At 40.5% G+C, this 71404-nt stretch overlaps 4 protein-coding genes, 1 long non-coding RNA gene and 1 other non-coding gene across 8 annotated transcripts in view; 2 read left to right on the forward strand and 4 right to left on the reverse strand.

The window, feature by feature from the left end:
• The window catches only part of LOC117249257 (uncharacterized), a 3070-nt gene extending 2322 nt beyond the window's left edge, over window positions 1–748 (reverse strand). Inside the window, exon 1 of the long non-coding RNA XR_004500974.2 lies at window positions 669–748. This is a non-coding gene — a long non-coding RNA (uncharacterized LOC117249257). The remainder of the gene's footprint in view (window positions 1–668) is intronic.
• A 14706-nt stretch (window positions 749–15454) lies between these two features.
• Window positions 15455–34442, reverse strand: brd1a (bromodomain containing 1a). The gene is made up of 13 exons (XM_033614865.2): window positions 34100–34442; window positions 30730–32143; window positions 30221–30377; window positions 28673–28804; window positions 28441–28569; window positions 26030–26342; window positions 25582–25908; window positions 22371–22955; window positions 21055–21196; window positions 20784–20917; window positions 19020–19129; window positions 18462–18616; window positions 15455–16030 (listed from the first exon to the last, which is right to left on the reverse strand). The coding sequence occupies exons 2-13, from the start codon at window positions 32124–32126 to the stop codon at window positions 15847–15849; spliced, it is 3765 nt and encodes a 1254-aa protein (XP_033470756.2). The 5' UTR covers window positions 32127–32143; window positions 34100–34442; the 3' UTR covers window positions 15455–15846.
• trnak-cuu (transfer RNA lysine (anticodon CUU)) lies at window positions 26668–26740 on the reverse strand. Its single transcript has one exon. It is a non-coding gene; the product is annotated as a tRNA-Lys (tRNA).
• A 4041-nt stretch (window positions 34443–38483) lies between the features above and the next one.
• On the forward strand, window positions 38484–47034 carry zbed4 (zinc finger, BED-type containing 4). Of its 3 annotated transcripts, XM_033614849.2 has the most exons (3): window positions 38484–38656; window positions 42212–42446; window positions 42639–47034. In XM_033614849.2, the coding sequence occupies exons 2-3, from the start codon at window positions 42405–42407 to the stop codon at window positions 46179–46181; spliced, it is 3585 nt and encodes a 1194-aa protein (XP_033470740.1). In that variant the 5' UTR covers window positions 38484–38656; window positions 42212–42404; the 3' UTR covers window positions 46182–47034. The 3 variants fall into 3 exon arrangements, with proteins under 3 accessions (XP_033470740.1, XP_033470739.1, XP_078021204.1); XM_033614848.2 differs by having other exon boundaries at window positions 42212–47034; XM_078165078.1 differs by lacking the exon at window positions 38484–38656 and adding an exon at window positions 38674–38784 and having other exon boundaries at window positions 42212–47034.
• A 105-nt stretch (window positions 47035–47139) lies between these two features.
• alg12 (ALG12 alpha-1,6-mannosyltransferase) lies at window positions 47140–53115 on the reverse strand. Its single transcript, XM_078165079.1, has 9 exons — window positions 52943–53115; window positions 51502–51634; window positions 50640–50813; window positions 50356–50550; window positions 50164–50268; window positions 49820–50042; window positions 49286–49455; window positions 48331–48406; window positions 47140–48018 (listed from the first exon to the last, which is right to left on the reverse strand). Exons 1-9 carry the CDS (start codon window positions 53099–53101, stop codon window positions 47775–47777), a joined length of 1479 nt encoding a protein of 492 aa, XP_078021205.1. The 5' UTR covers window positions 53102–53115; the 3' UTR covers window positions 47140–47774.
• A 265-nt stretch (window positions 53116–53380) lies between these two features.
• On the forward strand, window positions 53381–58175 carry creld2 (CRELD disulfide isomerase 2). Its single transcript, XM_033614425.2, has 10 exons — window positions 53381–53738; window positions 53850–53932; window positions 54217–54327; window positions 54507–54598; window positions 54733–54909; window positions 55033–55131; window positions 56219–56302; window positions 56546–56641; window positions 56843–56989; window positions 57803–58175. The coding sequence occupies exons 1-10, from the start codon at window positions 53604–53606 to the stop codon at window positions 57859–57861; spliced, it is 1083 nt and encodes a 360-aa protein (XP_033470316.1). The 5' UTR covers window positions 53381–53603; the 3' UTR covers window positions 57862–58175.
• Window positions 58176–71404: the final 13229 nt, after the last annotated feature.

A 71404-nucleotide genomic window follows, 5' to 3' on the forward strand; every position in this document is an offset into this window, starting at 1 on the left:
GGATGGAGTCTGCTGTGTGTGTGTGCGACTACATTAGCTCCAATTGTTTATAAAGATGGGAGATGTCTTTCAGCATGGCTTGAAGGTGGCTTTCTATATCACAGGGGCCATTACCAGCTCATTTAATCCCCATAACAGCTACTTTACCTCTCTGAATGCCAGTGGCTTGAAATAACAAAAGATGGATTGGCTTAAGTGAAATGCATATTTCAACAGTTTCCATTTAAATTTGCATCTAAGACGTGCCTCGCTTTGGCCTTTTTTAGTCGCACTTGTGAATGAACCCGCTGAGCAAACTCCACCAGTGTAAAAAGCACGGGGTTGAGCTCACGCGCCCACACACAGCGCTGTTTACACTCCTAGCCTTCCATCTCTGTTAGCTAACTTTCATCTCCACATTAGCATATAAACAAATAAAACACTTAAGAGGAGAATTGTGTGCCCACTCTCTGTGGAAAAAAAGAAAGTGCAGACGAGGGGAGAGAGATGGCCAGTGACTGGCATTAGCAGACTTTTAGCTGAGCTGGAGGAGAAGCAGAGAGAGGAGCCGGAGCCAGCAGCCATGTCTTCAAACTGATTTAGCATTAATTGACATTCTCTCTAATCGGTGCATTCACCATTTGAACACAGTGATGGAAACGGGTTATATGCTGAATACTGATGCCTACCTGAGCTGAGCTGAGCTGAAGGGGGAGTGAGCTGAGCTGTGGTGAGCAGGTAGACGCTCAGGTAGGCCGGGTTTGTCGACGACGTCCCGGTAACATGGAGGGGAGGTTTTGTGTGGAGCCACAGCGCCTCTCTGTGGGCGCATTCAAAATGGCCGCCACTTCCTGCTCAGCTTGTGTCTCTCTTCAGCACTATCCTACCTCGCTGTGTTTTTTAACGTTAAACTTCCACTTCATAACATTTCAGAGGGAAATTTTGTACTTTTTACATCCCTTTATTTATATTTTCTTGATATTTGTTAATTTATATTTTCAGAAAGCAAAAAATACTAGGTAAAGAAATAGAAATTCCCAAGCAACAACCCATCAGTAACTATTGGAAACACCCAGCTAAACTGGGAGGCATGGATAAGCTGACATTATCGATCATAATTTTTTTTTTTTCATTTCAGGAATTAAAAGATAAATATAAGCTAAAAGATCTAGAACAGGGGTGTCAAACTTATTTTGGTTCATGGGCCACGTGCAGCCCAGTTTGATCTCAGTTGGGCCGCACCAGTAAAACGAAGGAGTACATTCTGAAAACATTCATCCATTTACAAAACAAATGATGAACAGCCCGCAATATCTTAAAAACAAATATGTGCAGTTCTTTGTACAGGTGAGGTGTTGTTTCCTGCTTCGGCATTTGCCCTGTCGCACCTCCACCGGTGCCATAAGGTTAGCTGCAGGGTCATCAATTGGAGGCCGCCGTTCACTGATGTTTCGGCAAATAAGGGATGTCTCCCTGCCACCCCCTGCAACTGCCTTTATTGGGGTGTTGTCCCCCAACCATTGTCTTTCTCTTTCTCGGCCTCCTCTCCTAGCTCCTTCACGGCCTTCCGCAGATTTGACCCTGCCATTCAAGCACCGTGGAGTGGTTGGACTACTGTTTTGCCAACAAAGCCTCTGCATCCGACCTCCGCGGGATAAACCCTGGCTTTCCAGCCAGTCTCTTGGCACTCCGCTGCTAGCTCGGAGTACTTGAGGTGCTTCCTTTCATGGGCTGCTGTCATGCCCTTCTCCCAGGGGACCCTCTTTTCCCCTGCAGACCTTATTATTTCATAACTTTCCGCTACCACTAAAGTGGAAGCTATTCAAGAAGCAGGTTAAGTCATTCTCTGCCTTACAAACCATTTACAAGCTTAAGTTTTGTCAGAGCTTTAGCAAAAGGGTTCCACCCATATTGTGGTTGATAATATGTTGCACAATGTTCAATATCTTTTAATATGACCACAGTAAGTATTCATTGTTATTTCAGAGAACTGTATTCTGGTCAGGGTGGAGAACTCTGAGGCAGCATTATACATGAAGTATCTACTCACTGTTTAACTTGCTTCTGAAACCTAACACCCCCTTTGCCTTCACAGGTGCATCAATAGCCCTTTTTAGACAGGAATTGTGCAAATTTGCAGGAAAGCCAAATCAGTCTTTTTTTCAGCATTGGCAGCTAAAAACAAAATCGGGGAGTGTGGCAAAATGCCGCCTGTCTACTTTTGTTTATACAGAATGTGCCTTTTTCAGGGCAATGGGGGGCGTGAGCAAGTAACAAAACGTGTAGCTCAGCGTGTGACGTAAACAGTGACGTGGGAGAGAAGCAGTGGCTAGTCAGTCCTTCGGCGATTCTCTCGTAAGTTGGCCCACTCCTTACCGTCCCTGTCATCTGACGGTTAATGGTGTCTTCATTTGCGAGGGCAAGGAGGGCGTGCAATTTCTTGTCTCCCCAGTCGCTCATCTTTACAGTGTCTGTCAGGTTTGTGTTTCCCTCTTGCTACTAGCTGCTCGCTAATTCCTGCTATCAGCTGTTTCCTGTTTATCCACCGCCAGTGGCTTGCACGTGCAGCGTCATCAACAGCTCCTCCCACAAGTCTTCAACAGCCCCTCCTGTTGTGGAAGGCCGCCTCGGTCTGTTTAAACTAAAAGGGTTCCACCAATATGACTACCCAACTCGCCAATCCGGCTCTGTGTGTCTAAACACTCTCAGCTTGCCGGCAAAACAGCCCAACATTCGCGGAAAATCTGGCAGTGTAAAAGGGGCTCATATTAGGTGTGCAAAGTCATCCAGTGGGCTGGATTGGACCCATTGGCGGGCCGGTTCAGGCCCCCAGGCCATATGTTTGACACCCCGATCTAGAATGTTTCAAGTATCTGAAATTGAAAACCTGGATAACAGAAAACTTTTATCTTGGGAGTAGATCCTCAACTGAGACAGGAGAAATCCTAAAGAAAGGGTGGAATAAAAAAAGATGTTTAATATACATAATATTCTTAACAAAGCTGAGAGCAATGAAGAACTGCTACAAAACATATTCAATAAATGGACTGCAGATCTTGGTAGAGTACATGCAAAAGAAAAATGAAATTCTTACAGTTACCACTAATGACAATTTACATTTAATTCAGCATAAGTTAATGAAAAGAATATATTACAGTAGAGATTAAATTCATATTTTCGACACGTGCGCCTCAGATAAATGTTTAAAATGTGGTACTCAGTGTGACTCCCTCATACATGTCTTTTGGTACTGTGATAAAATTAGACAGACTTGAAGGAATATTGAAAGATGGATTTCAAGAACCTGCAATTGTGTTTGCCTCTTTCAGAATGTTGGGAAAATAAGATAATAATAATAATACATTTTATTTCTTAGGCGCCTTTCTGTCACTCAAGGACACCTTACAATGGATAAAAGTGCACAGTACACAATAAAATCAATTAAAATAATTACTCAGATACTCAACAGGATGGCAAATTCTTTTCTTGTCTTTAGTTTATAAGAATCTCATATTGCAAAACTGGAAAAAATAGGAGGAATCTTCACTTCCTCTTTACCTTGATGAAATATTATCTGTGCATTGAAAGGACAATGTCGGAAGACGGCAACAAGGGAAAACAACTTGATAAGATATGGAGCCAAATCTATGAAGCTCTGTAGATTAAGTGGAGGTGCAAAATCACCCAGCATCTATGAACTCCAAGGAACCCTGGGTAGCATCCTGTCTTGTATTCACATAGGTAGTAGCACATTTTGATAGATATTTCCTACCTGACAGAATGAGCTACTCTACTTTAACTACAGTCTGATAGATCTTTCATTGGTAGGTCAGTCTGAGTAGGTAGCTCTATTCGACAAACACCAGGTCCATGTTAAATGCACACAATCATGGGCTGAAGAAATATGGCCAAAGCCAAAACTGAGAACTTACTGTTTATCTTACTATATAATGACGAAAAATCTATCTGTCTGTGGGTGTGTCTGTTCCACATTTTTCTCCTGACTGACTTGGTCAATCCATGTGAAATTTGGCACAGTGGTAGAGGGTCATGGGAGGATGTGAATGAAGCAATATTACACCAATTGGCCAAAGGGGGCACTATAGCAACCGATTTAAATTGCAAACTTTGAATGGACATAACTCATGCCCCGTCTGTCGTAGAGACATGAAACTTTGCACAGAGATGCCTCTCCTCATGAGGAACAAATCTGCCTCAAGAACCCATTACTTCTGGTTATGTAGATTATCCGCCATTTTGAATTTTTTGAAAAACACTTAATATCGATCTCTTCCTAGGAAGTTTGACCGATCTGCATGAAACTCAGTGAACATAATCTAGGGACCAATATCTAAAGTTCCCTCTTGGCAAAAGTTGGAGAACTTACTAAAACTGAGCTTCTATAAGGCAATGACTTTAACTATCTGCCTTTCAACGTGCTACCACTTTAACTATCTGCCTTTCAATGTTCTACCTCAACTACTATGCCCACTAACTATCCCACTATTGGCAATGGTACTACTGTACTTTCAATAAAGCAATCGTACTATCACATTCACAAAAAGTCTGTCTGAATGCATTGCTCTTCTTAATGGGTTCAGTTGACTATTTAATCTGCAATTTCCTATGACCTGTATCCCAAACACACACCATGTGGAACTGTACGTGGGCAACTGTGCACTCAGTGGGTATGGAGTGGACTAGTATATATATACATATATATTTCTGAGGTGGCAATCTGAGTGGGTTACAAGAGCCTGTTCTCTGGCAAACACACTGTTGGAAGGCCTGCTTTCTCTATAGGCTCCGTCATCCCATGAGCCCCAGTGCAACCGCCTTGCCTGTACTGTCTATATTTACACCTCTGTGTGTTATATCTTGTACTCAGGGGGCTGTGTTTGTGCTTTGTATTTATGTTTTGTTGTGGGATATCTATGCATTGTTTGTGGGAGCTTTTTTGTCTCTTTTTGCCTGATAATTTGTGTTTATGCCTGGATGATATTTATGTATTGTGTTGTTGGATGATGGTGGGTTGACAGGCCAGAATGTTTGATTTCTTATTGATTAATGTGTCTATGAGGGATGAAAATATCCCAACACTAAAATAAATTATTCATTCATTCCTATGATTCATTCTCATTTCAGATGTCTATGTTCCACCAGAGATATTTCCCACTTTTCAGACAGTTTAAAGCTGAACACCACCTAAACAACAGATTACAATATGTTATTTCCATGGCCCAGGAAAATTCAATCAGTATTTGTGAACATTAATAACTCCCTCTCAAAGCCTGAAACCAGAGACTCAGGGCCCATCCCAAACCGGACCCTACCCACTCCCACTCTGTCACGTAGTGTAACTCCATCTGTAGTCACCTTCACAGCTGAATGAAGCTCCCTTCATCAATGTGTAGGGTGTAAATACAGCAGCAAGCTCTGGGACAAACATCCTTCTCTGTGGTGGAAACAGGAACTGTTGTAACCATGGAGAAAAATAAAGCGTGATCCTATTTTATGCCCTTCATATGTATTTGTAGCACTTTTTTATCTGTATGTGCTGCTATTGTTTACCTTTTGGTTATATATTATTCTTTTGTCATAAAAAGAAACAAATAACTTGATAAATTGACTGATAAAAAATTCCATACAAATTAAGAAATAAATACAGATAAATCTTACTCCTACGCTTTTTTTGGTGGCATTTCTTTTGTTTGTTTTTTTCTGTAAAAAGCTTTTAATTTTTCACTCTGACGTTTCTAAGCTGCCTGTTTTTTCGCAATAGTTCCTGTAACTATTTAACATACAAAACAGAACAATCAAATGATTGCCACTGTTTTCTAGAGACTAGAAAAGGGTGTATCTTATCCTAAATGCAATATAACCTGAACATTTTAACATCTATATATTAAATGTCTATCTTAGTTTGAGCAGTCTACATTTCTAAAGGTAGTCGCATGGAACTTAATTTGTACAGAGCATCTGCCATCATGAACACAATATCGTGTAGCATGTGGTCAGTGAGTTGGCATTGATGCAGGCTTGCTGTTGGAGGGTTTTGTAACCCACTTCCACTCCCTGGTAGCTGGTTTTAGATGGCACTTTATGTGGCAGACCTTCCGCATGAATGCATAAAGTGAAAGTGGGTAGGGAGCTGTTGTAGGGGTGGTTTGAGAAAGCCCTTAAGTCTCAAACTTGTGAAGTCATAAGGTATAAGGTCTGGCACTGATTCATAGACAATGAATGGGAGCCTGATTTTGTGGACCCCCAGAATATTTGTTTTCTTTTTTATACCCATATGAGCTATATTCTATAGTAGTGTTCTCAGTTCTGAAACAGAAAATGTACCCATATAATCAAAACATCCTCCTGGGTGCTGTATGTCATCATCTAGAGCATCTTTCATTGTCTACAGAGCAGCTCCAGACTTTATACTTGATGATATCACAAGTTTAAGTTATAGCAGTCTAATTTCTAGATTCAGGAGAGAGTTGGTCATATTTTCTAATACTTTTGGACTGTCTTACACCAGTGGTTCTCAATCATGGTGTCCTTGGGAAATAGTTTGTTTAAACCATTTAATTCACTATAGAAGTGAGGCCAATGCAGGTGTCCAAGTAAAAGTCATAAGCATAGGCGTAGATTTTGAGAGAGAAGCAGGGGACACCTCCCCTTCTGTATTTAAAAAATGTGCATTAGTACCTCTGCTCTCCAAAAAATCCATGAAAAGTAGTGATAGTACTTTAATTTTGACTAACTGCTAGAACGCATCTCATAGATGCAAGATGCCTCCGGTAAAGTAGATGGTTGCAGTATGCTACCTCAAAAGCAGTGGTTTTGTTTTCTATGAGAAAACAAATGCAAACTCGGAGGAGCTAAATCTGTGTAACCATCTTTATACAACACTCCTTTTTTGCAAAGGCAATTTAGTGATATTCCCACAGTTGTGGCCAAGTGGTCTTGAAATAAAATCCTGAGACCAAGACAAGAACGAGTAAAAATTAGATTAATTCTGAGACAGCACCAGTGCTCCAGCACAATTTAGAGTTCAGTATCTTGCCCAAGAATACTTCGACATGCAGACTGGAGGAGCTGGGTATCGAACCGTTGATCTTCCCATCTTCCGAGCTCTATCTCTGAGCCACAGATACATGAAGTGTCTTTAACTTGTTGCATTATTAGTTTTACTTCAGAAAAGGACCACAGGTGCAAGGTGCTCCTGAACTTCACTACAGGACTGTGTAGTCACTGTTGAAATTTCTCTTGGAAAGCACTATAAATCTATCTTTGGAACTCAAGAGGGGGAACTGTAATGACTTCATTAATACAGCCCCTGACATGTGTACAAGTAACCATGAACGTCTCAGCTGGAGCCTAATTTGGAAATTCAGAATATTAAATGTAGAAGAAGTATTAAAAATAACTAGAGAAGACTTCTCCAGGAAAAAGTGAGAGCTGCCAAGCTGCAGCTGCAACTGTTGCTTGAAGAACGCATATGACGCTGAGAAAAGTGGCATTTGCTGGAGAAAGAGCAGGTGTGATGGAATACGAAAGAATATGTCAAGCTCATATGTCCTCTGGCAATGCGGGGACTCAAACTTGAAATGACAGATCAACAGTGTGCATGTTGTAACAAGTGAGCTCACACTTGAGATGGGAACAAATGTTTATAAAAACTAGAATTGCCGCCTTGTTGTTGTATGCCTCCGCCAACCAGCCAAGTTACAGTTTACATCAATGTCTGTCCAGATGCAGATGTAGCCATGACCATAGACAATGCTTAAAATGTAGACTTTGCTGCAAAGAAGCTACATATTCTAAAGTATTGAAGTTTCACCCTTCAGTGCTACACTGTTGGCAAATGGACTTGCTTGAATTTTTTGAAGACGTTCCACCTCTCATCCAAGAGGCTTCCTCAGTTCTAACGAAGTGGTGTGTAGGTTTTAAACTTTGTGTGGGTGTGAACCGTTACAGAGTCGTTGAGGTCACATGTGAGCTCTGAGTTTCAGTGTCTTTAAGGGCACATGTGAGTCTTTGATCCCCCTGGCCATCATGTGTTGTTAGGATTAGATGGGTCCAGGTGTGAAGGGTGTTAAGTCGTCTGGGGAGGGATCTCAAGACTGCGTTGCAGGTGGGTGATAAGTGGTGTCGTAGGCCATCCCCTCTGTTTAACAATGGTCATTCCAATTTGACGTAAATGGGTTCTTTCATGCCTCTTTCAAACAATCTGTCTTCTCTGCCCAAGATGTGCACATTGCTGTCCTCGACTGTCCCTTGTCCTTTAGATGTAAATGGGCTGAGTCTTGACCCGAGGAGCTGGCTCTCCGGTGCTGTGCCATGCGCTTGTGAGTTATGGCCAAAAACATGTTTTGTGAGGTCATGGTGACTGTGGTGATTAGTTCATTCTTGAGCCCATGTGGACGTTTGTGCGAAATTTGAGGAAATTCCCTCAAGGCCTTCTTGAAATATCAGATTCACAGCAATGAAATGGGTGCAAGGTAGCAGTGACCTTCAACCTTTGACCAATAAAATCCAATGAGTTCATCCTTGAGTCCAAGTGAACATATCTGCCAAATACAAAGAAATTCCCTGAAGGTGTTCTTGAGACATGGCGTTCACGAGAATGGTGCAGATGTCCGTACATACAAACAACCCGAGAACATAATGCCTTTGGCCACGGCTATGGCTGGCACAGAGGCTTAAAGTAAAAAAGAAGAAAAAAACAGTGTCAAGAAGAGGTCTAATAAGTGATGGTCATATGAGCAATTTCCACACATATAGTCTTAGGGTCTTTCAGACCTAGAGTAACTTGCTTTGGTCTGAATCAGGGACTACTTTAGTTACAAAGTTGCATAATTACCCAGAGTTAGTTTGTGTTCTTACGGCAGCATTTACAAGCGGACCAGATAAAATGCCCTGCGTGAGAAAGCTGCTCTTGATTGGTCAGAATTTCCATGTGGGAAAAATCCAGGAAGTAAACAAAACGTTGAAGAAGAGTACACTTGCAAGATAAATGTGACACTTTCTAATGTCACAATGGAGGGACAACTACGCAGGTTGATTTTAGCGCTGGTCATCGTGGACTATATTGCTGTCATTGTTCATTTTAGTCAAACCATACAGTTTGAAATGTATACGGACGGAGACCACCTCTTCAAGAAGGTCTCAGTCTGGTTGTTTTGGTGCACACCCGAGTGCGATTGCTGTGTTCACACCTGCCCAAACAAACTGCACTCAGGGGGCAAACGCACTTGAGTTCGATTGAGCCAAACCAAGCAGGGCAGGTGTGAAAGCATCCTTGGTTTTAACTTGATAAAGAAGGAAGTAGTGCAAAGGTAACCAACTTCAATTACCAGAACATTGTCGTCAGGACTATCTTTGTATTTAAAGCTGAAAAGCTTAAATTCTGAACTTGTGCAACTATAAATTCTAATAAAAGTAAGGCTTGTTATTCTGATATTTACTATATTAAAGGCAGCAGGAGCAGCTGAGCATGATGATATACAATAAGTACACAGTGTTTAAATGGATGGAAAAGTTTAAGAAAGGAGGCAACAAGAGGGAGTCAGCCTGCAGCTAAATGAATGCGTCCCAGTGCTCTACCTATTAATTAAAGTTTAAATCTAACAAACTCTTGTGGGAATCTTGCCCAATAAACCATTTTAAATTATCAGGGCGATGTTGTGGTGTGCATTGCCCTTAGCAGGAATCAAACTCAGAACCTTGTGACCCAAGTCCTGATTGGGGTGATTAGACATGTGGCTACATTTTTAGGGTTACATTTTCTTGTCAAGTGAAGCCTGTGGAGCCGAGAGGAGTTAAGGACATGTTTTCTGATCTAGAAAAACACTGATTTACATTAGCTGATCACATAGCTGATGAACTTTCTTTACAGCTGTAAAAACAAGTCACTTTTTTACTTTAACTGCTCCAAAACTGGAACAGTAATCAAGACCCTGATTACAACTTTGAAAGGTTAAAGTGTCGCAAGCTTTTTAAGTTTGAAAGGTTTCTGTGGCTGCACGTATGTCAGAGCAGCTTAAACTCAAAACTGAATCACATTTTTCTGCTCATGAACTTCCATTATAACATCATATCTTCAAAACTTCAGATAAAATTGCTGGAATACTGCAGAAGCCCATATTACATACCCGGCAACGTATAAGACACAATTAGCTGTTTAAGTGGATAATCATCAGCTGAGGAGATGAGCAGGGTACAGTGCCATATGGCTGATAGGTTGAATTAGAGTCTGCCCTCTGCCAACCATGAAGGAGGTTCAGTCCTTTTGAGGAGAATTTGAGTCCTTGTGCCCAAGATTAGTCTAAAAATGTAAATTTAATGACAAATTAAATTAGAATTTTGGCTTTTTTCATTTTTGTTACTTTAGCAGTGAGTTTGTGGATGTTTTACACATTTATTTAAACCAAACCATGTGGCTCTGGAGCCCCTTTCCAAAACTCTTATGACAATGAATACGTTTTTATTTATCAGTGTTGGAGAGCCTAAATAAATTCATACATTCTTCAGTTCTATCAATGTGTAGCCTATTCACTGAATACAAAAAAAAGTTTTAACATTTCATCAGCTAAAATGTGCATCATACGTCTAGCCTGGCACCTTTTCCTCTAAGATTTGCCAAACCTTAACAGCAGTGGCTAATCTTGAGCTTCCTTGAGCTAGTCAATGGATTCCAAATCAGAAAAAGTAAAGGGAAAAAAAGAGAATGTAATAGTGCATGGACAGATTTGTTTGTTTTCATTGTAAATGTTGCAAAGTTAAAGTACCAAATAATCATAAATAGTCCACTGCAGACTGCCACCTATTTTTGAATGCTCATTTACGTAGATCTATTATCAATGTCGATAGGCTAACGTAGACTTAGTAGGCTATGTTACCAAAAGGCTCAAGTATGTTTTTTGGCTCCAGGCATTTTTTTTCTTTAATATTTTTGGTTAAAAAAAAATGGCTCCATTGATAATTAAGGTTGCTGACCCCTGATCTAAACCATAGAGAGGAAGGTGAAGAATTAAGTAGCTACGAGATTGCCTGAAGAAAATGCAAAACATACAAAATGACAAAATTCTGACCATTTTTGTACTTCACCATGACAATATACAAATGTATGGAATTTATTTATTTACAAAGACTGATTGCTCCTTAAGGTGACAAACTGATGTTTTAAGGTTATTTCCATTGACTGCTATAGTTTTAATATGGATAGAATTCAAAGTTCAAATTCAGTTTTTGAGACACAATTCTGAAATCCACGACTACATCAACCAAGACTTTAAATTTTGTCAGTTTTTTCATTAACTGTGGACATTTACTTCATGAGGATTTGCAGTAGCTGTTTACAATACTGTTTACAAAAAAACATAGTGATGCACTATGCCCAGCTGGCAAAAATGACCTGGCCCAGCAGTGGCCCGAACTCGGCACGCAGGAAGAAGCGTGATTCCAGCTGTTGACAAGGCCATCACTAGGTGGGCTCAATTTTTAATATTTCAAAAATCTGACTGATTGTTTGTGCAGGACAGTCTAAAGATGCTGTGAAGCAATTTTGGTGTTGACTGGGTGAAAAATGTGGGAGAAAATTGGATTAATTAGTTTTAACAGTTTTTGTGAAAAACAGTGACAGACCTCATAATTCCTGCTATGTCACAACATATTAAGTGATTTATGACTGTCATAAACTGTCTTAATCCTCATTCTCCAGTGTGGGTGACATTTCATACATTAAGTGCAATAACATCTGCCTCTTATTACTGATTATTATTTATTTTAGTTTTATTAATTAGTGATGTGATGGAGGTATTTTTCTGGGTTGTCACTTGTTTGTACTGTTTAAATTGGACTGTGTACAGTTATAGCTTTTAAAAAGTTTTTTGTACTGGTACAATGAGAATGAAGGATTTCTATTCTATGAACATTTCTCCTCGACTAGAGCTACAATTTATTGAAAGCTGCAAAGTGGTAGCACATACAAGTGATTTGTTACGAATTTTTAAGTGTGAAACTTAAGATGGTTGCTGTAGCGCCACCATGAGGACTACTGGCCCAAAATTTTGGCTAAGGAACTTTGGCACAGGACCGGACCTATGTGCAAAGTTTGGTTTACTTTCATGCATGAGAAGGCAGATTTCATGGTGGGAGGCCATTCGAATGTAATTCCCATTGATTATCAATGTAGATTTTAACATTTTGAAAATTATATAAAATTGAACAGATGTGAAAATTGGATGCTGCACATTAAACCTGGTCAGTCTTAGTTTAAGGTGAATTGATGTCCTTTTGAGTTATTTCATTTCTTACTGATTATTTTACCCATGTTTCTAAAGTGATTAGTTTCATTAAGACACACGGCAACATTCTGGTTCATATGGAGTTTAGTTTCTTTTTTGTATGTTTCTTTATGTTCATACCTATATTTATATTTACTTAATCGGTCCATTTTAGCTTCTGTATTACACATTGTGACACACTTTTATGTTACATTCTGCTGTAAATGACCGATGAAAGATCTGGCAAGATAGGGCTGGACCCTGAAGTAACTAAAAAGATAATAATAATGATAAAAAAAAATTATATAAAATCATGGAATAATGTTAGAATAAAGACGAAGTAAAAACATACATCTCCTGACAAAGTTTCTTGGACAAACAGTACACGAGCAGTTAAACGCCAGAAAACAGCTACTTAAAGACTAATAATGAAAAAGAAAACAATATTATTGTATTATATTGTAAAATTCCTGCACTTGTCACCGAGATACATTAAAAAAACAAAGCACGTGTTCATATTTGTATCTTTTATTTTTTTGCTAGAAAAAAAACAGTCCCAGCAATATTTCATATGACCTGATTAAAAAAACTACTACAGTTAAGTACAAAATGAAATATACCAAAACTACCCAATGCTACCCAGAAAAAAAATAGGCAATAGTATAAAATGAAATGTCTTGAAGTCTACAACTACAAAAAAAGTTAGAAAAAGGTTACTTAAAAAGAAGGCAAGTTTCCACCACAAAATGTGCCACTTTACCACAATCAGTTTGCACGTCTTTCCTTGGATATAAAGTAATGCAAATACTTTACAATAAGTTACCGCAGGCACGTCTCCCTACGACTACAGCAAAACCAAGTAACAGTCAGATGTATCACATAAAAATACACTTTACTTTTTTTTCTTTTTTTGTTTTCTTTTTTGGCAACAATTTCACACGTCACACAGAAAAAAATGAATCGGCAAAAAACTTCTGGGTAGCAACATTTTTGGTTTCTTGAGAACAATATACGTTCTGGGTCCACAACATCAGACTGCCTGTATGAGCTTCAGAGACTTACATACTGGATAACCGTGTATTCAAATCATATAAATATATATGAACAAAAATATACTAAAACTATTTTTAATACAAAAAGGATTAATGCCAAATGGAAGCTTATGATTATAAACTTCAATAACTTAAAAAAAAGGGAATACTTTCATACTTTTCAGAAAGATGACATTTTTAGCCCTAATCTCATTAATACTAAGGCTTTTGCACCTTTTTTTTATTCTTCTTGTTCATACAGCACTGTCAAAATAGCACTCACATGTTAGTGCCGAGAATGCATCAAGTATAAATACTAAGAAAACTCCTGTACAGTACCCATTGATGTCAAAACTACAAAATAAGTTAGTGTCAGGCAGCTGTACAGATTATTTACAGTTTAAATACAAAGGAAGGTATTTTCAAATGGAGAGGACCAGGATGCAAATGTGACCTTAACATAACGTAAGCTTTGGTTACAACTGAAAAGCCTTCACACGGGGCAAGAAATGTTGGTTTTTGTCCACATCAGTTAATTCAACAACTACTAGATACTTCTTTTTTTAATAACGTGTAACAGAAATGATGATCAGCTACCTGCCAAAATAAAGGACTGGTTAGCTACAGCCAAAATTTAACAGTCAGTGTTGAGGTGGCAGTTCACCCCAAAATAAAAAATACATGTTTCCTCTTACCCATAGTGCTACTTATCAATCTAGATTGTATTTCTATTGTTACATATATGCTCAGTAACTTAGGTGTTTGTCCATTTGCGTATTTTCTTCCATTAATTTTGCCATTACCAACGGTTGTTTGTATTCTGTGTTATCTGTTGTTTGCACTAATAATGGGCTAATGGGCTTTTAAAAAAATGGCGGTTGCCAGTGCTGCATTGGATGTGTTCAACCAATCAATGTACACCTATGTCGTCTGGACCAATACCTGTCCACTCACGTTGATCATGGTTCCTAAAGCACCTACTCTAAGAGCTAAAAAAGTCCCTCAAAGCGGTGTTTCAAAAACTACGATCATTCCTAATTCTTGTGATACCGACACTACAAAAAGGGGGGTTCTTTGAAGAATGAAAAAGTTCCTCTGGTCCTGAAACACCTAATGTCTCTTGCCAGAAATTAGGACCTGGATACTCAAGGTAATGTAGGAACTGTTTTCTTTCTACCAAATTACATCAGCTAACCGAGGCGTGCATCTACAGCACACTTCCTTCTGCCATAAATGTCAACATCTCATTCACGAGTAGATGCACACTTCCTTCTGCCATAAATGTCAACATCTCATTCACGAGTAGATGCACACTTCCTTCTGCGCAGTTTGGTAGAAAGAAAATAGTTCCTACATGAAACTGCTCACAACAAGTTCAGTGGATTATCTTGAGCAACTGGGTCATGATTTCTGGAAAGAGACTTTGCTGCTGAGATTTTCAAATTTATTTTTGCCGCTTTTTGAGGACCAAACGCAGAGTGCCATTTAGTTCTGTTCAGTGTTGGGCAGTAAGGAAGTAGTCGTAGTGTCGAGGTAGTTTGACTAAAACTCTTTCCACTGCGAAAAACACGTCCTCAAACCTCCGATCTGTAACACCTTAGCTACTGCAACCGAGAACACAACAACGTGACGGTTGGCTGTAGTCCTGCTCTGGCTAAACAACAACTGGATTTTACTCGTGGACAGCTGTAGCTAGAAAGAAGTAATGAAGCTTGTGGTGGATGAAATGTTGCTCTCCGTCCTTCGTGCAGAGCCTCAGGAAAATACCGGTCACAGGCAACAGAAGCCCCCTAGGTAAAGTAGAAGCTATCTAGCCTTAGCTACACTTAACGGCAATTACCCTGACAATCACACCAAGGTACAATTTTGGGGAGATACGCAATTACCAATTTTATGGGGCGTAACGGAAAAGTATTATAACGAGTAGTGTCAGGAATTACTGTTGTCAGGGAGTAATAAGTGACGTGATATTATTACTTAAGAGTAACTTGCGCAACACGGGTCCTGTTATACTGCAGAGTAGGCAGACATCTCTACAGCTGATACCTTCAACACTCGACAACTCACAACGAAACAATCTAGACTGATAAATAGCACTACAGATAAGAGGTAACATCTGTATTTATTTCTTGTTTTACTACAAAGTCCTGACGCTATGACACCTTTGGTAAGGATACCAAAATGTATGAAATCAATCACTAACGTTTTTGCCTTGAAATGATGAATGAAAACGACAGTCATGATTGGTGGAGTGAGTGACGGAGGGAGGACATAAAGAGCAGTCTCTAAGCACAGTTACAAGCCTGGAGGTGGAGAGGATAGATAGATAGACACATTCATTTCAGCAGCAGCCGTATCCCATCGGCACGTGGTAGGAGTGTGTGCGAGTAGGAATGGATGAGGAAGAGACACCACCTGTTACAGCAGGTGCCCGGTAAACATTTGAGTCTCCTGCAGAGACAGAGAGAGTGTTGGAGGTGGGGGGCAGAGGAAGGTATTTGGTACAGGAGAGGTACAAGTTTGTGAGTGAGGAGAGAGAAAGTCAGCGAGTGTCATCAGTCCACGTCACTGAGGTCGCTGACTGGCTCGTCCTGCACTATGCTCAGGTGGTTCATGGCACGGCTGAAGGCGATCTGGACAGCCTTACGAATGCTGGATGTGCGCCCCTCCATCATTTTGATTTTGTCTATGGTCTTGTCCATTCCCAGAGGAACCATCTTGGATCTAGGAAGCCACTGCCTGAAGGGGGAAAGACAGAATCTAAGTTACAACACCTGAACAGTAGCTTGGATTGAATGTTTCTCTTGTCACCATCTAGAAGTATTGCTTTCCAGGAAAATATCTCTCTCCTCACAAGAAAACTGGGATTTCTTTCAGTAAATTAAGTTTGATTTCTAAACAAAGAGTGACAGATAATTGGTCTGTATGCTCATGTTTGTTATTCTTTCATTTGAGGTGGGAAATCACAATGACAATCACCTTAAGTGTTAGTATCCTGCTAACAGATTCTGCACTCAGCTTTGTTTTTGCTAAACAATTGTTTTTGTGTTAAATTTAAACGGAAGAAACCACTGCAGCTGACAAGATGATCCACTTATGACACCACAATAATGGTATTGTAGGTAGAACTGCAAGGATCAGTTAGTTATTTATCAACTAAATTAATACCCAACTAATTTCTTTTTTTTTTTTTACGAAAGAAAAGTCAAAATTCTCTGATAACAGCTTCTTAAATGTGAGTATTTCCTAGTTTCTTTATTCCTCTATGACAGTAAACTGAGCATCTTTGGGTTGCACACTCAAATGTAGCAGCCACAGAAGACAAAACAAGTCATTTTGGGCTTTGGGAAACACTGACATTTTATAGACCAAACAAGAAGTCAAATAACCGAGAAAATAATCATCAGATTAATAGACAGTTAGGATAATAGTAAGTTGCAACCCTGATATTAAGGTTTGACTTTATTAGATATTTAACTGCTATAGTTTTTTGGAATTTTACTGTCATTATCGATGTAGCTGTCAATTATTTTTTGGATAGTTTTGACTACAAAATCTGACGTCTTCCAGATGCTTATTTTGTTTGACCAATAGTCCTTAACCCAAATATATTCAATTTACAACAATATAAAACAGAGAAAAGCAGCTAATCCTCACATTTGAAAAGCTGGAATCAGCAACTGTTTGGAATTTCTCCTTGATAAATGACAATTGTGACATTTCCCGTCAAGTGCTTGTTTCAAAGCTTGTTCAGAGAAGAACGCTTCGTATGTGTTCATGAACACACAGGTGCACAAACACTCAAGCTACGTCTAATCAAGCTAATCACAGGTTTTCTGCAGGGAAATGGGAGAAAACTGGCAAACGTCACAGCCTCAGCTCCTGGTATTTAACTTTCCCAATAGCAAAAATAACAAAAGTCCAAAAACACTACTATTGCTACTGCGGCTGCTACATTTAAGTGTGTGTAGTAGTCTACAGGACGGAAAACGGGGAAGATGAAAGATGTGTGTGCCAAGACAAACAAAAAGAACTAAAGAATATTTAATCAACTGATTGTTGGTGGTGGAGAAGGAAAAAAAAAGCTTTTTATACACTTGATTTCAATTATCTAACCCTACAACATGTAATTTTCTGCCACTGATGATTTCTAAATCAAAACAGCGCGGAGCATCATTGCAGTCAGTTTCTCCTGGTTAGAATTTCTTCAGTGTTAATCGTTCAGAAGGTTTTCATCAGGAGCCGAATTATCTGCAGAGGTCTCGTCCTTCTCTAAAACAAATGGACCCGGTGATTTAAACCTGTAGAAACACTGAATGAAGCAGTTTTATGTTAAAAATCAGTGTTTTTCCAGTGCTGTTTGGCTTGTTACAGAGGGGCTGCTAGTCAGGATCCTGCTAATGTGCTCTCCCTTTTTCTCGAATAACTAAAGATTAAGATGACCAGGAGGTTTTTTCCTTTAGCCGAATTATCCGCTCAGGTCTCCTCCTTTCCAAAACAAACAGACCAGGTGATTTAAACTGGTAAAAACACTACATAAAGCATTTTCACTGTAAAAATCTGTGTTTCTTTAATGCTGTTTGGTACAGCAGGGGCTTGGGCCGAGCTGCTGCTACAGTTGCTCAGCTTGTTTCTCCGACAATTTAGGATCCCGACATCTGATAATTGAAATCCTTCACGTTTGAAACGTTTGAGATATTGTAAGTACAAGACTCAACAAAATATATAACACTGGCATGGTTGTTTTACAGAACATTTTAATGTGTACAGTTAAATATTATATCTTTAGGTCATGATATGAATTATGGGTGTAATCTGCTATATTTTTGACTTTTCCTTTTATAATATTTTGTTACTTTCAGGTCTAAAGTGGTCACTCATAGATGTGTTATCTTCATTCAAAGTGGCAGACAGAAAGCCAGTTCCCACTGTGACAAAAGGCTACAGCACCATCATCACTGTTAAAGACTGAAAAACATTTTCCCACTGATGGGACTCCAGGTGAGATTCTCAAATGCCTCTTGTTGCCTCTTGTTCTCTCCCGACAATTGATGTGACGCAGCCACAAGAGAATAATGATCAGCTGACGGACATGTTGACAGGTTTACCCTTGTAGAGGCCCGCATCAGCTTAAATCATCCCCACAGATAACAACGGCGGCGGCACTCACCAGCTGCGCTTGTTGTCGAAGAAGAGGACGAGGTAGAGTTTCTCTTCGGCTTTGTACTGCATCTGTTCTCCAATGCGGAGCACGTCCATGGGGGGCATGGGGATGGACACCCCGTTGTGCTGGCAGCCCACGCGCGGCATGTGGGGGTCGATGATCTGCGCACAGCAGGGAGAGGCCAGGCCGTTACACACAGATGCTCATGAATGCAAAGGCATGGCAAACATACATCCACCCACAAAATCACTCAAGCATAAAGTAAGGATGTCTCCACTGTATAAAAACACACAAATGCATGCACACTACCAGCTTGTGGCAATAAGATTCCTTTCCTCATTTGTCCTTTCATGCTAAGGTCAAATTGAACTGGTTAACAGTGAAATGCTGCCACCTAGAGGAAGAAGAGGGAATTGTTCCCCCAACTGTCACACCTAAAAGAACAGCTGTAGTAAAACTATTACTTCATCCTGTGGGACAAGAGTGAAGAGAAGACAAGAAAACTTGAGAGTAAAACAGACTTCAGTCAGTGATTGTCGTGCTGTCTCTCCCACAAACACTCACCAAGGCAGGGTAGGAAGGGTATCCACTACATTTGGCCCAAACTAGCTTTAGGGGTTCCAATGCAACTGTTGCAGCACTAGCGGGCATCCAAATATTGCTGTTGCCAACCTCTATGGAAGCGGGAACAACACCAAACAAGTCACATGTGGGTTTGAAACACAGAAACACATTTTCAAAGCGGTGCTGTAAGTGTAAGAGCACACAGTGACAACAACAACAACAAAAAATAAATAAATCAGGCTAGGAAATTAACTTTTCCCCTTTAAGAGCCACAATGAAGGACAGATATTAAAATTTACCAGCCACTTCTCGCGTTTTATCAGCCAAACATAAATTCTAGATGAGGAAAGAATCTCCAGCTGCTGACTGGTTACATGCCATGATGGCAGGAGGAGCATAAGGACTCACTGGTCACTGCCAAATGTCACAAGAAGCTGGCTGGTAGCTGCTGTTAATTTCCAACCCTGCTTTTTATGTGTATGAATACTAGGCATCCACAAGTTCTACTGAGTTAAACTTTTAGAAGCAAATATAAAGGCCAATCTTCGGTTCAATGGGAAAACTTTAAGACATTATCAGCTTTTACAGCACCTGCAGACATCCAGGAATATACACAACTACTAAGTGTAATGTATTACCTCCTGGACACACTGATGTCTGGACAAGACTGACTCCAATGGGCTACAATGACTTTTGTGTTTTGTCTTAAATGTATTGATGATGTAGAGATGTCTGTCCTCTTTTGAATAAAGTGGAATTAGATGGCACTCAGCCTGTGGTGCCCAAAGCACCAAATAAATACACCTGAAACACTCAACAGCAATGTCTCTTTCCAGAAGTCATGGCCCGGTTACTCAAGACAATCCACAGAACCTGTTGTGAGCAGTTTCATGTAGGAACTATTTTGTTGAATCACAGTGCAGAAGGAAGTGTGCATCTACTCATGTACAAGACTAAAGAGGCTAGCTCAGTGATGCTAGATGAGCTAGCAGTAGATGCACACTTCCTTCAGCATGGTGATGCCTTGGCGGGTGTAGTTCAGTAGAAAGAAACAGTTCCTACATGAAACTGCTCACAACAATGTCTGTAGATTATTGAGTAACCAGGTCATGATTTCTGGAAAGAGACATTGCTGTTGAGTTTTTCAAATGTAATTTTTGGCGCATTGAGCACCACAAGCTGAGTGCCATCTAGATCCATTATATTGGAGAGAAGGCAGAGATCTCTATGGCTGGTATCTCCAACACTCTGCAACTCACATCAAAACAATCTAGATTGATAAATAGCACTACAGGTAAGAGGAAAAATATGTATTTTCTATTTCAGGGTGAACTGTCCCTTTAACATTACATCATTATTGGTGTACATTTTGGCTCATACGCTTGAAGAAATTGCAGCACACAATTGTTATTTAACCTGCATTCTAATGTAAATTTTATCCTAATTTGTATTAACTGAAAGTCCAGTGAGATTTTTTATTTTATTTTAGATGTTTTTTTTTCATATTTATTTGACAAAATGACAATATTATACTTATTGATAGATCTTATTAATAATAAATTTGAGGGAATTTAGGTTCTCTTATTTATTTTCTGTTTACAAAAACAATAATGTGAAGTGAGACCAATTAAATATCAATATTTCACTGGAAAAATCCTGCATATTTATTTGAAATAGTGACTAAAACAGGTAGTCTGTATACATAATGTAAAGACCCTTACACATGCACACAGAGTCTTTTGACACATAAAGCAGCCAACTCACCTGCAGCAATCCGTGCAGCTTTTGCAAAATTCCCGGTTTCGATGCAGGCGATTAATTCGCTCTTATCGTCCACAGTGTTTCTCCGGACCAAGGCGGGTTTCCCTTTCCCACATTTTGGAAGACTGAGAATTGTGCTGTAGACAAAGAAAAACACACACCAGAGTCAACTTTAGAAACTAAACATCTGGTGCTCTGATGACCAGCTAACTGAACAGAAGGATGGGAGAACAGACAGAGCAGCTTAAATTCACATAAGTATCTGACGGATTACCTGGTGCTTCCTGGCAGACTGCTACATGAGGAGATGGAGGACTCAGAGGCACAGCGTCTTCGTGGCTCCACAGGTCTACTGGCTCTACTAGAGTCTTCTAGCTCCTTCTCCTCTTCCTCCTCCAGAAAACCGCTCGACAAGCCTGAATAGACACAAAACAATAGAATGCAAAAAGATTTAAAACTCATCTTGAAAATTTATAGTACAAATACTCCAGTGTTAAAGTGTCTGCATTGGTTACAGTTTGTTTAATCAGCCTCTGATGTAACAGAGTATACAAGTGTCTGTTGTTAGTTACCGCTGTGCTGTTTTGACTGCGATGACTTGTAAGTAGTGTAACAGCTAATTGCAATATTTGAACTGCCAGTTTCAGGGCTTGGCAGCAGAGCTAAATGCTGCTGTACTAATTTAATCAGAGCCTTGAAGAAATGCCATTCAAATTCTGATATATGGTAACTCAAAGAAATGCAGACAACTGTGAAAATCTGCAACATACTGTGAGATGACGAAAATACTGATGGCACCAACCAGACACTGAGAATTTAGAATTACTCAAGGAGACAATGCTTCAAATCTGGTTGTTGCAGCAAAGAAGCGACACATTCTAAAACGTGGATGCTTCACACACATCTCAGACCCATGCTGCACAGAGAGACATCAGTTTAGTCACGCAACACATGCTTGCTCGAGGAGTTAAAGGGGGTCGTCATTAGAGGTTGGCTGTGACTGGCGAGACCTCACCAATACCCCGTCTGTGGAGGCGACTGGGCCGCTTTTTTGGCTCGGCATACGTCAGTGTGGTTAAACTGACTAAGGAAACAAAAATCAACGAGTCATGGTTTGATCTGCCAAAGTTGCAACGGAAAAGCCCTGGTTCGCCTGGACTTGAATCAGATAGGGTTTGCTCCAATTTCCAAGTGTTTTGTTTGTTTGTTTGTTTTAATGTAGACCTTATAGTGTGTGTAAATGTTATAAATGTTTTTAGAATTTAAAAATGTATTTTTTGTAGTGGGAATTCTGGTTTTTAATTGAGCTCAGGCTCAAAACCAATGCTATGGTTTGGATCTTAACAGAAACTATGCAGGTTCATGTAGTGTTGGGACTGCTTTCTGGGTCTTATCATAGCTCTACTTCATCCTTGAGTCCAGGTGGACGTTTGTGCCAAACTGAAAAAAGATATCCCCTCAAGGCATTAGTGAGGTATTACGTTTACGAGAACAGGACGGACAATCTGAAAACATAATGCCCCAGGCCGCGGCTGTCGCTGGCACAGAGGCATAAATATCACAGCCCATTTTTCTGTGTACACTTCTTACCAGTGTCAAGTCGTTTCACAGGGGACTCTCCCTCCTCTTCATGCTCCCCCTCTCCTCCCCCCTCCTCCTCGCTGTCTCTGCTGCCGCTGTGCTTCCTCTTCTTGCTGTGAAGCAGCGTCTCCAGCCTGGGAATGACCACCGACAGGAAGGATTTGGAGCCCAGCTGCGCGCCGTCTTCATCCTCCTCCGCCTTGCTCTCTTTTCTGTCAGCTCCTTCTGCCCCCTCGTCTCCGCTCCTCGGGGGCTTGCGCGGGCTGGCGGCCTTCGACTTGCGGAAGAGCACGGCCGTCCGGCGGTTAACTGTGCCCGTGGGCTCCGCAAGGGTCGACGTGGCCACCACGCTCACGTCCCCGTCCAGCAGTGAGCTCTGGAGGCTGTCGTGGGAGTGGCCGTTGAGGCGCGGAGCAGAGGAGAGCAGGTCTGGTATGTCGCCGTCGAACTTGACACGCTTGCTGGGGTGCTTGTCTTCACAGTCAGGGGCGGCGTCAATTGGTTTGAGGGTGGGGGGCTCGGAGTCTGCGTCTGAGTGGATGAGAGGGGGAATGGAGTCTGAGGGCTCCAGTTTGGGAGGAAGAGACTTGTCTCCTGCAGGGGAGAAGAAGAAGAAGATAGAGACTGTTACTATTGACCATACAGCCAACATTAACTGCAACCACTACGGCCAACACATAATATTCATGCTATGGCTCCAGTTATTGCAAAGTTTTTGATAATTATGCACCACAATTTGTTTTCTTTAGGTTCTGGGTGCAGTGCATCCGTTTCTTTCAGTTTTATTATTTACATTAATGTATTTTTTCCTCTCTCTTCCATCCTCATTATAATTTCCTGGTGGTGCTGTAGAGATAGAATATTACACATTTTATTGTGGCAATGATTAGCTATGCAGAAGAGCATAATGAAATCCCTGGCACGCTATTTTGGAAGAACAACAACAAAAAAAATATTTATAATAAGTAAAACCATAAACAATACAACAAAAGCGCAGCCATGACAAAGACATAAAATACGACCTGTAGTATAATGCTATTACTAACAGTAAAGCGCTGCAACACCCACACTTTGTCCTTGTGTTTGCAGAAATGCTGACACCGCACACTATCGTATGGCTTTTGGGTTTATCATAAAAGTAAAACAAGACGCTGTTTTGCATAACACAGAGGCACTTTTATAAATAAAAAATGAGTGCAAAATGACTTTTTCCTTTCTTTTTTTCCCCACTAGCTCATCATAATGCTATCTTCACCAGAGTTAATGTGACTCAGCAAGTGTGCTGCGAGTTAAAGCGACCGCAGTGACACAGCGTGATACTGTATTATGACCTTGTTTACACATTTTTCCGTAGCGATTCTAGTCTGCTGATGCGGACGATATTGGTTCTGAGCCCTAGGTGCACTCCCATTCAGGGATCAGTTAAACAGAGGGCCTGTTTACACTGCGTTAAAATGTGTTTTGTTAATCTGAACACAAGTGGACGGCCGAGACAAACCGCCATTCATTCATTCCTGTGTCTATCATGCGTCTCCAGCTGACCACTTATGTTCAGATTTCTTACTGCACACGTCAATAAAGCTTGAGGGTCACGGCTTATTGTGTCCACACTCTCACTAGCTGGTCACTAGTGACATCAGGGGTGGTGTTGCTGGTCAGCAGAATTCAATACGTCTCCTTCCGCAGGGCAAAACGAGGAGCGGTCATGCAACACTTAATCCAGCTCATCATAAAATGGTCAAGTTGTATAGTGTAAGCACACAGTCACCAAAACAGCCACCATGACCTGCACTGGTGACGTGTTTCCTGTAAACTACTTGTTGGGGACGCTTCAGGACGCATTGGCGTTTATACTTCAATAGACATATGGTCAAAAATGTCGCAGACCACTTAAGCAGGTGGTTTGAGGGATCAGATCACGATCAGATCACAATATATCTTGGTGGTCGTTTACACTCTTGTTTAAGAATGTCTTGTTTAGACGTAAGAATGTTGTTGTTGCTAGTTGCTTGGAACAGTTTTCAGTCATACTGAAACTATGTGACTAATCTAGGAGGAGTTGTCACTCTGAGCTGAACTCCAGATTGTTATGACACATTCTCTGTGAGAAAGATAAAACTTACTGGTGCAATAAATATTCTTAAGTGTGACAATATCCCTAAAACTTTGTATTACACATTACGAAACAATATTACCAGTAATTATTCTTTAAACATTCAAAGGTTTTATCAGTTATCTGAGTTTTAGGACATCAAGGTTGATGTTCACAGCCATGAGCGCTGCTTTTCTTTCGATACTTCTATCATGTGTTTAGCAAATTTCCCTGAAATGGCAGACAGATCCACACCTCAACACAAACAGTACAGGGTTTATAATGACTATATGTTATATAGTTTTGTTTTCTTTGAATCGCTTTAAAAAGTCTCATTGCAGGAGGCAATTTAGAGGTCTGGACGATAGCTTGTGTTGTAGTACTGAAATCGGGGAAGATGACTATAGCCGTGTTTCCATTAAACACTTTCAGTATAGTATCCTTAAACTCTTAGGTACTCGTATCTAAACCCTTGATATGTGTGGTGTTTTCACTGCAAACAGTTCTATTATGTAAGCAGGGTTGTTAGTGGATGGTAACAGACATATCTCTGCTCCCATCCAGCTTTCACTGTAGTTCCTTTTCACTGGTGATGCAGAGGAACGCCTGCAGCTCGCTGATTGTCCATGGAATGCGGACGCACGCCGAGATTTTCAGAACAAAATGAACAGGCTGGTTTGTGCACTGAGTCCTTGTGAAGCAAGAGTGATGATTCTCTACTGACCATTCAACTGACTGCTGTGTTTCTAGCTACACCTTTCAGTATCAGATCAGTGTGCCAGGTACTTCAACAGAGTGGTGACAAAAACAGGACAGAACGGAGCGGTTCTGTTGGTGCCATCCACGACTTTTGACTTGGAAAACACAAAAATTACTTTGAAGGTGTTATAAAGTGAACAGAACAGGACTGTGTGGGGTAAACAAGGCTTATACAACCAAGTTTCAGAAACACTAGGTACGGAGAATAGCATGTGATTGCTCTGTGAGGCTATGTTTTGGGTTGAGGGCCTAATCCCTGACCTCTGACCTGTGCTTCAGGATATTAAGAACATGTGATTGTCTTTAAAATCCCAGGGCACAGCATCAAACAGATTATTAGCTTTCTAATAAAGCCAGATCCATACATACCCTCATCATCTGGAAAATGTCCATTGGGCTTCAAACTCTCTTCTTTAGCTTGACTAATCTCTGGTTGGGAGGCAGCTGCTGAAGATGAAGTTGAGGGAGCTGTGGAGGAGGAAGAGTGGTGGTGATGGTGGTGGTGGGAGGGTAGGACTCTCTTTAGGCTCATTTCGTTGCGCACGTCGTTGATGGTCTTTTTGAGCAGCTTCATGCGCTTGCTGCGGGAGGGGCTGGACTTCATGGCGCAGGTCAGGTCGAACTTCTCCAGTAGCTGCTGCAGCTGCTTGTCCAGAGACAGATGCCCCCGATTGGCTGGCACTAGTAGGCGGTCCACTGAGGAGGGAAATAAAACAATCAGTAGGAGACTGAGACATGTTTTGCTCAACACATTCTCATCCACTTGCCCTGACTCTGATGTTACAGACGCATGTGTCTGTGCTGCTAACGCCCTTACCGTCCTCCCAAGAAAAGGATGCTGGTGTTTTGATTTCAGGAGCTTCGGCCAGATGCATGCCGCTTTCCGAGTCGAAGCCGATTTTCTCCACGTCTCGCCGGGCCTTCCTGAGCAGGGACCCGCCCTGGTCTCGGAGGCGAACGGCAGCCCGGTAGAAATAGGTGTCCTTTGAGTTATATTTCATGCAGTTATCAACAATGAGGTTGAAGTCACTCTCAAACTGCTCAAAGTTGTTGTAGGCCTGTGCGTCAATGCGCTGCCGCATGGTGGAGAAGTCCATCGGGTGCTTGATGTGGTCGAGGTAGTCAGGCACCTACAGGAAACAGCAGATGAAATGAATTATTTTCTGATTTATTTCACAATGTTTTTGAAAATATGAAGCAAATATCACTGGATGTTGCATGTCAAATCAACATTTTTGATCAAAGATGATTATTTTATGGTGTCTTACGTCATTAAGGTCGGCATGACTTTCAAGAAGATCTTTAAAGTCTCTTAGAGACTGTGAACTACATCAACACTGATCACTACTAAGTCTTAACACTTGGAAGCCTCAATGCCAGTAACACACTTAAAACACATGCTCAGTAGCCAGGACAATCTGCTAACACTGTACAAGACTCCAGAGTCAAAAGCTGCGCCCAACGTGGGGCTCGAACCCACGACCCTGAGATTAAGAGTCTCATGCTCTACCGACTGAGCTAGCCGGGCTTGCACAGAGAGTAACCCTCCACCTTTTTCGGACGTCACCATCTGCCAGTGGACCTTAATCTCATGTTACACATTCCACCTAACAGGAAGTCACATTGCTCAATACTATCCACATATGAGGTGGAGGTGGAGAGGGGGTGTTCATTTACAACCTGAGTCACTGAGCAGAGTGTGTGACATGGAGTGAGCAGTTGCAGAGCTGGCTGCTGTCTCTGCGGTGTGTTCAAGTGAAACTGTTTTAACACGTGGTGAGGAACGGGAAAGCAAAGGCTCTAACTACTCTTGCTTATAAGTGGTAATTTTTTAGGTCTTCTTGGGGTGTCAGGGCTCTCATCATTTACTTGATATTTAACAAGATCACACTCTGTGTTGCCCTGTCCTAGATGCCAAAATAGAAACCACTATGAGGAAGCAGAAAAAGAGTTCAAATTAGGTAGCCTACTTGTTTATTTCAACACCACTGAAGCAGTTATCTGACAAACAGGTAGAAAAACAGGAACAACACTGTTTCACTGTAAGTAGGCTTTTATCTTGACAATAGAACAAAAGCAAAACGCAAAGTCTTGTGCTGGAGTGTGAACCAGTAAGTCCAGTTTGGAGCCTTATCAGACACAAAGTCTCTAAAAGACAGTGTAAGTCCTCGTACTTATTTAAAGCAGGACTGTAAACCTCTTAAAGGGACAGTTCACCCAAAAATCCAACAGCAATGTCTCTTTCCAGAAATCATGACCTGGTTACTCAAGATAAGCCACAGACCTTGTTGTGAGCAGTTTCATGTAGGAACTATTTTCTTTCTACCGAACTACACCCACCAACTGAATCACCGTGCAGAAGGAAGTGTGCATCTACTCATGTCAAAGAGGCTTGTGCTTGTTACAGCATGAGATGTAAAAATTAATGGCGTCCTCCTTGGCGGAGCTGTGATGTTAGCTAGCTCAGTAATGCTAGGTGAACTAGCAGTAGATGCACTCTTCCTTCTATGCGGTGATACAGTTGGAGGGTGTACCTTGGACAAAAAAATGCTCACAACAAGGTATGTGGATTATCCTGAGTTACTGTTTCATAATTTCTGGAAAGAGACATTGGTGTTGAGATTTTCAAATGGATTTTTGGCACTTTAAGAACCACAAGCTAAGTGTCATGTGGTTCCATTATATTCAAGAGAAGGCAGACATCTCTACGGCTGACATCTCCAACATTCGGCAACTCACCCCAAAATAATCTAGATTGATAAATAGCACTACAGGCACAAGGTAAAATATTTTGATATTGGGGTCTCTTGAAAAAGTTTGTCATGGCAGCAGTTACTTTCTTTCCTAACTCCCTGCCTGAGAGTCAAACAACAAATCGACAGAATCAGCTTTCTGCAGCACTATCTGTGTTTTCTTGGTGGAACCCCCACAATGAGCCCCCTGCTACAGTGCTCCACTTTTCCACTATTGCACAATAAATAACATAAAAGCACCACAGACTGAGATAAAGCACATCTGCAAAACAACAAACAAATCATTCCTTAAGAAATGTAAGAAATAAGATTGTACTGCAGCATATTGTGCTATAGTATTAAACTTCTTCTAAAGGTAAAACATCAGGGTGAAAGTGTTGCATCCAACGAAAAAACAAACAATATAATAGTTCATGTGCGGACAAACCCAACAACAAAACTTTAAAAAAGTGACCAAATATAAACTAAAATTCACCTCATTGACATCAACCGGCTGGGTGAAGATCTTGGCCTGGTCTTTCGTCTGGAGCTGGTCCAAGAGAGCTCGGAGCAAAATACTGAAGGGACTCAACTGTATCTCCAGGAGGGCCTCCTGCAGTTTAATCTACAACACAGCACAGAGAGAAACCATTAGAAGATCAGATTGTTTCATTTATCTGACTGCACTTTAAGTCACAAGTCTATCCATTGATCCCTCCGCTCCCTACCTCCTCCCTCTTGAGCTTCTCCCTCTTGCGGATTAGCTCCAGCAGCAGCCGGGCTCTCTCCAGGTCGTGTCGGAGACGATGCCACTCCTTCAGCTGTTCCTTCAATGCCCTGCTCTCCTCCTCGCTCTGCCTCTGGAGAGAAAAATGAAATAAAAATACAATAATTACAGAACAGAACCAATAATAATAATATAATAGTATGCTTTACAACATCTTTTTACTGCTGCTAACGCTGTGTGTATACATGCTAGTTTCCTGCTAAACATGTTGTAAAGCATACTAGGCGTATTATATTTAAATGTAAAAAAGCTTAAAGGTCCAGTGTGTAGGATTTATGGGGATAGATATGGTAGAATTGAATATAACACGTATGTTTTCCTCAGTGTATCATCACCTGAAAGTAGGAATCGTTGTGTTTTCGTTAACTTAAAATGAGCCATTTATTTGTACATAGGTAAAAGGACTTCGTCCACAATGTCCTTCAAGTTGCACCACCATGTTTCTACAATTGCCCAGAAAAAACAAACCGAACACTGGTTCTAGACAGGGCCATTCGCCATTTCCAATTGGGAACCACAAGCCCTTTTAAGATAGGAATTGTGCAAATTTACGGGAAAGCCCAATCAGCCTTTTTTCAGCATTGGCAGTATAAAAACAAAATTGGGGAGTGCGGCAAAATGCTGCTCTCGTAAGTCGGCCCATTCTTCACCGTCTCCGTCATCTGACGGTTAATGGCCTCTTCGTTTGCGAGGGCAAGGAGGGAGCGCAATTCCTTGTCTCCCCAGTTGCTCATCTTTAAAGTGTCTGTCAGGTTTGTGTTTCCCTCTTGCTACTAGCTGCTTGCTAATTCCTGCTATCAGCTGTTTCCTGTTTATCCACCGCCAGTGGCTCGCACGTGCAGCGTCATCAACAGCTCCTCCTACAAGTCTTCAACACCCCCTCCCATTGTGGAAGGCCGCCTCGGTCTATTTAAACTAGAAGGGTTCTGCCAATATGACTACCCTACAAGGCAGAAAATTGGGCACCTCGGATCATCTCTCGATAAGCAGTGTTGGAAAAACACTGTTTTTTTTAACGTGAAACTGCTTTATACAGTGATTTCGCTGGGTTTAATCACTGGTTCTATTTGTTTTGGAGGGGAAGAGACCTCTGTGGATAATTCAGCTGCCAGTAAAAACCTCCTGAACATCTGGATCTTAAGTTATCAGAGTAAAAAGGTGAGTATAGAAATTGTCAAATATTTTTTAGTGCCATTTTTGGCTTTTGTCTGTACGTAAATTCTTAGTATGGATCCTACACACTGTTTTATAGATGAGACCCCTGGTCTGTTGGTTTTTGAGAGGAGTTGCAGCTGCTTGGAATCTGCGATCCTAAGTGCTAGGTGCCACTAAATCCCCCTAAATATTACACACTGCTCCTTTAAGAAAATGTACGTAAATGACTGGCTGTGTGAAAAACATATTTCAAGTTCTAAAATCTTCTGGTGCTCTGGTAAAATCCCAACTAAATACTGAAAGTCTGCTGTGGTTGAATGACAGATAAACAAACCGGTTGTGCATGCTTCTGAGACTGTATGCTTGTCTGAAGCCGTCTGATGAGGGGAAGCCCGTTCCTGGATTGCCTCTTCAGTGTCCAGTAATTTAGGACCAGCTCCACAAATGCTTTCTTCTTCTGGACTGACACCTGGTTCAGAATGGTTTGTAACCTGTGGGAGGCAGGGAGACGGGTGTGGGAACAGTGGCAGGTTACATGTGGTTGTGGTTTTCAGAGTAATATTACAACAAGCAGCCACAGACAAACTTTAACCAGCAGTTGAGTGGCATTTAAAGCAGACCAAAATGCAGCCAGGCAAATCACTGAAGCTTGTGTTTGTAAAAGGCAAACATTCACGAGTGTCACAGGCGCAAACCCTGTAGACGTTGGTGTTTGTACATCAACAACCGAATGTCCTTTCAGTGCCCTTCAGAAAGATAGGAAACCCCTCTCTGTACCACCACCCACATGCCAAACATCAATGCATTACAAACACTATCTCCCATCACTGACACAACTCGTACCTGTGAGAAGGAAACGTAGGCACAGTAGCAGGGGTCGCAGCTTCACTTTCAGGTTCTGGTTCAGGTTCAGGTTTCTTACTCTTACTCTTCTTCTTTCCTTTTGACTGTCCTTTACCTCTTCCTTTGTCCACTTTTTTACATAGTCCATTTTTGGGTTTGGCATCATCGTATATTGCAACAGGCCTCCTCACACACCCGTTAGGTGTGTGAGCTCCACAGTAGGCCGTCTTTTTCACAGAGAACGTGGGTTCCCCGGTGTCCGTTACCTCTTTGATTGGCTCCATCTTCATATGGAGGCCAGCCTTTTGGGCGCAGCTGACGTGGAAGGCGGTGTAACAGTTGGCCTTGTGGCACTGGATGCACGCCCCCACGCCTTTCTCCTTGCAGAGGTAGCAGGTGAGCTTCCAGCGGGCTGGAGGAATGTGGCTGACACCATCGATTGGTTCGATAAAGGTGGTGTTGGAGAAGCCGACCTCGGGGACCCAGAGGGCGCACACCACGTGACCCCAGCGGTCATCGTCTGTCTTTTTCACTGCCCCACCCTTGTTGGGACAAAGGATGCAGTCTGCAGGCTGGTTGGGTGACTGGAGGCAGTGTCTGCATAGCCACTGGCCCTCAGGAATGTAGGGCACACCGTAACATTCCTGGTGAACGGCCACATTACACATGTCACAAAACAGGATGGCGTTGCTGTTGTGACACTCTCCGTCCATGCAGATGCAGCAGGCGGCGTCCTCATCGATGGGAGCTTGCTTTTCGCTACTTTGATCCAGACTCTCCAGGTGCAACTCCTTCTCAAAGCGGTCAATAAGGAACTCAAAGACGTTGTGAGAGACCTGACTGACCCCTTCACTTCTCCGCTTTTCGTTCACCAATTCCAGCCAGGCATAATCTTCCTCATCCATGTCATACTCAGTTTCCTCGTCCAGCTCTTCCTCCGTTTTCTCCGTGTATTTGTAAAAGGCAGATGAGCGTTTGGGAACTGCTGGAAGGTTATACTCCACTGTACGAAATTTAGGTTCTTGAAGTTTTGGACCGGGATTACCAGCAGCCTGATGTCCACTTCCCTCTCCATGACTGGTGATGCCCAGCGCAGCGTTTCTCTTCTCCTGGTTGTTTTTTAGCCTGACGGACCTCAGGAGGACCTGCTGCTGTGGTTTCTCAGTATTCTCCTTATTGCTGGTGCACTCCATCATCTCCTGCATCAGGGGGTCATCATCCGAGACCACGTCCAGCCTGTCGTATATGCTGATTCGATGGAGGCGGCCATCGACATCGAACTCTACCATGCGCTGTGCCTGGGCGTAAGTCAGGATCTGCTTGTTGGGGGAAGGCTTGATAGGAGAGGGCGGCCTCTGCTGCACCGCAACACGGTGCTGCCGAGCTTTCTTTTTCATCTTGGCGCTCCGTGTTGCTGTGGATACACAGGGTAAACCGTTAGAGCTCTGCATGTAATTCACTGGGATGAAGAAGGAGGAGCTTTCCTTTCAGGGGTCAGTAAAAACAAAGACCATGATAATGTACTCATCCATTGACTTGACGTGACTCAAATGACTTTAAATCAAGTCTGAGTGGAGACACAAATTCGATAACTTTAGATTTGATTTGACAAAATCAAAAAAGACTTCCCACTTGAACCTTTGACATGAAAATACTTGATACCTTTCCCCAAGCCCAAAGATCAAGAGTATATTATTTAATGAGTGTGCAATTAATCAATTTATTTCCCTTCACTTCCTGAATCGACTAATGTTAACCCTATTAATTCCTTGCAAGTCTAAACTCAATTCCCCAGATCCACTTAGTTTGAACCAATCTGACAGCAGTCAATTAAGTTGCAGGAGAGAACCATGAAGAACTAATCTTATGTTACCAGGCGCAACATGGAAGACATTACACTCAAGATAATAAAGAAAAAAGAAGGGAATGTCACACTGGATCAAGACACTGTGTCACTTAAAGGTCTGATCCAAAAATGCATCCGAGGCCCTCTGATTGACATGTTGTTCTATCCATGAATTAATATAGAATTTTTTACCTCCATCAGCCTACCTTGGATGCATTTTGGACTGGCTGGCCCGTACCATGGACTTTCATACTAAGTAAACTGACCTGTCATTGCCTTGTATCCTTATAAAACCAAAGATAATTTCATTTGCATCCAAAAACTATGCAGTGGTGAACAAAAAAAACAGCAGAATGCAAAACGTGCAGGTTGAAAATTACCGACAGAGACTAAACAACGTCCAACAAACTTATTATTTTAGCAAATAAATACAATTAATTCAACTTTATAAACTTAATGCAATATAACTCTGATGTTAAAATGACGTTACATTTAATAAAGAGTGCATTATCATGTTTAGGACTTGTAGCTCAAAGTAGAGGATCTAGGACTTGCATGCAAACTAAAAATGTATCTTTCTCACAAGCTTTTAGTTAGGTTTTTTTTAATGATTTTTTTTGTTTGTTTGTTTTAGGAATTAGTATTATTATGGTAAGTATCTCCCCTCTTTTAAGAATGACGATAATAATAACAACTTATTTTGTTTGTTTTTATCATGTCCTGCTTGTTTAATGTATGATGTATCTTAAGCACACTGGGTTTATGCTTGTTGTATGAAATGTGCTATATAAATAAAGCTATGACTTGTGAATCTTGACTATGGACTTTATTTGGGACTTGTCTGTCTTGGGGACTTGGATCAGGACTCGAGCACACACACTTGTAGCTTGCAAAACAGTGACTTGGTCCCACCTCTGCTGATTGCTATGATAATGTACCTGCATTACACTGAAAGGTAAGGTCCTGTAATTTAACCCAATGTCTCCTGGATCACTATACAGGGAAAGTTTAACTGTGTTAACTGTGTGAGATTTTAATGCATTTTACTTTAATAACTTTAAAGTTAACCTGGTGACCATGAAAGCAAAGTAAAGGTGGTTCATTGATGCTTTACACTGCAGACACTATCAGTGTAGTAAACTGATAAGGGTTGCAGCCAGCTGTACGTTACAGTTTGTCAATGAGCTGGTGCATTTAAATGCAGTGGGAAGCGGCCACACAGGCCACTATCAACATGACTGCGCAGGAGTTAGCACTTGCCCATTTGGTGCAGAGATGAAATTCCCTTTAACGACTCCCAGTCAAAGTGGCCAAGTTGCTAACAATAACATTAGCTCGCCTGCTAACTAGCTAAACGAGCTAGCCACCCCCCTAAACGGAGCAAATGGCGTCAAACAAGACAAGAGCGCCTTAAAATTCAAACCAAATGTGTAAAATTAAACACACATTTTGCACATGCACTGAACGCTTTCTCTTCCGTCTCCGCACAAAGCACAGAAAACCAAACAAAGCCAAAGAACATACCTCGGGTTCACGCACAGTTTTGCTAGTTGAGGAAGACGGTAGCTACCCAGCAGCCGTACAAAGCAATGGCGATATGGCCTGCTAAGTGGCTCTAATTCCGTACACAGTGTTCTCATCCAACGGGCGATACTGGGCTCTGTTCAGCTACTAGTAAAATAAGAAACAGGCCAGCTTGGTGCCCGTGAAGTTTCGGTTTTGGATTCAACAGAGAACACACGGTTATCTGCTTTGTGGACCATTCATAGGCTAGAGTCGCTGGCTAGCCACAGCCGACCAGGAGCACTCAGCAGCGCGAGCAGCACGGACGGCTCATCCCCCAACACAACAATGCGTTTCAGCAGACAACTCCCACCCGTACGCACTACTCTACGTGTGACGCTGGAGGTCATGTTGGTGGTGAGTCGTAGATTTCACACAAAAGCCCATCTGTCACAATCAATGCGTTGCCTTTTGTCGACCCTTACTAGCTGTACGCAGACAAAGCTCCGTACAAAACGCAAGTAGCAGTGTCTGGGTGAAAGCTGAGAGACACAACTATCTCGGATCGGGAAATGAGTTTCAGACTGGTGTGACTGTCTGTCATGCTCCGGGCTATTGATTCAGCATTTCTCGTCTCGTCACAGAGGATTGTCACGGGACACAGGCAGAGCAACAACAAACCAGTATGCCCCACCCTGGTGACCAGTTCGCCCCAAACGCTATTCTTAAGGTCATGAGAGCCGTCGGTTAGAGCAGTTTAACGAACTGTGGTGATATAATCATATAATTACTATGCTGCTGTTTCCTGTTCCAGAGTGACCATGAATGCAACACACAGCAGCAGTAACTGAGTCAGTGAGCAGTAATTACTCTGTAGTAACAAGCTGCATTATGGGATGTCGATTTTTATTGTTTTAAATAAACAAATAATCATCACTTAAGTTATTTTTTTTGTTACGTTCGCTAATATTTCTAATAATAATAATAACAATAATAATTATTATTAGTAGTAGTACAATTATCATCAGTTAATAATTATTATTATTATTATTATCATCATTATAAACTGTTACTACTACTACTACTACTACTACTAATAATAATAATAATTATTATTATTATCATCATTATTATTATTATTATTATTATTATTATTATTATAACTATTATTATTATGCTTCAAGCGTGTAATTTCATGCTTTTTTAATATTTTTTTTATGCAACAATTTATTTCTTTTCTGTATAAATTTATGGTGTATATATCTCTAATGTTCTGTTTCTTTGTTTGCTAAGAATATGACTGTATATTAATAATAATAACAATTATTATTCTATATTTTTAGTGAACGTAACTATTATGCTTCAAGGGTGTAATTTCATGCTTTCTAGAAATTGTTTATGCACCAATTTACTTTTTTTCTGCATCAATTTATGGTGTAAATGACTCCTGTGTGACTCTCGTGTTTACATGTTTGTTTGTTTTTTTTTGTTTGTTTTTTTGGGTGGGCAAGTGGGGGAGTACACTGTTATAGGCTATAACATTTGTTACTTGTTAAAGTAACAAATCACAATAGACCAATTGGTCTTGTCAGGTCAGTAAGTAAGTAATGCACCATTTCATGTAGCATAATGCTTTATTTACACAATGAAAATAAAAAAATTGTACATAAAAAGATGAAGAGATAAAAAATAATGGCCAAACATAAATTCAATTCAGTGTAGTAGAACTTAATTTATCCTGAAGGAAATTCTTGTGCCAAAGAATGCTTTAAATTACAGTAACACTAAGTATGATAAGCACAATTTAACGTTCACAACCAGTAACAACCAGACAACCAGTGGGTTCCCTGGGTCAGGGTCACTCACTGGGCCCAGTTTTAGAACAACAGAGTATTAAATATGTGGCAAAATATACAATATAAGAAGTGTTTTCAAGGAGCAAAAGCAAAAACCAGTGCCTTATAGAGTAATAATAGGAGTAACATAAGTAGAGGAGTTACTAAAAATGAACTAAAACAGGATGCACCCGATCATCAATGTTATATTGAATTTGATATAACAATCAGAAGTAGCATTGTGTTATATATAAACAACATTAAAATAAATTAATTGCAAATCAAACTCATTACATGAGGCTATAGTCTTCACAGATTTTGAGTTTGTTTTCGTTTTCATCTTATACTTTTATCTATAAAGCAATATTGGATAAACTTCCTGCCTACTTCTGTACCCTTCTGTGTATCAGCTCTGGCAGTTTCCAGTTACGCTCCTCCAGGTGGATGCTTTTTAATGTACCCAGGTTTTAACAGATCTGGGGAAAACTGCTACTCTGCACCATAAACATGGAACAATCTCCAAATACATCTCAAATAAGAAACACTTATATCTATTGATGAATTTAACGGCATCATAAAGAATGTGGTGATGGAGACATGTGCTTGTGTTTCTTGAGAGGCCACTATGTTTGAATAGTTGTTGTTTTATTGTGGGTTTTTGTGTTGTATGTTGTGTTTGCTGGATTTAAAATGTGTTCTTCTGATTGGCCTCGACCAGGTCTCTCTTGTAAAAGAGATTTTCAATCTCAGTGGGACTGTCTGGTTACGTAAGTAAGTAAATAAATACATAAATAAATGAATAAATAAATACAAATAAAGTAAATTAAATTTTGTTGTATCAAATGTGACAATCTCATTTTCTTAAAAAAATAAATAATAACAATGATAATAAACAGGTCATACCCCCCAAAAAGGTCTGACTTAAAGTACATTCTCCAAATAAATAAATAAACTAATGAAGTGAATTAAATTTTGTTGTATCAAATGCGAGTATTTCATTCTCTGTGAACTACTACTACTACTACTACTACTAATTACTAATAATAATAATACTAGTAAGAAACAGGTGAACCCCCAGAAAGTCTGACTAGGTACAGTAAAGGTACAGTCTCCAAAAAGATGATTTGTCTTTCCTCTGTTGTGGCATATGGAACAAAAATGGTCAATATTTAGCTTAAAAATTAAATAAATTCAATTGTGTTGTATCTAATGTGAGCATTTCATTTTATGTTAAAAAAAAATAAATAAATAAATAATAATAATAATAAAAAAAATAAATAGGTCATACCCCCAAAAAGTCTGACTAAAGGTACATTCTCCAAAAATAAATAAATTAATAAAATAAATAAAATAAAATAATGAGGTAAATTAAATTTTGTTGTATATAATATGAGCCTTTTATTTTCTGTAACAAAAAATAAAATAAATTAAAATTCAAATAAAAAAATGATAATAATAATAATAATAATAATAAACATGTCATACGCCCCAAAAAAGTCTGACTAAGGGCACATTCTCAAAAAATAAATAAATACATAAAATAATGAAGTAAATTAGATTTTGTTGTATCAAATGTGAGCATCTCATTTTCTTAAAAAAAATAAATAATAATGATAATAATAAACAGGTCATGCCCCCCATAAAAGTCTGACTAAAGGTACATTCTCCAAATAAATAAATTAATTAATTAATTAATGAAGTGAATTAAATTTTGTTGTATCAAATGTGAGTATTTCATTCTCTGTGAACTACTACTACTACTACTACTACTGCTACTACTGCTACTGTGAACCCCCAGAAAGTCTGACTAAAGGTACAGTCTCCAAAAAGATGATTTGTCTTTTCTCTGTTGTGGCATATGGAACAAAAACAGTCAACATTTAGCTTAAAAAGTAAGTAAATTCAATTTCGTTGTATCTAATGTGAGCATTTCATTTTATGTTAAAAAAAAAAAAAATAATAAATAGGTCATACCCCAGAAAAGTCTCACTAAAGGTACATTCTCCAAAGATAAATAAATTAATAAAATAAATAAATTAATTTAAATTTTGTCGTATATAATATGAGCCTTTCATTTTCTGTAACAAAAAATAAATAAAATAAATAAATAATAATAATAATAATAATCATAATAAACATGTCACACCCCCAAAAAAAGTCTGACTAAAGACACATTCTCAAAAAATAAATACATAAAATAATAAAGTAAATTAGATTTTGTTCACAATCACAAACATCAAATGTGAGTATTTCATTTTCTGTCCAAATAAATAAATAAATAAATAAATAATAATTAATAATATTAATAATTATTGTTAATTAATAATAATAATGACACCTATTTCAAACATAAAAGAAAATCCTGGTTAATAATACCCATGTTTTTTCCCCCATACTACACCAATATACAAAATATTCCAAACAAAAATAGAAGCAGATTTGTCAATCGTGCCCCTCTGTATTGATTCTCTTATCCATGTATTATTAGTTTTTATAGTAAAGAAATAAGGATGTGTGGGGACACATCCTCCCCGTCACCATGCTGAGGACCCTGCGCCCGGTGACATCATTAAAACATGTTCCTTCCGTCCGACGCTGTGTGGAGCTGCTCCGGCCGAACGTGAACTGCTAGCTAACCAGGAGACAAAAGCAACAAAGTGAACCCCCCCTCCGGATCAATCAAATGTGTCATATTTAACTGTTTAGGAGCCGAAACCCTGCGATCCCACCGTCACACTTAACAGTAAGTACACCGAGCACATGTACGTGTCCGAGGAGGCCTTAATGTGGTCGGGACGTCGTGGTGAGAGCTGGTCTGATTCGGATCCCGTGTGGTTCGTGTGTTGCCACGGCTGGGTTCTGCCTCGCCAGGTTAGCTAGTGTGTCCTGTGTGTGGCCTAGCTGGCAGCTAACCAGCTAGCAGTCGTGCTGTGGTCCGAAATGAACCCAAACTGGACATTGAAACGTTACTGGGATAGTTGTAGAAGTTGAATTGTCTCGAATATTTACGCTAAGAATCCATGTGACACAAGTGTTGAAGCCCGTGTGTTGTTTTTGTGTGTTTATTTGCTTTGCGGCTAACCCAGTTAGCACCAGGATAGCCACCGTGGTGTTTACTGATGATGTAGCGTAACTGCCAACAATGTCTAATTGTAACGTTAAATATTAATTGCTGTGAAGGTCGCACAGCTTTGGGGGGTTTTGTTAGCTGTTATTCAACGAGGGTAAAGCGAAAGCCGGTGTGTAGGTGACCGTTTACAACTTGTGTGTCATGTGAAGATGAAAGCTAGTGAGCGTTGGCTATTTTCTGCTGTCCTCTCGCATCTTCCTGACTAGCACTTAAGCCAAACCCGGAAAACTGCTCTCTTAGGAAATGGCTCCACGCTACTGAGTGCTTGTTTAAATGAAACACTGCTTTAATACTAAAGGCTTAAGTTAGATATGGCGGCCACATTCATGCTGATAGATTAAAATGAATGACTTATTTTTTTTATAGTTATTTGTTAGTACAAGCCAGTCTGCAGTTGGGTGTTATTGTGTGTTTAGGCTAATATTCCCAGAGCTAATGTGTCTTGTATGTACACATACTGTATATTGAGCAATGTTAACCCGCTTGTAGGGCTTGCTTGTGTTGTTTGCTCTTGTATTGTAAAGGTTAGGCTAGATGTTGTTGTTGAAAAGGAGTCTCCATATATTCCCTTACTTATTTTATCCTGTATGTACAAAAGGCTTGGTTGTAACTGCACTGGTTTTAAGTAACACAATACTTCCTGACATAAGGAAAATAATTGTACATAGACTTAACATTGAGTGCTAAGTGAGGCACCGGTCATTTGACCTGATCCAACAGCCGGTGGTGTACCTGCGATCAAGGTACAAAGAGATTTGTTAACAAAATACACAACATAGTCGCCTAGTTACCAGTGTGTTTTGTACACCTAGTTAAAACTAATGTGGGCTAGTTCAACAGCCCTGTCATAAAGACTACTTTTATGACGATTACAATGTCTTTTTTTTTTATATTCAACTCAGTGGTCATTGTGGAGGCTGTAGACTGTGGTGCTGTTATATTGTTTTGCATTACATTTAGAGGTGTTTTTAATATTTGACCACTGCATTTGTATCAGTGAGGGTTGACAAATATTAACAAGACCTCGCTATAGCAGAGTATTTTAATCTTCATTATGGCAGTGTTTATGAAAGGGTTGTTGTAAATGGATTACTACAGCGAGGTGGGGCTGCAACGATTAGTCGACTAATCGATGAGTAATCGACTATTAAAATAATCGTTGACTATTTTAGTAGTCGACTAATCGGTTTGAGTCATTTTTCATAGAAAAGTACCATAAAAGTACCCCAAAATACTCTTATTGCAGCTTGTTACGTTCAAATATTGGCAGCTTTACACACTCTCCCGTGACGGTGAACTAAAACCCTTTGGCGTGAGTATGAAACAAGACATTAGATGACATCATTTTGGGGTTTGGGGGAGACAGGCCGACATTTTTCAAAATTTTAACACATTTTTTCAATGAAATGATTAGTCAACTAATCGAAGAAATAATCGACAGATTAGTCGACAATGAAAATAATCGTTAGGTCCAGCCCTACAGCGAGGTGGAACTAATGATCTGGCATCTGAATATATGATTTTGGCACATTTCACTTTGTGTATTGATAAACGTTGTAACAAGGTGCCGATAATGCATTAATAGTCTAATAGGTAGAGTGATATAAATATGCCAATATTGGCCCATCACAGATCTATAATGGTAGTAGGGCTGCAACTAATGATTATTTTCATTGTCGACTAATTTGTCCATTATTTCTTTGATAAGTCGACTAATCATTTTATTGAAAAATGTGATAAAATGTTGAAAAATGTCAGTCTGTCTCTCCCAAATCCCAAAATTATGTCATCTAATGTCTTGTTTTGTACTCACGCCAAAGGGTTGTAGTTCGCCGTCATGGGAGAGTGTGTTAATCTGCCAATATTTGAACGTAACAAGCTGCAATAAGAGTATTTTGGGGTACTTTTATAGTACTTTTCTAAATTATTTTAATAGTCGATTAGTTGACTAATCGTTGCAGCTCTAAATGGTAGCGGTGAATATGTTGTCCAATACGCACCGTTGTGAAAGAAAAGGCTGCTTTGGATAATTTATAATTATCAAATCCCCAATTAAGTTTATTGTTTCATTGAACTCATGTCATGTTTAACAGTTAAGCTTATTGTTAAACTGTAAAAATTCCTGCCTCCATTACATATCTTTGTCACGTGTTTGATTGCAAAAGAAAACGTGTTTTGCATATGTTTAGATAATGTACACGTAATATAGGCCGACTTGTCAATATCGATGGTGACCCCAAAAACTTAGTAAAGGTCGGGCCTTGCTAGTAAGATCTTAATGTTATGACAAAACATAGCAGACTGCCTCTGCAAATATGAGTCACTACTGCAGGTTGCTTCTTTTTCAAACAGATGCTATTGCCTAAGACGTGCTAATCAGTGCGATCAGCTGCTGAACTGTTATGGTGTTTTGCAGTGGTTCATTTTCAGCTGTGCATAGATCTACTGTTCATAAGGCAGTTAAACATAACGAAATGTTACAGTTACAGCATACAGATAAAATCTCAAAACTGAAAATTCTAAATGAACAGTATAAATATTGTGATTATTTCTGTGGTAAGCATGACTGTTGCAGTACACAGGAAACAATTTGCATACTGTTTGAAAAGGAGGAAAGATAGAGTATTAAATATGTGATGATAAGTGAAGGCTGTTATTAGTCAGAAGGCTTACCCATTGAGCAACAGTTCCACGGAAGATGCTTGGAGAGGTGTTCCAGCTCTTGATGGATGGGTCTGATTTGCACATGTAAGCTGTGAGCCAGATCCTGGAGAAACCCACTAAGGTGGGGGACCTGAAAGCTGGGCTGAACATGCACATGTAAATGAGACTCTGTAGCCTCATAATGACTACTTAATACTGTGATCAGGCAGTGCATGACAACTTGTTAACATGGCCATGTTTGTTATTACCAAAATTAGAGTTGTCAATAAGGGCATTTTATGGAACATGATTTTAGAGCAGGAGTTGTCACTTTAAACGCACCTCACCATTTGTTGTTGCCAAACCTCGTATAAACAACCTGTTCAACCAGTTTGGAAAATAAGAAGGAAAGTAAAATGTCATGTACAGGACTTCTGTGTAATTGCAAAATACTCGTATCACCTTGTTTTTGAGTCTTGTTATTTCCAAAGAATACACTTTGATATATTCTCTCTGTCTCTCTAGGTTGTGTGCTGAGAGGTGGGACTACTTCAGTCATAAATGGGGAGGGACAAGCAGGCACCCTGTGTCCCAGAGAGCCACACACTCACCACAACACCTGCTTGAGAGTTGCAGAATTGATGACTACACCTAAAAAAGCTGATCACATTTGACAACGCAGACCTGACTATTCTACAGAAACCCTTGGGCTGCTGCCATGGATGGGGAGGAAGAGGTGTCTCACATGAGTGAGGATATGGTCAGTGAACCTAATGGCTCCATAGAAAGTAAAAAAAGAGAAGCGAAAGGGACCTGCCTGAAAATTGAGGGCCAGGATGGCTACGTGTTCAAATCTTACAGCATTAACCCTCACGATGATGCAGAGTCACCTGCTTGTTCCTCAATAACACTGGATAAAGACTCTCCCCCTTCTCTCCATTTATCTCCTCAGGACGACAAACAGTTGGAATCAGACAAAGCAAGTGAGGCTGATCCAGCTTCTCCCGCTCTTTCAAACAAATGCCTAAACACTGATACTGAGGGAAATGCAGAGAATGAAAACTACGAAAATGGGAATGAAGAAAGTGAACATATCAAAGAGGAGACTGTGGATGCAAATGGAATGGAGGATGAAACCCAGGATGATGAAAGGCTAACATTTGGTAGCTCAGTTGGCCCTTTTGTGACTAGAGATGTTGATGAGTACAGTAACATACTAAGTGGATACACAAGCACCCTTTATGATGTTGCCATGGACGCTGTCACTCAGAGCCTTCTGTCGTCTATGAGGAGTAACACCAACCCGAGGAAAAAATCTCCTGCATGGAATCATTTCTGCATATCACCACGAGACAGTACCAAAGCAATCTGTTTATACTGCATGAAAGAGTTCAGCCGGGGTAAGAATGAGAAAGACCTCAGTACAAGTTGCTTAATGAGGCACGTACGAAGGGCTCACCCCACTGTGCTTTTACAAGACGGAGCAGACGCATCCTCGAATAATCTGGCTGGCTCCCTTGCCTCATCTCTGATACCTCCATCCCCAAACTCACCAAAAAACGGAGACTTGACAAATAACGTTATTTCTTCTGCCTCAAAGAACACTTCACCGTCCACCTCCTCAGCTGAGAATTCAGATCTGTCATCCAAAGAAGTGTTACCCAAAGTCGAACCAAAACTAGAACTGTATGCCAACGCTGACACAGTTAGCAGCACGCTCTCATCCTCACATTCCAATGACAACAACCTTGAAGACATGTCAGACGGTGGGCCCGAGCGCCTCCCTGGGACCCCAAAAGGCTCGAGTTCCCGCCGGAGATCAGCTGTATGGAAACACTTCTACCTGTCACCTGCTGACAATTCCAAAGCAGTATGTATCCATTGCATGAATGAATTCAGTCGGGGTAAAAATGGGAAGGATTTAGGGACAAGCTGTCTTATTCGTCACATGTGGAGGGCCCACAAAGAGGTTGTCATTGAGGAAAATGGACAGGGCAATCACATTCCCCCACCCTACACAAACCCGCCCTCTCTACTGCCCCGCACACAACTACAGGATCCACTGGAAGTTAAAAAAGAATCACCCCTTCTTCCATCCTCCCCAGAAACCATATCAGATGACTTACCCCAAAGCATGGAGGAAAGCATGGATATAAAAGATGAATCTGATGAGGTGATGCATCTATCAGGGCCAGAATCCTCTCTAAATCTCTCCTTCAAAACTCAGGGGGAGGATACACCCCTAACTTCCTCACCATGCGACCTCTCTGAGGGCCCCAGCCTCAATCAGGATCACTCAGTTTTCCAGCAAAACAAGAGGATCATGAAACGGGTGAAATCTGAAGTGTGGCACCATTTCATAGTGTCGCCAGTTGACCAGTTAAAAGCACTGTGCCGTTACTGTCCATGCGTCATCAGTCGGGGGAAACGGGGTGACTTTGGTACAAGTTGTCTGATGAGGCATCTGATGAGACGCCACCCAGACGTCCTCAAAAACCAAAAAAGCACAGATGAGAAGGAATCCTCCCCTCATCCCTACACCAGTCTCACCGCAACGGACGCAGTTTCAACCAAAGAAACTGAGAGCCCTGCCAGTGAGAAAAAGCCACAAACACTGCCCGTTTTCAGTAAAAAGACGTCAAAACTGTGGAACCATTTCTCCATTTCACCCACTGACCCCACAAAGGTGGTTTGTTTGCACTGTGGCCGCACAATTAGCAGAGGCAAAAAGACTACAAACCTTGGCACAAGCTGCCTCTTCAGGCACATGCAGAGATTTCACGGACATGTTCTTGAAAGTAACAATACTATCTCAGGTGATGTGCCGTCTGCTGAAATTCATGTTAAACAAGAGCTCATGGACACTTCTGTTTATGAAACGGAACAGAACCGTGAGAGGTTTGATGAACACCACCCAGTTGCCAAAAAAATAACCAAACTTATTGCAGAAATGCTCGCACTGGATCTTCAGCCATCAGCTATGGTGGAGAATGCTGGACTGAACAGACTACTAGAGTACCTCCAGCCTCAGTATTCTCTGCCACCTTCTTCTTACTTTACCAGCACTGCCATACCGGATATGTACGAAAGGGTGAAGGACGTTGTGCTGACCCATCTGAAAGAGGCTGAAGGCGGTGTCGTCCACTTCACAACTAGTATTTGGGTCAGTAGCCAGACAAGGGAATACCTGACCCTAACTGCCCACTGGGCGACTTATGAGTCAAGTGTCAGACCCCAGGGTCAGGACTTTCACTGCTCCGCTCTCCTAAGTGTCTCACAAATAGACTGTGATCACGATATGCATGACATCCCAAAGCAGCTTGAGTATCTGTGGGATTCTTGGATCACCTCATCAGGGCTGAAAAAGGGGTTCACTGTAACTGATAACAACACCATCAGAAACACGTTGGAGGACCATGGCCATGTCACCATGCAGTGTTTTGGACACACTATAGACCTCATTGTTAGCGAAGCCATAAAGAGCCAGAGAATGGTTCAGAACCTTCTGAGTATTGCACGAAAGATCTGTGAACGTGTGCACCGCTCAGCAAAGGCCAAGGAGAAGCTGGCTGAGCTTCAGAGGGTCCACCAGCTGCCGGAGAACCAACTGATACAGGATGTTCCTTCCAAATGGAGGACCTCCTTTTTCATGCTGGAGCGGCTGGTGGAACAGAAGAAAGCCATTGATGAGATGTCGATCGAGTGCAATTTCAGGGAAATGATAAGCTGCGATCAGTGGGAGGTAATGCTGTCGGTCTGCAATGCACTGAAACCTTTCGAAGTCGCCTGCAGGGAGATGAGCAACCGCACTGCCACTCTGGGACAAGTGATACCACTCATTCACATTCTCAACAGAAAGATAGACCTGCTGTTTGACGAAACCGTGGGCATCGACAATATGCTCAAGTCACTAAAGGAAGCCATGGTGAGCAAAATGTCCACAACTCTGCACGACCAACGATACACCTGGGCAACCATGCTGGACCCACGGTACAAGACTTCGTTGTTCACAGAAGAAGAAGCCGAGAGATGTAAGCAAGATCTGATCCGGGAGCTGGATTTGTCCTCTTCTACCTCAGTTGCAGTTAAGCCTCCGCTGCCCAACGGCTGCAATGAGGCCCCCGTTTCCTCCAACACCTCCCACTCAAACAAGGACAACCTCTGGTCCCTGATGGCTGACATCCGACAAAAGATAAAACACGAGGAGAAGCCAAAGTCCTCAGAGCTGGCAGTGCTGGAGTACCTTGAGGAAGACATACTTGATCAAAGCTGTGACCCCCTCGACTATTGGAACCTGAAAAAGTTCCTGTGGCCCGATCTTGCCAAAGTAGCCGCCCGTTACGTGGGCTGCCCTCCCAGCATCGTCCCAGCAGAGACACTGTTCAGCACAGCTAGCGTCAACTGTGCCCTGAATCAGCCCAGGCCTTTACTGGAAAACATGGAGGGTCTGCTGTTCCTCAAGGTCAACCTCCCTTTGATTTACTTTCAGTACTGATTATTGTTGAGCATTAACTTGAAAACCCTTTATCAAGGACCAAGTTGCATAGCTGTGAAATGGGGGATTTCTGTCGGGCAAAATGTAAAATAACGATTTATACACTGATTGATTCTCACTGCAAAGGCCAGATTTGGAGGTTTTATTTTATTCTGTGTACTACTGTTAAACACTTTGGAGCTGTTGTGATGAAAAGTCTCAGTCAAAAGTGTATCAGGGAGGGAGGGTTTTTCTAGCTGTAGGGGTTGGTGATAACGTGTGTGCTTGTAAATCAATGTTTTTTTGTTTTATGTGTCTACTCTCTCCTTGTGCCTTATCCAAAACTACTTCAGGTCAAAAATGCTGTAAATATTTTTTGTTAAATTGCGCAAATCACGTCAGGATGCTTTTTTTTTTTTTTTTTGGATTATTATGTATTAAAGATAGATGCAGAGTTGTTTTCCGAATGAAAACATGGCCCAAAAATAAATGCTGTGACTGAAAGATGTTTTAAGTTAATGTTATTTAATTTTCATTGTGAATTTGTGGCTCATGGTACTGTCATTTAGAAATAGACCGTTTTTTGTTTTCTTTTCTTTTTTTACTTGCTGAAATGTTTTTAATAAGATCTTGTATAATATTGCTGTATTTTCAGAATAAGCAGTTTGTTTGGAATATACAATTTGTCTCTTAAGCACAATTTAAGTTTATGTCCAGGGGATTAAATTATGGGTTTATTATTGAGTAAAACAATGTACTGTACATTTTTATATTAAATGACTTCTGAACCTAATTTGATAAATGTTTTAGCATTGAGACTGGAACCATGCAAATTTTGTGGTCATTTTTAAATAAAGGTTTTCCTTATGCAATATCGCAGCGGCTTTTCTTCAGTTAGTGATTAGAGAGATGTTTTAATGTACAGACCAGAGATCTGTCATGTGCGGGCTTGAAACAAATGTCCAATTTAGGAAACTGGTTTCCTCCTTCAGTTACAGTTTTATTCAGCTATGAAATATATCTACAAAATGTACAAATAACAGCCTGAGGTAAAAAATACAACATTGTCTGTAGTTGCCTTGTCTACAGGAAACAGTTTCTTCCTATAATTATTCATGAGAAATTCATTACACATCAGCATGAGAGGAGAGAAACATTCAGGATTCCCACAGTCATTGAAAACACATGGAATTTCATAATGTTGTTTCCAGGCCTGGGGAAGTCACAGAATTTGTTTTTAAAACAGTCATTGAATTTAGTTTGTTTCTATATCTATGCTATGTCTCGCAGTTACTTTGAAATTGTACTGCATTTTTGAGATGGAGCAATGTGAATGGTCATGAAAATGTTAATATGGGTCCTGGAAAAGTTTTGTCCACAAAAATGTGTGGGAACTCTTTTTAACATCAGGAAAGATGTTCAATTCAACATACTAATCTACTTACGCAGCATACATCAGCAGTCAACCTGTAATGGTAGACACACAACAGACCTGCGTTATTCTCTTTGTACCATCTATCCCACCATAGCCTTCAAGAACACTCATTTTGGTCACCTTTGGTCTTATTTTCTGGTCTCTAAGAAACACCTTAATCCAACACATTCCTGTTAAAGTCACTCTTTGTGTTGCCTGGTTGCAGTCTTTCTCTCCATGAGCACAGTTTTCCTCTCTAATCGCACACTGACAGGTGGGAAGTGAAACATGTTGAAGGCAATGTTGCTGTAACCTTCCACAAAGGCCAGAGGCTGATGAGTGTCCTGGAGCAGCTGTATCTTTGTGACGTTAGCCTCCATCAGTAGGTGCGAGTACATTTTGATGTCAGGATGCGAGAGGCTCAGGTCCTCACGTTTGTCATATCTGTTAAAATATGTAAAAAGGATTGCATTACAAAGGTAATATTAGATAAATCCCACCTAATTTATGGAATTAGAACAGTTTTCCAGGCATGGAAATGGTTTGGAAGTAATGGAATGCTTTGGAAAAGTTTTGATTATACATTGTTTTCGGGTGTTAAATTAAAATCACAAAACATGTCTAACATTAACATGAAATACATTCATTTTATCACTAATTTAGAATCTCTATCCTTGCATTACAATACAAGGTGATTATAATGGGTACATTATTTTTGGACACATTTTAGTTCAGAACAATGAAAAAAGCACTCACTTCCAATTTCTGTTCTGCTCTAGGAAGCGAGATACTCCAGTTTCAGCAGCGTAGGTGTCAATATGCACAAAGACATCTTAAGGGAACAAAGGCACTGAGTAAAAATGTGTTCTCCAAACAAACTTCTTATGCACACTTTTGTCTTATACACAATTAATAGAGTTAATCATACTAATATGGCTCGCATACATGCACACATAAATTCAGTTTAGCTGACGTACTTGCTCGACACCATTATACAAACTTCAAAAGGGACGGGGAACACATGAACACACTGTTTTTAAAGTCACATGCATTTCAATTCTTAGATCTGGTCAAATTTAAAACTGCAAGAATCATGTTAAAAGCGAGAAACAATTCACTCCTGGGCAACATTCAAAAAATGTTTTGTGACAGGGAGGAGGGGGTATAATTTAAGAGGAGAATTTAACTTTAAGAAACAATGTCCGTACAACTGAGAAGAGTCTGTGTATCTCAGTGTATGGGGTGGACTATAAATCAATTAAAAAAATAAAAAGGTATTTTTGGCAGATACACAGATGAGGCAAGGTTGTGTCAGGGGAGTGCATATTTATTTTGTAACTGAGATATACTTGGACTGTAAATAAACTGGGTTTATTACTTATGTATTTAATTGGGTGGTCAATAGACTGGGGATATTAGTTGTAAATAAATTTGGGAATTTGTTGAAATAATGTATGAATTAAAAGAGAAAATGTAAGAAAGACACATAGACATGTAAGTTTTACTTCTACCTACTTGTTTTCGGACACTTATCTTGTTCTCGTTTGTTTTTTTATTATGTCTTTTACCCCTAAACTCACACACTACATGCATATTTGATCAAGTTTCTCCATACTTTCAATTAAATCTTCAATATGTATAAAGTTATTAGCTCCTCTCAAAGGTAGCATTAAACTCCCTGCAAATAAAAATGTGCTGAAGTGACACTGACCTGCTGTGACTGGCAGCAGCCTGTGTAGTTCCTGCATTCCTCGGCCGCCCGGGTAGTTGTGGTGGGACACGTAGAGACTAATACCAGAGTATGCCGCATTGGTCAGCAGCTGGCCAACCACAACCGCAGAGCCCAGTTTGTACATCCAAGATTTCTGGTAGTTGCACAAACTGAAGCACAGAGGAAAAGAAGAGCAATAGCTTTTGCAGTCTATAATGTGAAAGAGCAGCCATGACATAAACCCACACTGACGCAAGTCCTTCTTATGATGGCACTGGTATCAATATCTATTTTAAGAGCGAGGAATAATCAACATCCACCAGCCAAGTCTAATGTACAGAATGCAGCAGCTGGTCGTGCACTCCAAACTGCCCTTTAAGCATCGTAACTTTCTCATCTTTCAAATTATTTCTGTACTCCATGGGTCATATTCAGCTTATAAAGCAATAAGAGTGTCTGGTTTGTATTGGTATCTATCACACATCAGATAAAGTGTCAGTTTCCGAGCATTTGGATTAATATTTTTTTACTTACATGAAAGAACAGCCTCGGGCAGCCACCAAGCTGAGCACAGGGAACGTGTATATGATGAAGCGCAGCTCCTTGTGGGGCAGCAGCGAGTATATGAGGATGAAGCCGACGGTGGGTAGCAGCAGCAGCCTCATCCGCCTGTCAAAGAGGCCGAGGGGGACGAAGAGCAGCGTGCAGCCCAGGGCGCGGGGCACGGCAGAGTAGAAGTACCACAGAAAGGGAGAGGTTTACTGGGGAGAAGAGAGTCAAGGAGAACTGCAGGGTGGAGATTGACAAACAGTTAACAAAAGTGTAAAGGAAAATTCATACACATAAGTGGGAGAGTACTCGAGTAAATCAAAAGGATATTCCCCAGTTGGAACTTTTGTTGAGAACAGTGTTGTACCACAAAACCTGACCTTCAGGCCACAAAAGCTTCCTCCAAAAGAAAGTGTCAACGGCCACTGTCAGAGCTGTGAAACACAACGGAAATCAAAACTCGTTGGGACAATTTGTTTATCGAGTATGTACTTATCATACACTGTACATTCACTACTCACCGAGCGACAAGATCCCAGCAGGAACAGCATAGTACAGCAGCTGCAGCAGTCCCAGCTTCCTGCTCAGCAGTGATATCAGTAACATGAGTCCCAAGAAAATGCAGAGCTCTGACCGGAACACAATGATGACCAAAGCAGAGAGGCTGACGAATCGGCCGTATTTCTGAGCCATCCAAGATGTGAATGCAACCAGAACTGGGAAGGACAATGTATAATGTCATCATGTAGAGTGAAGCTTAATACAGAGTCTCTGTTTTATGATGATTATCACCCATGTGTCTTACCTATTGGCAGTGCAAATACATTAGGGAGCGTCCTAGTGCTGTAGAACATCAGGTGAAACTGAGAAGCACACGTCAGACAGAAAAGACTTGCAACCATGGAGCCAAACTGCTTCCTCACCTCCTTCTGCATGTGCCACAGTGCACTGACAACACACACTCCCAGGGAGGCTCGGACTGCACACAACACATCAAGAGAATGGATTTGTTTAAATTGTTTGAACAGGCAACAACGTTTATAGGGCTGCAACTAACAATTATTTTCATTAACGATTCATCTGCCCACTATTTTCTCAATTAACTGTTTTATAGTGAAACATGTCCTGTATAATTTCCCATAACCCAAGGTGACATCATCAAATGGTATGCTTTATCCGGCCAACAGTCCAGCTATCCACAGCTGATCAGTTTATGATCATGTTTGACAATGACAAGCATCAAATTCTCACATTTAGGAGGCATGAAAAAAGAAAGAAGACACTGAATTTGTGGAAAAAAGAAGCATATTAAGTATTTCTGATTGTTAAACATTTTAAAGATAGATGATTTAGACAGATTGAATTAAAAGCTTGTTTTACACAAACTTCTGCAATTATTACGTTCACTATTTGAGTTAATTGTACAGTTTATCAGTTTGTTTGTACAGTTATTGTTATGCATTGACTATAATATCAAATATCCATAAAATATGTCACTCAGGGGTTGTCAGTTTACTTAATGATAGAAAACGAGTTCTTTGAGGACAAAGGTTGGAATTCACTGGGCTAATCGATGAATCAACTATAATCAACTATTGCAGTTCTAATTGTTTTGAACATATAGGTAGAGGGCAAAAGTACCAGTTAGTTAGACAGTAGCGATTTACCTATCAGCTGTGAGTAGAATTTTGGTGTGTCCAGCAGAGACGACAGAAACACAGCAGGGCAGCTGAGAATGGAGAGGAACAGGGGGCCGAGGAAAGTCCGTGGCACCACACCAGGGAACTCATGATGGTCATACTGAAAGACAACACAGATAAAGTCAGACCTTATAACAGAAAATGTTATTTTTACTTGAATTCATTGCTGACCTTGGAAACAACAGTTGGCAAAATATTTTCATGTCAAGATCTATTTAGGAGTCAATCTGAAGATCTCAATCACATCACATGGTTTTAAATAGCAGATGGAGGACGTGTAGATGTTGAAATTTCTATGTTCCTCACATAGCCCCGATTATGAGTCACACATGACATGGCTACTAATGGCTGGTGGCTCCAAACTGTCTTGCGCAGAAGGGACTAGAGACAGTGTCCATTTGATTAGTCATTATACTCATCTGATTGTATGTGTTTTTGTTTTTTCGTTTTGTTAATTTTTTTCTTAATATCTAATCTTACTGAAATACTGTCAATACATCAAGTCTGATTTCTTTTATTTATGTCCTTATTTTTATTATTTTTTATGTGCTGTATGGCTGTCTTGGGTATGTATAGTATGTTGCTCTGTCTGTTTAAACTCAGTGAAAAGTATTAAAAAAAAAAAAGTTTTTTATCTCCATCTATGGATGAAGATTGAAAGCTTTTCAGAACAGCTACTAAATTGAACTGGTGCTGGGATTGTTTTGACAACTGTTTTCTCAATTATTGAACTGGTATTGTGTGCATAATTATGATCTATATTTACATGTTTTTGAGAACAAATACAAGATGTATGTATCAGCACACACTGCAATTTAACGTATTTTTATGACTTGGCTATACAAGTAAAGCTGAAACAACATTTTGTTTCAAATATAAAAGGTACCTAATTTAATCTAATATGATAAAGATAAAGCATACTTCTTATGAAAGCAGTAAGATTACATTTAAAAGTTCAGCAGATACAATACAGCATTCATTTATCCACATAATACTTCTGTAAACAGTACAAAAACATGATATTCACTAATAACAAGAGCAGTCCATCTCAAAGTAAGAAGACAGGGCATGCTTAAACATACCAGGTGTTGAAAGTATCTAATATCAACAGGCAAATTATTGCAGTCTGTTGGGGCTTTAAACATAAAAGCTGCTTTGCCCACTGTTTTCTTAGAAGGGACAGTGCCACATTTGATAATATGAAGCAAAAGGTATAAGATACTGTTGTAAATAGTGAGGATAAGTGAATTAAAAACATGTAAATATAAGCTGAAGCCAGTGAATGTGTTTTCTTACATTTAAAGATGGCGTATTCACAGACGTTTAATATATCTGATAATTATTTAATGACTGGTGTTAGCTTGTTAGCACATAGAACAGTATGGGAGGACAGATAACGCCTGCTTACCTTGTCAAAGTTAAGTCTGTGATACAAAATGTCGTGCGCTGCTTGTAAATTAAAGCTTTCCTCAACTTTAGTGAATGGACAAATAAATAAATGCAAAAGACACACTGCTGTGAGTAAAAACAGCAGTGGCAGCCCTGAAACAGTCCTTTTTTCAGCCATGACAGCTGAGTGACTTTATCACTTCCGGTCAAGACAGGAAGCGAACTATTCATGCTTTCATCTGGCTGAAAAATATTTTTATAGTAATGTGACAAAGATATTTTTTAGAAATTACCTCTAACACGTCACCAAAAGGGAAAAAAATAATTATTTTACATAATATAATTATATTTCCGAATTTTCCACGTGGGGAAGCAGCTGTTTGTCCCGCGCGTGGCGGCTTGTGATTGGTTGTACATTTGTTTGACAGGCCATCCGAGCCAATCAGCGCAAGCCACAATTCGATCAAGAAGCTGACGCGGAAATCCGAACCCGCAGCGTTTTTTTCTTCAGCCGGCATGTAAATACTACTTTGTTGCGCTTTGCATAGATAACGCAGACTCAGATTTAATGTTAGGAACGGCTCATTTAGATGTGTTCGACCCGTGCAGCGCTTCACTAGCTTGTGTGTGGCTTCAGCGTGTGTCCTGATATGAAATTGTGTCTGAATTGATCGGCTGAGATGCTGTCCACCGGTCCAGAGCTGCGGCTATTGTCTTGTTTAATTGTTGTTTTACTTTTTCAAGCCACTGGCGCCAAGAGGGACTTAAAAAGCGCCTGTTCTACCTGTCAGCAAATCACTGATAACTTCAGCAAGGTAGGAAAACACTACTAAACCTCTCTTTGTGTGGTGTGACATTATATTAATATCTTACTCAAGTATTGTTAATGATTCCTGTATATTCAGTGACACTGTTTTGTATTTTAGGGCTATGACAGAACAGCAAAGCAGAACTTTGGGGGAGGCAACACAGCCTGGGAGGAGAGAAAACTGTCCAAATATGAGACAAGGTGAGACAGTGCATCCTGTCCTGTCCAGGTCACCCTGCCACAGGGGCCGGTCATCAGACCTGTGTTTGCTTTGCACCAGAGCTGCAGGCAGTTATACAGCAGGAAGCTTATCTTAACTTCTAGACAAACAGGATGTATTTGAATACATAGCAGACTGCATGGTGTTAATTTGCCACTACAAGCAACAGTTTCCTTTCCCAGCTTTACACAAAACCATGCAACAAGCACTTCCTCATATCAAACAGTTTATGTGACATCCATTCATCTTGTCGCTTCCTTTACAGCGAGATCCGTCTGATGGAGATCATTGAAGGGCTGTGCGACAGCAGCAGCTTCGAGTGCAACCGCATGTTAGAGGAGCACGAAGATCATTTCGAGATTTGGTGGTTCAAGAGGTGGGTGCTGGTTATGTATAGGTTATGCCAGCATGGTCAGCGACAATTGCAACTATCAGTTTCACAACATCAAGACGTCACACAGCTTGTGTAAAGGAAAAGACTTGCAGTGTTATTTGTGTATAAAATGACTGATTCACACCTCACCTCTTCCTGTTTTGTTTCCTGTTGTAATGCAGGAAAACGAAACACCCCGATCTGCATAACTGGTTCTGCATTGAAACTATCAAAGTGTGCTGTCCGAAGGGAACGTTTGGACCGGACTGCAATGGTGAGGAAAATCCTTTCAGCATTTAGCGTCCATGTTGGTTCTATTTCTGGCAGACAAGACATGTATGTATCTCAGTGTGTGGCAGTAGCATGGATGTTAAAGTGGTCAACTATTTTCTGATTTTATTTCTGAAGCCTGCGTTGGGGGCTCTGACACTCCTTGTCACGGAAATGGAAACTGTGATGGCGATGGGACTCGCGGTGGGAACGGAAAGTGCAGCTGTGACCATGGCTACAAGGGGGAGTTCTGCCTAGACTGCATCGACGGCTACTTCAACGAAGTGAGGAACGACACCTTCTCTCTGTGCACAGGTACACGTCGACACAAAGAAAGTGTTGCACCACCAGCTTTTTCAGTGACATGTCTATATATATATATATATATATATGGTAAGTGTTCTGAATTCTGAATGCAAGCTTCCCCTCTCCCTGCAGAATGCCACTCCTCCTGTAAAACCTGCACTGGAGCGGGCAATCAGGACTGTGACGAGTGCAAAGAGGGCTGGGAGGAGGACGACCAGGAAGCTTGTGTTGGTAATGCTTCCCATGCATGAGTAGACTTTGAAAAGACTTTAAAAGTACTTTTAAAACAGTAAACTCTGACACCCTGTCATATCTTGAGACTGTGAGGTTTTAGTCACACCCTATAAATAGATTTTGCAAGGACTGGGGATCTTGCAGGGTCACTATTTGCAAGACTACAACTAGATTCCTTTTGAGGTTATTTCCCATCCTGCTCCTGGTGGAAAACATTACACCAAACTCCCTTTAAGAAATGTACTATTGTAACTATTCCTCATGTGTATGCAAAAAAACATGACTCCAGAAGCACAGGATAAAAGACGTCATATCTTGACAGTATTCTTGTCAATTCGGCATCAATATAATCCATAAAGATAAACTGTATTTGTGTACAAACGTTACATATGTGGATTTTAATGCCTCAACTTGCTACCAGCCTCTGTTGGTCAGCTGTGTTATTTTAGTCGGAGGATAGCCATTTTCAAACTTAAGATTTCTCACTAAAATAAGTGCTGGTTGGTGGATAAGATACACAATGAATTAAACTCCAACTCTTGTTCACTCCACAACTCCACCAGTTCTCCTCCTACTCCACAGTCCGAAAAGATCAGAGACTTGTTTATGCCGCCCCAGAGTCCCCTCCATGTTTACGGTCTATGCGGTTTGCTGCTTCTTGTTTGGTGGCGGAGAGAGTGCAGCTATTGGTTGTTGACTATGTTCATGTTATTGAACTTCATTATTTACACGAGCCAAGACTGAAAAGTGTCTACAATATTGAACATGTTTGATTTTGTTGAAATGTCAAGACAAGAAACAGACTTAAGACAGCTCAGGCTGAGTTATAAGACCTTACACCAAGCTAACAAGATCACTGGGGCATGCACCAACTGAGGTAAAACTCTCGTGACGATCCCGGCACTAGAAATTTTCATATTTTCATATCTGTCTGCAACAGTCAAGTTGCTGAAAAGTAGTTTGGCGCAAGGTCGGCATAGGAGCACCGGTGAAAAGTCTCCATGTTGTACACAGGGGGGAAAAAATGGCAAAAATATATGTTCTATGTGCACCACTGTCGGCCTCACTGCAGTCCATCTTACAGATGTGAACGAGTGCTCCAAAGATCCGTCTCCATGTGAAGAAGATCAATACTGCGTTAACTCCGAAGGCTCCTACTCCTGCAAGGGTAAGTACTCACAACATCAGGACACAACAGTATCTGTTGCTTGTTTTACTTTGGTTGGGGAGAAATTATTTACCATTGGTATACGAAGCAATTCCATAAAGTGTTTGATAACACATCATGATGATTTCACATATTTACAGCCTGTTTACATCAAACAGGAAAATAATTTTCTCTTTCTTCATGGGAATATTTTTAGTGACATTCATCTAATAAGTTTTATTTTAATGTATTTGTCCTTCTTAGCCTGTGACAACGTGTGCTCCGGCTGCACTGGGGCCGGGCCTGATAACTGCAAGGCTTGTGCCAGCGGGTACCAAGACACAGAGGGCACCTGCACAGGTAAGATGTGAATCATTCACTATATGAAGGGTTTACACTCTTAAGGTCAGAGGAAGGTTCGTTTAGGTCTTAAATGCTTTAGTAACATTAGCCTTGCACTGTTTATGTGTTATTTGTGATGAAAGCTTTCTGTCCGACCTCATCAGAAGAGAAAACTGTTTCAGTCAGGTCGGTGTATCAGTGTCACATTGTGTTTTCCAGATGTCGATGAGTGTTCCCAGCCAGAGCCAGTGTGCACCAAGGAGCACGAGGAGTGTGTCAACACTAAAGGCAGCCATGTGTGCATCTGCTCAAGTGGCTATGAGGAGCGAGATGGCGAGTGTGTCCAAATGCAACAGCCAGCTGAGGGTTAGTGTTGCTTTAAAGCTGTAGCAAAAACTGTCGAGCAAAGACCAAGCACCTCCCACTGTCCTCAGCAAACTTTCTCATTTAACAGCTAAACAGTGCACCAAAATGTGTTTCTGAAAACATCTGAGGAGAATCTTAATTCTTATTTGATCAGGGCTGCCTAGTGAGACAGACGGCAGTTTACGAGGAGTGATTGACAGCTGCTTTAGAGACTCCTCGGCTCTGATTGGTTGTTTTCGTTCAGCCACAGTTTCCATCAAACGCCATTAGAAGCCCTACGAGGAGGAAAAGGAGCAGAATTTTTTTCACAGACCATTTTTGTCATGTCCAGCTGTGAGGATGTGACAGCTATAGCAAATATGACAAAAAGTACCTTTATTCAAGTTACCAATTGTAGCTTTTAGGACTCTCGTCATATCATTTGTGCTGTACTGTTTGTGTGTATTACCTGTATTCACCTTCTATCTGAGACGCTCGTTTTGGGGACGTTCACATCTGCACTGGAATGACTGTAACAGCACTGTAGTGGCAGTTTTTGTCTTTCTATAGAACAGTTGTGACATCACAAGTTCATGGAAGTTCTGATGGCTCATTAAAAGCCCCCATTTTTGAAGGTGGATTGAGCGTTTTGATACTTTCACAGTATTTATAAAGCACTAATACCTTTTTTAATTACAAAAAAAGACATTGAAATCTGACTTTTTTTTTTTTTTTTTACAAAATGGGACCTTTAAGTTTCACGATCGTTTTATAAATATCAAAAGTGAATATATTATCATTTGTATCATTAATCCATGTTTCCATTCTCATCAGAAAAAGAAGAGGAGTCAGAAGCATCAGAGACAACCACAAGCTCACACGGGGAGCTTTGACGTAAAAACTGGGAACAATGGGAGCGAATTCGGAAGATCAGTCTGAACTAATGCACATCTGAAGCCGCCCATTTTTAGATCATCGACTACACGCACTTAATGTACCAGCTGCACCTAGAATCAACAAAAGCTGGCAAGACAGTGTTTTCCAGCAGTGGACCATGGATTAAAAAGAGACATTTATGCTCTCAGTATGCTGGTTATTGTTGCTTTTCTCTGGTGTGATCAAACTACCACTTGTTGTCTTTATTTGTTGTATGGTTTTAAATTGAAGTTGTTTCAATAAAGGTTAATTATGTTGGATTTAAGATAAACATGTCAACAAAATGCGTATTTTTGTTGTGCAGTTAAGTAAACAGGTGGAAGTTAGATTGTGTTGCAGTGATATAAAATGGCCACACGATGGCAGTGTAGCCATATGAAATAAAGATGCTCACTGCTGTGTGAAGAATGAGTGCCTTTCCTAGACTGATCTAATAAAGACCACATAGTGTGTCACTGTTTTCCCTTAAGTCTTATCTTTGTATCTCAGCCATTTTGATACAAGATCATATTCAAGTGTTTTACCACAGGGAATCATACTCTATAGTCTATTTCTTCATACCTACACGTTCTATATCCTCAGTCTTGGATTATTTTCTCACATTAATCCACAGTTTTCTCATGCAGCCTGGACTTCACCAAAGCCTTTCTATCACTGACTTGAAAGTCTGCAGGGCCGTCACCACTCAGGTGTTAGGAAGCTTTTTGGAAAGACCTTCCCGTGGCCCCGTCTGGATCAAAGCATATTTTTCTAACCCAAGTCTCACCTTGCAATAAGGCTTCCCGGCTTCCTGCGGGATGATGTCAGCTGTTTGGACTCGACAGGCTTGCCAAGGTGGAGGTAGCAGCCAGTTGAGACCTGTCTGAGCTGGTGATGAGGGAGCAGAGACGCAATCATACCGCAGACTCCCCTCCCAGCCACCCCTACACTTTTCACCCCTGGATGTTGACTCCACTCTGTGGAAAGGTTTTTATCAGGGAGGATGGAAACAGGTTCTTTCCCAGATGTACAGGGTTATCAATTTTCTGGAAAAGATGGAAAAACCAAGACTGGAAATCTTTGACATAATCTAGGCCCAATAAATCACATTTGCTCATCCCCCTCACAACCTCTATTTTTTTTTTGTCAGACATATATTATTGCGGTCAAGTGTATGTTTATTAACATACACATGAAACCATACAGTAAAAACATAACCAAAATGATTTAACAAAAGCAGAATAAGACATTTTTTAGAATTGTGCTGGTTCAATTTCTTTCCACAAGTTAGATGAGAATATTGATAGTAGCCTACTCTCATGTCTGTACAACAAGGGTGCGCTTGTAAATCCAAGCTGACGCTAAATTAGAGCCCTGTTGTTCAAAGAAATGGAGCGTTGTATTCCTGAATGCACCCTAAATATGAAGCTACAGAAAAAAAGCAGTTAGCTTAGCATAAAGACCAAAAAACAGAAACAGCTAGCCTAACTAAATCAGCTGTATAGCTGTATAATCAATCAATCAATCTTTATATCTATGTCAAAGAAAGATAGCAACCATATTTCCCGAAATATTTGAACTGCTCTTAAGTTTCTTTATACCTTAGCTTAACATGAAGACTAAAAACAGAGAAACAGCCAACAGGTAACAAAATCCACCTACCAAACACCTTTAACACTAAATTAATCAATTAATACACTGCATTTTTTGTTTTTGTATGAATTTAACAAACAAGACTTTGGGCAAAGCCAAGCTAGATGTTTTCCTGTTTCCAATTTATGTGCTAAGCTAAGCGTCTGCTACCTGTACTTGACTGCTTAGTGTACAAATAACCATATTTCCCCAAATATAAAAGTGTTTCTTTATTTTCTTCAAAGCTTTAGCTTAGCTTAGCTTAGCTTAGTTTAGCTTAGCTTAGCTGAACTTAGTTTAGTTTACCTGTTTCCAGTTTTTGGGCTAAGCTAACCGTCTGCTAGCTGAACTTTAATATTTAGCGTACACACATGAAACTAGTATCAATAATCTTATCTAACTCTCAGAAAGATAGCATTTAAGCATATTTTCCAAAATCTCAAAGTATTTCTTTAAGTGTCTTTATAGCTTAGCTTAGCTAAGCATAACTTAGCATAAAGACTACAAACAGATAAAAGGCTAGCCTGGCTCTGTCTCAAGGTAACAGAATTAATTTACCAAACACCCCTAACGCTCACTCATTAAACACCCGATTTTCGGTACAGATTAAATAAGCAAGATCTATAGGTTACCTTTGGACAAAGCCAAGCCAGATTTTTTCCCATTTCCATTCGGTCTGCTAAGCTAACTGTCTGCTAGCCACACTTGCTAGCCGTACATTTGTAAATAACCATATTTCCAAAATATCAAAGTATTTCTTTTAAGTGTGTTTACCACCACACAGTGTGTAGAACTTGGTGGCAGCCAGTGATGAGGTTACAAATTACAACCACTGAAACTTCGCTTGTGTGCCAAGCATGTAAGAAAACTATGGTGGCACAGAAAGATATGAATGGTTCTATCTAGAGCCAGAGTTTGGTTTGTCTGTTTTGGCTTACCGTAGAAACAACATGATCGAGACTGTGGATGGGGACCCGCTCCTTAAGTAGATGTAAAGGGCTCATTCTAAAGTAACAGAACAGTTATTAGTTTCAGGTGATTATAAACTGATGAAAACATAGTTAATAATATTATATACCATTTTTGCCAATATATCCTCCTGAAATCCTACAGACTGGACCTTTAATGTGACAATGTAATGAGTGCAGGAAACAGAGCAACAGTGCCAAAGGAGCAAAATGAAAAACAAATTCCTAAGGCACCTGAAAAATATGTGTATTATCAGTAGCTCGAGGGAGAAAGTGTTTGTCTTTCTAAGAGATGATGAGAGTCCAAACAGCGGAAAAAGCAAGCGAGAGCATTAGCATGAGTCAGCATACTGACTAATGCATGACTCAGTGTACCTACTCCTGATGCTACAACACCCATCTAGGTGAATTTAGCTTTTATTGTAGCAGTGATAGAGAGGAGAAGTATTTGATATGATGCTTCATCCGAGCAAATGAGGTAGACTCTTCACTTGCACTACCTCGGTGATAGGAGCAGCTTAACCGGGAGAGTTTGTGATCATGTCGCAGCAAGCTGGTGCTGAGTGACTGCATACCATGAGTAATCACTACACATTCACCTGGCTTTTTCTTCTCTTGAAAGGGCTTTTCTCTCATTTGCTACACACCCACACTGTGCAGCGGCAGAGATTTGGTGATTCAAGCCTGAATTAAGATAATATACTCCACCCGACTTATCAGCCTAAACCACAAAGTTGGCCAGCAATAGTGTTCTGTTTCATCTGGAGAAGCAGAGTCACTCTGTATGCCATGGTAACTTTTTGGAGTCAGGCATTTTAGACTTGTTTTTTTTAGCATTTTAAAGTAATACGTGTGGGTTAAAATTTACAAGAAGAATTTTATATTTATTCAAGTATTCAACTGGGATTTTGTTTACTCATAATTGTGGCCACTCTGTGATTTTGCAGTCATGTCTGCTTTAGAGATTTAGGAAGCACAAACTCCAGGAAGGCTCCCTGGAATAGATCCCTATTCAGTTACTTACGATAACCAATCAAGATGGCGACTTTCTGTGTTTACTTTTGGTCTGACTTGGATTGTAAATTACTTATTTGGATAGCTGTAGCTTCCCATATCTCTATGTGGCAATTACCAACTCAGCATGCCCCATTAGCTACCATAGCTAACTCTGGTCGCTATTTTCTATGTTTACGTTCAGAGAGACTCAGAGACAAGTATTGCAAATTAGTCATGTAAAACTGATTCACTTTTTTTGGGATAGTGTTTTTTGTTTCTTGCCCTGATATGCTTGTTTTTCAGGGTTATCATTTCTCAAGTCTCTACAAAGGAGGTAACAAGTGTTAAGTTAGCATGACTCATAACTGAAATGGACACAGTTATGAAAATAAGAGCCAGGCTGAAAAAATTCCCCCTGAAATTTCCTTTAAGAGTTAAAACTAAGCAGAAATGAGCAGCTTCTGTTATTATTAAATCTTTTGTGTGTCAGTTTGGCATACAAACATCACCTAATGTTTGTAGACTCCCATTTTAAACACAGATGTATAAAGAGAACTGGATACAGCGCTGGAGGTGGGGCCCCATTCATTTATATGAAAGTTGCTCTGAGGTCAAGAAGCCAAAAAAGCTGAATTTCCATGGTATGAAATTACCTGTGTCTTCTGCATTGTGGGGCCCGTAGAGCAGGTGCACTAGAGACTTACAGTGGCCAAGTGTTGCTAAGCATGGCAGAGCCGCTAACTTCTGGTCTAGCACTCTGCTAACTGTAATGGGGGGGAAATTATTTAATTGAGCTGCTCTTCTAGACTTTCAAAATCTTATTGGACCAAACGGATCAAATCGCAATAGTGAAAAGAATCATTTCAAGTTGTAACGCTCAAAAAAATGTATCCACTTATTTACAGAAATCTCTTTCACAATGTACGTCTATGGGAGAAAGTCTTTGAGTCAGGACCATTTTGGTCAAAGAAAACTTTATTTCCAGTTGAAGTATTATATTTGGCAGTATGGCTCTGTTCTGGGGCCTCTCTGCCTTTCCTAGGCCTACACTGCAAGCTTAAGGCGGAGAGAGCACACCTGCCTTAGGCTTTCCATGTAGGCGCATGGAAGGGCAGGGAGCAGCAGCAAAGACCTCCCAGGAACAGAACAGAGCAGCATCAATGACAAACAGAAATGACATTGAGAAGTCAGACACAACACGAAAAGGAGGAGCTGGGGTGGAGGCAGGTTGCAAAGCGGCTTGCAGAGGAAGCAACAACAGTAGACAGGCCAGAGCAGTTTAAATAGGGTGCCCTGAGCCTGATATCATGGTCTGCCCGAACTGTACGCTGTACTCAATTTTCAGGCACCATGGCATCACGTGACGGACGCGGTCGTTGTAATTCCAGTTTTGGACACCAGTTTTTGTAACACTGAATTCAAAGCTTGGCACTGTTTCTGGAGGCTTGGTTTTAAAGCCTCAAGGTTGGCAATTTAACCATCGCCATCTTGGATATTTGGGAGCCAGAAGTGAGCATATTTGGACGAGAGGGTGGAGTTGTGGAAGAGCGGGGGGTGGATCTGACTGAGAGCCCAAGGACACTATGGGCAGACAGCTTGTTGTTCAGAGCCCTTAATTCTACATAACTTTAAGACTTCATAAAATTGAAACTGGTGAGTCATATAAATGTCCACCCCCCCTACAGTTGTCATGAATAGGGTAATTAACTATAGAGACCAAAAATATTTTTGTACCAGGCTGTAAACATGTTTATTTCTGCTGTAAAGTGGGCATTTTAACATGAGGATTGAATCTTTTTCTGAGCCAGCCTCAAGTGGCCAATATATGTACTGCAGTTTTTGGCACTTGTGCATTAGCTTCATATGTCACCACCAGGTTTACGCTTGTATAACATCAGCGACTGACTCTTTTAGTTAATTCCGATGAGGATGTGCACAGTTTATTGATTATATGGCACATGACAAATAGGTATTAAAGTTCAATTATCTGCAAAAAAAGGCTTTTTTTCACCAGTAAGTTAACTTATGTAACATACCATTAACTACATACGTAACTTAAGTGACATAACAAACGATACTTATTTTAACCAAAACTTTGATATTTTCGCTAAACCTATCCAAGTAGGTGCACCCTCTGGCCTTGCAGGTACAGTTTGCCACATCTTAAGGAGTTATAATGGAAGTGATCACAACTGATAATGGCCATTAAATGGACTGATATCATCTAAAATGGGCGGCTGGAAATGGAAAACGAATATGCAGACTTTGTTCCTCTGGAGCTACAAACATTGCTTCACCTAGTGCCATTTTAAAATTGCAAGAAGATTTTACATTTAATAATGTTAATAATAATAATAATAATAATAATAATAATAACTTCATTTAAATAGCACCTTTAAAAACAGAGTTTACAACATGCTTTGACAAGCAAAGCACAAGCAAAAACAGGGTGCTCAGAAGGCAATATAACAACAGAAAGCCAAACAGTCCTACCAAACATAAGCAAAACAAAACTAGGGTTAAGATTAAGTTAAAATAAGATGAAAAAAAAGGATGCAGTACACAAAATGTCAATATAAATAAATATAAATAAAAAGATCAACAACAGCAAAAGCAATAACATAACAAAAATAAAAACAAAATAAAATAAATAAAGCATAAATAAAAGAAATAAAAAGACGACATCACATTAAAGCAAGTCTATAAAAATTGGTTTTAAGAAGTGATTCAGAATATTTGCACTTACAAAATGAAAACAGAAACTTTAAGTTAGAGATATTCAGTGAGTGATGGGCAGACACGAAGGTCCTCCGGATCTTGGTTGGAACTTTCAGAGTTTTGAACTTGTGACCTTTGTGGGACAGACGGCTGTTCTAACCACTGGGCTTGCCTGCTGTTGAAATTAGAGTATTGTTTATTCCACATGCTGTCCTTTCCTTTTGTGCAGCGTACTGAAGCTTTGGTCGGATTCCACAAAACGTGCACCAAGAAGTGGATGGTGTTTATGCGTCCGCACATGCACTGCATCGCCCATGCGTGTTTACACACACTGGAGCAGCATGTGCGCGAGTACTCTGCGGTTGGAGGGGCACCCTGCTCTTTTCTCTTGACTTTGTGGTGGTTTTTCGTGCCAGTAAATCTCAGCTGTGGAGCACATGGTCCAGCTGTAGTGGGGTGACTACGAGGACACTGACAGGGTTACTGAGGAAACCCAGGAGCATGCAGAGCAAGAAAATGAAACTGAGCTGATAGCACCATAATCTCCTCCACTCAGAGATGGCTCTTACTCTAGCAGGTCAGGGCACCCTGCTGCCTGGCATCAAACTGATTCTCCTCCGCATCCTCATTCATCACTGCTTAAATCTCAGGGCTGCTGTTTCCCAAACCTATCTTTAGACAACAATCCTCTTTGTTCCGTTGTAAGGCAGTGGGACCGAGATAATCATAGTGCTGAGGTACGCTGAGGGAAACTGCATGCTAAACTAGAAGCCAGATGTGGCACCATGTGCTTTTGTTCAGCTGTCAGTGGCCTGCCCCGCCTCTGATGTCAGGCACTCCTTAAATTTGCTGCTCTCTCTGATGCGGTTGTGTCTGCCTTCCTTTCACCCATCTGGACCCTCAACCGCCAACGATTAGGCCAGACAAATTGGAAACTCTGCAGAGTGGAACTCAAATATAGATTCTCAAGGTGCTGCTTGGGAATTTTCCCTCTCAAGTGCTTCGGTAGGTAGGGAGCGTCAGTGAATGAACTGACACCAGCACTGCTGCTCCAAGATGCTTTATAAAACACAGACTTTGGCGGGAAGTAAAAGCATTCGATGGAGAGCAGAGGAGCATCTGGGGCTGCATGTGTAGCTGTAGCTGCCCGCCTGAGGTTAAGGAGGGGAAATTGGAAATTTGTGTTGTGTGCGAAAGAGATATATAACGTAGTGACTTGCAGCCTGTGTGACCTCTGAAACACAGATGAATCCGAATGATTGATTTCACCACAGAGGCGGTTTCTTGTCTTATCTAGTCTTTATCTGAGGCTACAAATAAGATCACATATGCACTTTTATATCTGCCGATGAAGTGAAATACAAGTCTGGGTCCACACAAGTGTGTCGTCATGTCTTTTTTTTTTTTATCTCTATATGAACCGTTTTCTAGTTGTATCCTGGTTGTTTAGTGAGACAGTGGTTTACTATTCAACAACAAATTCAACATTAGCATTCAGTTTCAATTATGTTTTTGGCCTCTTATTAAATGTAGGTCCAATATTCCTGCTTCCATTAGCTCTGTTTTGGTCTCCACCAACTTCTAAGGGAAATATCTGGCTTCTTTAGCTGCTAATTGCTCCACTGTGTTCATCAACTAGCTTTAGCTTTCTTTGCTAACTCTGTCTGTCTGGTCCTAGAGAGGTAGCATACAGAGCTGAAAATAAAAAAAATTGGATTGACGAGAGCATTAAGAGTGAACCTAATCTTCAGGAACAGATATCTGTGTGTGCAGAAGCTAGGCAATGGGACAAGATTTTGGAAATGGAAGGGTTCTGGTTTCCGTTTGTTGTTCATTAAAAGTCCAAGTAGCATCGACCAATCATGTTTACAGGGCAGGTAAAGAGTCCCTGCTAAGAGCAGAAGAGGCAGCACGTATTTGACGAAATGCAGCCTAGGAATATATTGGCTATTACATTCACCAAAATGAGTGGCACACGCAAGAGGAAGTCTTGCCTGGATAACCACTGGCTTTACTGGAACCCCCGAAATACTGGCCATTGCTTCCAGAAGCTATATTGTCACCCGACCAATGTAGCCGATGGGTTCTAAGATTGGAGTGAACCTAATCTGTGACATTGTGGGCTAGAAAATGAAAACAATGAGCCACAATGCTTGCTGCCTAAACCTAACCTCCGTAAATTTACGTTAATTCTGTAACTGTACGTTAAGGACATGATGTCGTTCTTGGGGCTAAATTAGTAGGTTATCATATAAACTGTTGTGCATGTATTTTTTGTAGGATATCATTCGAACAGTTCTATAGGAATACGTTGACATGTACAACCAACTAAATTATCCGTAACCATATCTGTACATGGAATGGGCAGAATTTAAACCAGAAAATAGTTTTGCTTAACTCAAAAATGGGTGGGAACTAACAAGAAGTTATTTGAGGCCTGAAATTGATATGTATTGATCAGAAGTTGCTACATTTATTATTTATTTGAAAAATATTTACAGAACAGCCTCAAAATTGAGCTTTAGATCGTATTTGATCACAAGATATTGAACTCTCCTACCCAAATGAGGATTATACTTCATCACAAGTACAGATATTGACACATTTTACGCCTATGATAGTCGTACTCATAAAAACTGCATTATCTGTACAGGATGCTCATTTCATCCAGGTATTTGGCTCAATCCTAGTATTTTATATGCCTCTCCTGTATAAAATCATCATAGCGTTTAATAGGGAGGAGAAATTGTATGAGAAATTTTAAATTGTGTTATTGAAAAATCACAATCACAACTGTTATTTCCAAAAGCAGGTATGTTGTTCGTGTTGTGTGCTGTAACTACAGACCCTCTTGCAATTTTAAAAACTAGACTACGGCTGTTTCGCTCCATTGAATCAAGCAGCGCTGCATTTACTGAGCATGTTTTTGGATTTGTGATCCGTCTATAAGATTTTCAATTGACTTCTGGTAGGAGCAAACAGGGAAACATAACGTGAATCTGAATTATTTACGTCATGAGGCCATGATGCTTTTTTTTTCACAACTAGGTGGTCAAGCTGCGCCTGGGCTTGAGGCAGGAGAGAAATAATGTATTAGCAAAACATTCAATAACACCAATGTTTTCCTCTCATGTGTGAAAATGATATTCTGCCTGGGACTATTCTGTTCGATAAGAGTGTTAAACCAATCCAAACATTTTTAATTATTCAGCATGTGATGTGACCCTGATGGTTCGTTGTGCTGGGAATGAAAAGTGTTGTTTTTTTCTTGTGAACAGACGTCAACATGAAAGGCTCAAAGTGTGTACTTTAACTGGAAATGTTGGTACTGTATAGACATACAATTACTGTATGTATGAAAGTGAATGTGACAGAAGAACATCAGAGACTTTTGCACTCATTGGCTTTTTTCTTTTATTAAAAGTGTGATGCTAGTTTCATTTCAGTCTTTAGATATTCCCTTGGAACAATGCACCGGCTCAATCCTGTTTCAGAGTTGTATTTCTCAGTGAAGCAGGAGGAAGAGGAGGAGGAGGAAGAGGAGGGGTGGGTGCAGAAGACAGGGAGTGGCCTGGTGCTAGCTGGCACGCTCTCTGCTGTACAGAGATCTCACAGACAGGTAGGATGTATTCATGTTACCCACCTTCGTTTGATCTCAAAGCCAGCGCCTATGTCTGTGTGTGCCTGTCTGCACGTGAAGGCATGTGTGTGTACGCCTGCATGACAGTATGATGATGAGATTTGGCGCACGCGCGTGTGTGTGTGTGTGTGTGTGTGTGTGCAGCTTCATAGCGCGACTGCATCGTCTGGCCTCTGGTCTCGTACACCCATCTGGAATGAAAGGAGACAGAGAGGGCGACTTTGATCTCCCTCTAAAGAGATGCTGCAGTCCTCGCTCCTGAAGTCTTGTGTTTTTTTTTTTTAAGATGCTAAGATGGGGAAGTCAAAGGGGATAGCACTTGAATAGATTGTCGGGCATTGTTAGGTTTGTTTATACCACAATTTAAATGACATACACTTGATTTTCCCAGTAAAATTTCTTTGCAACTAGTTCCACTGAAAAAGTATTAAGCAAGCTTACCACAAAACCAAATACATAAATAATAAAAATTAAATAAAGCAGTATAAAAAGCAGCAACTTTATGTTCATTCATTCAGTCATTTTCCATATCCTGTTAGGGGTTGCGGAGGAGCTGAAGCCTATCCCAGCTGACACTGGATGAGAGGCGGGGTACACCCTTGACAGGTCGTCAGACTATCACAGGGCTGACACATAAGCCCTTTTTAGATAGGAGTTGTGCAAATTTGCAGGAAAGCCCAATCAGTCTTTTTCAGCGTTGGCAGTATAAAAACAAAATCGGGGAGTGCAGCAAAATGCCGCCTACCTACTTTTGTTTATACAGAATGCGCCTTTTTCGGGGCAATGGGGGCGTGAGCAAGTAACAAAACATGTAGCTCAGCATGTCACGTAAACAGTGACGTACTCCGAGGGAAGCCGCGGCTAGTCAGTCCTTCGGTGATTCTCTCATAAGTTGGCCCATTCTTCACCGTCCCCGTCATCTGACGGTTAATGGCCTCTTCGTTTGCGAGGACAAGGAGGGCGCACAATTCTTTGTCTCCCCAGTTGCTCATCTTTACAGATCTGTCAGGTTTGTGTTTCCCTCTTGCTACTAGCTGCTCATTCCTGCTATCAGCTGTTTCCTGTTTATCCACCGCCAGTGGCTCGCACATGCAGCGTCATCAACAGCTCCTCCCACAAGTCATCAACAGCTCCTCCCGTGGTGAAAGGTGGCCTCACTCTGTTTAAACCAAAAAGGTTCCGCCAATATGACTACCCTACGAGGCGGAAAATTGGGCACCTCGGATCAACCTCTTAAAGGACTTAGACGTTGACACCCATATGTAGGTAACAGGTAACTTTAAATTTTTTAGTTAGCCTTTTAAACTATACTATGAGTATTCATGAAGGTTATTGTTGGGGTTAATAAGGACGTGATTTGGCTAGATTTTCATAATAAACTATGTTGATTTGTTAATAACATGAGAAAGCCAGCCAATGAATGAGCAGCCCAGTTGCCAGAATAAAATGTTGGCATTGTACATTTCTGCAAACCAGATATGTTTCATTTCCATGTACCATATGTATTATCTCAACATTTCTAGAGTGAGTGAGTGAGTTCAGATTGCAGGTATATGAGCTGAGCTTCTCATCAGGAGGAGGAGGGGATGGTGTATATGGCCAGCCCTTTTAACATTTAATCAGTAGCAGAAATAGCAATTGTAGACATCAGCAATGGCTTTTAGACTGGGTAGAATACGAAGCCAACATAATGTAATTTTAAATAGTAGCAAATTCTAATTAAATATATCTACAGTTATTTTCTCACTAGTGAAAATGTTAATGCTTGATATCAACAATTATTTTCTTGCTAGTGGAATGTTCATTGTAGATATTTGTAATCTAGTCAGCTCTGTTGATTATATGTTAAAAGGGCTTGCCATACGGTGTATGTTGTGACATCTTGGTGAACTGGCTGCTGAGCACTGTTCGAGACCCACAAACAACAAAAGCGGGTATTTTTTAATGACATGTTGGGACATGTCCAGCTGTGTTTGTGGCAACCAACATTACCTTTTTCTACCCTTACCCAAGTGGTATCTGGGCCTAAACCTAACCACACATTAAGCACAGCATTGACAAAACATAATATAAATTAGATGTAAATTTTTAACATATTTGCTATGTACGAAACATACAAATGTATCGAAATGTACAAATGCAAAATATCTAGGGTTTGCAGAAATGTACAATGCCAACATTTATTCTGACGATAGCGATAGGGTTGGAAGACGATACATAGACTCACTACATCTCCCTCTCCATAGTCAGTTTTTGTTGGAAAAACATTAGCTACTTTTTAGCTATGCTGGCATCACTGCTATAGAGATGGCAAAGTCGGTTTGTCTGTTCATTGGTCTGTCAGTTGGTCCACCATTTTGTTCCACATTGAAATATCTCAACAACGATTCGATGGGTTGTCATCAAATTTGGTACAGACGTTCATGGCTCCCAGAGGATGAAGTATAATGACTAAAGTAATACCCTGACTTTTCATGTAGTATCACTGACAGGTTATAGTTTTCACTCATCCTGTGTAATAGTTCATCATCCACTCAATGGACTGACACAAAATTTTGCCCATTCATTGTTTCCAGATGACATATCCTGACTGATGTTGCCTCTAGTGCCACCATGAGGTTGGCATTTCTGGTTTTAAGTGAAATGAATCAACAACTATTGGATGGATGGATTCCCATGAAATTTGATACAGATGTGCATGACCCCTTCAGGATGAATCATAATAACTTCCTCTGACTTTTCATCAGGTCAAGTTTGTTCAGTACTTCATTTCATGGCCAGCGACTTCCAAAACAAATTACATCAGCCTCATCTGTACTTTGTGTCTTGTGCTAATTGGCAAATGTTAGCATGCTAAGATGCTAGATTAAGAAGATGAACATGGTAAACATTACACCTGGTAAAAATCAGCATGCTAATTAACAGACTCTGGTACATGGTGTCCCCACAGGATAAAGGATCTTGTGAGATACAATTTAATGAATAAAAACAAGGTGCATGTTCCTCAAAACAAGTAGTTATAAACAGAGTTACATAAAATTGTTCTATGAAATTAAAAAGCCACATGAATTGGTGTACAGTTTCAGCAGCTGCAGTTGTGGCTCTTTTGAGTTGCCATAAACTCATCATATTTCCTGTGTGAACATGCCGAATTTAAATTAATTTGGAGTAGGACTGCAGCTGTAAGAACACACACATCTGCGGCATGGATCAAGCCTGTGGTCTTTCAGTTGCACAACCATATCCACCCTGTCACATCGTAACTAACCAGCCAGATGCTGATGCTCAACAGATTCTGTGATTTGAAATCTGGATGCCAGGACCCAAAAGATTTGCCTTCAGATATCCTCGGAGCTCTACTCAAGCAGAGTAACCCTGACAGGTCTAGGCAGATGTTCAACACCTGGTTAGATAAACCCTGGTGTCAGGACCCGAAATCAAATATTGCCTCACAGCTGAAGGTTACATACCATGTCTACATTTTTCTTCATAGTCCTATGTGTATTTTAAAGTTTAAATTAGGAGTTTAAACCTAAAAACCAAACCCTAAAATAGGTGTGTTGTCAT

The sequence above is a fragment of the Epinephelus lanceolatus genome, chromosome 23 (genome assembly GCF_041903045.1).
Source record: "Epinephelus lanceolatus isolate andai-2023 chromosome 23, ASM4190304v1, whole genome shotgun sequence".
Taxonomy (NCBI): domain Eukaryota; kingdom Metazoa; phylum Chordata; class Actinopteri; order Perciformes; family Serranidae; genus Epinephelus; species Epinephelus lanceolatus.

Coding starts and splice junctions, on each gene's coding strand:
- brd1a (XM_033614865.2), bottom strand. CDS start 32,126: ATGAAAAAGAAAGCTCGGCAGCACCGTGTTGCGGTGCAGCAGAGGCCG. Junction 28,570..28,672: donor AGAAGCTCAAGAGGGAGGAG/GTAGGGAGCGGA, acceptor GCTGTGTTGTAG/ATTAAACTGCAGGAGGCCCT. Junction 25,909..26,029: donor ATCCTTTTCTTGGGAGGACG/GTAAGGGCGTTA, acceptor TTCCCTCCTCAG/TGGACCGCCTACTAGTGCCA.
- zbed4 (XM_033614848.2), top strand. CDS start 42,405: ATGGATGGGGAGGAAGAGGTGTCTCACATGAGTGAGGATATGGTCAGT.
- alg12 (XM_078165079.1), bottom strand. CDS start 53,101: ATGGCTGAAAAAAGGACTGTTTCAGGGCTGCCACTGCTGTTTTTACTC. Junction 51,635..52,942: donor ACAGACTTAACTTTGACAAG/GTAAGCAGGCGT, acceptor GTTGTCTTTCAG/TATGACCATCATGAGTTCCC. Junction 50,551..50,639: donor TGTATTTGCACTGCCAATAG/GTAAGACACATG, acceptor TGTCCTTCCCAG/TTCTGGTTGCATTCACATCT.
- creld2 (XM_033614425.2), top strand. CDS start 53,604: ATGCTGTCCACCGGTCCAGAGCTGCGGCTATTGTCTTGTTTAATTGTT. Junction 54,328..54,506: donor GAGATTTGGTGGTTCAAGAG/GTGGGTGCTGGT, acceptor GTTGTAATGCAG/GAAAACGAAACACCCCGATC. Junction 56,990..57,802: donor AATGCAACAGCCAGCTGAGG/GTTAGTGTTGCT, acceptor CATTCTCATCAG/AAAAAGAAGAGGAGTCAGAA.